Source organism: Crocuta crocuta, unplaced genomic scaffold (genome assembly GCF_008692635.1).
Source record: "Crocuta crocuta isolate KB4526 unplaced genomic scaffold, BGI_CrCroc_1.0 scaffold376, whole genome shotgun sequence".
Lineage (NCBI taxonomy): Eukaryota > Metazoa > Chordata > Mammalia > Carnivora > Hyaenidae > Crocuta > Crocuta crocuta.
Genome location: NW_027527388.1, coordinates 999,134 through 1,071,222, shown reverse-complemented (window position 1 = coordinate 1,071,222; position 72,089 = coordinate 999,134). Strand labels below are relative to the sequence as shown.

The window sequence follows — 72,089 nt, the reverse complement described above, 5'->3', positions numbered from 1 at the left end:
TAGAATTCCTTGATGATTTCAATATTTTCTAAACTTGAAAAGTATACCTATAAAGATAATATCTTATTATTAGTAAAACCTCTCAGTTGGAATACTTCTTAATTTAAAAATATTTTACAATATTTTTAAAACAGATTCACATAAGGGAAGGGAAACAGAAATAATATAAAAACTAGGAGTGGAACAAAAATATAAGAGATTCTTAAATACAGAGAACAGACAGGGTTGCTAGGAGAGAGGTAGATGAGGGAATGGGTTAAATGAGTAATGGGTGTTAAAGAGGGTGCTTGTTGGGATGAGCACTGGGTATTATATGTAAGTGATGAATCATTAAATTCTACTCCTGAAATCATTATTACACTGTATGTTAACTAACTGGGATGTCAGTTTAAAAACAAAAACTTAAAAGAATAAATTTGTATATAAACAGCAACAATAAAGAAATGATATTATACTATGCAAGTTGATAGGCTACCATTACATTTACTAGTATACCACTTATCAGAGAACCAGTTACTTGAGCAAACAGGGCAAATACGAACAAAAATGATAAACTTGAATTAGTGAGCAGAGATTTGTGATGAACATCAAGGCCAAAAATATATTTCTTCTTCAGAAAAAGAAGGGTATCAGAAGAAGTTAAGTTCTATCCCAAATGGTAGAATTTGAGAATGGCTTATTCTGTGGTCTTTTTCAGGCTCAAAAAAAAATCTGTGGATAAGGACTTCAGTGGACATTTCGATTGGTAGTATAGGATGAATGTGTGGCCCTCAAATTCACATGCTGAAATCCTAGCCCCCAGTATGTCAGAATGTGACAATATTTAGAGAGAGGTTCCATAAAGAGGTATTTAAGATGAAGTGTCATTGTGGTGGGTCCTAGTCTAATATGACCAATGTCTTTTTAAGAAGAGAATAGGACACATACACAGATGAAAGAGTATGTGAGGTCACAGGGAGATGGTCATCTGCAAGGCAAGGAGAGAGGCCTGAAAAGTAACTGACCTTGCCACACCTTGATCTCAGATTTCTAGCCTCCAGAACCAAGAGAAAATTTATTTGTTATTGAAGTCACCTGGTCAAGGTTACTTCATTATGGTAACCCTTGCAAACTAACACAGTTCATATCTACTACCTTTAGGTTTCATGGTGTGGCTGTTTAACCATCTCTACTAGTCAGTACAGACCACATGCAACTTCTTTCTGTGTCTTCATACCAAGGTCATGAATCTAGAGAAGCTAAAATCTCTATAGTTAATAATGACTAAAACAATAATTTTTATAAGAAGACTTACTCAGGTAACCAGAAATCCATGTTAACACTAAATTCTAGTTCTTCCTTCAATTCTCAAATAGGGGTGATTGGAATAAATGGAAAAAAAATCCTATACCAAATATTAACCCCATATCACTTAGCCATTGATAAAAAATTAGATTCACTCTAAAAAAAAGTCATTTATTGTTAGTTTGGAAAGGCAAAAGTGAAAAAACAGTGAATATAATATAAAAATGAAAATACAATTTTGTATGCGTATGTCAGATAATAGATAAGTTAATATAATTCAATATATTCATCTTTACATAGATGTAGGTTGCTCCTAATATGTAATGTAAAATTATTGTTTTTAAAGTGCAACTTTCAGAGAGACTTTTGAAACTGGTGGGCATGTTAACATGCCAAATTAAAGGAAGACTTACTTTATTGATTAAGTTTAGAAATGGATGAGGAAGAGGTGCCTAAGTGGCTCAGTCAGTTAAAGAATCGACTTTGGCTCAGGTCATGATCTCACAGTTCAAGTCCTATGCCAGGCTCTGTGCGGACAGCTCAGAGCCTGGAGCCTGCTTCTGGATTCTGTGTCTCCCTCTCTCTCTGTTCTCTTGCCCCCACTCGTGATCTCTCTCTCTCAAAAATAAATAAACATTAACTTTTTGAATAAAAAAAGAAATAAAATGGGTGAGGAAGGGACAAATGACTTGAATCACAATTTCGAAATCAATCTTTGTAATGTAAAGAGTTTTTAGATTATTATTTGAACAAACTCATGAGAAATTATAGAGGGAATGATTTTTTTAATCTTAGCAACATTACTGGTAATCTTAAAAATGATGAACTGATTGTGGATATCCAACCATTGTCTTGACGCTTATTACCATAGATTAATTCCATTTCTTTCACCTCAAATATCAGACAATCAAATTTAATTCCAAGGTCATATGAAGTCAAATTTAGTGTAAGAGGAGTAGCATAAAACAATGGCAACAATATGTTTTCTCAAAAATAATTAGTCATAGAAATCTTCATTTGGTTAATCATTGTGACAGTTTTAAAGGTTAAAAGTGAAGTAAGAAATACTGATAATAGCACATGAAAACTGGAATATAGAGTAAAATTTAACTGCTCACCATTAATTTCTTTTTCATCATTGTGTTTCTCTTTTTAAAGCTGGCTTAAAATTTGCAACTGCATTTTAGATACTTTATCTTCTTTCCCTTAAGTCAAGATGAAAGAGTGACACACAAGCCTCCCTACTATATTTACAGTGAGAAAGAATCCAACCAAAATAATGCACTGATAGAGACTCACTTAGAATGAGAGCCTTTGAAGCTTTATAGATCCATATACAGATTTAGGATTTAGAAATCCCAGATACTACAATCTAGTAATTACACTGCTGGGTACTTACCCAAATGTTACCCTATGTTTACTGCAACATTATTTACAATAGCCAAATTATAGATGTAACCCAGGTTCCTTCCCGACAGAGGAATTGATAAATATGAGGAGAGATATCTATCTATCTATCTATCTATCTATCTATCTATCTATCTATCTATCTATCTAAATGAATTATTATTTAGCCATTTAAAAAGCCATAAAAAGAGTGAAACTTGCCATTTTCAAAGACATGGATGAAGCTAGAGAGTATAAAACAAGTGGAATAAATCAGGAAGAGAAAGACAGATATTATATGATTTTCACTAATATGAGGAATTTAAGAAATAAAGCAAATAAGCAAAGGAAAGACAGAGAGAGAGAGGCCAAGAAACAGATTCTTAACTGTAGAAAATAGGGGAATCTGGGTGACTCAGTCAGTTAAGCATCCAACTTCGGGTCAGGTCTTGATCTCATGGTTCATGAGTTTAAGCTTCATGTTGGGTTCTGTGCTGACACCTCAGAGCCTGGAGCCTGCTTCAGATTCTGTGACTCCCTCTCTCTCTGCCCCTCCCCTGCTCACTCTCTATATCTCAAAAAATAAACTTAAAAAAATTTTTTTTAATTTAACTATAGAAAACAAATATGTTTACAAGAGGTGAGGTGGGGGTGGGGAGTGAAACAGGTGATGGAGATTAAAGAGTACACATCATAATAAGCACTGAGTAATGTACAAGATTGTTGAATCATTATATTTTATACCTGAAACTAATATAACACTGTGGTAACTATCCTGAACCAGAATAAATAAATAAATTGGAACTCTATATGTTTCCCTGTGGGAGGANAGATTACTCCTGTCAACGCTTCCTCATTTGCTGGCTTTGACTTTGACCCCAAATATGTAGACCATAGCTTTCATATCTGTAGTCTAGCAATACCTATCCTCCAATAGGGAGGTCGGTTTTCCACTCTATCCATATAAATTTAAAAATTCCACAAAGGCCAACAAACCCATAAAGAATTCATAAACAACTGTTCAAAGGTTTTAGACTTAAATTTGAGCAGTAAACAAGGATTGCCAGTGTACTGAACATTTTTCAATCATTTTTGTTCTCCAGGATTTAAATTCTTTCTATGGGAATCATCTTTCTCATACTCTCTGTGTCTCCCTCTTTCTTTCTCTCTGTCTCTGTCTCATCAGTGACTGTTTACAGTTTAGGTGGCCCCTGGGTTAATTTTCTGACAGAGGTGTCAGAAATTACAATATAATCAAAATCTTGGATTATTTCATTTTTGGAAGTACTATTTCTGATAGCTTATAACATAGGTCCTTGGCCCTGAAAAATATTTTGAGTTACTCAGTATTTAGTGAATCACTTATTTAATAATATATAATAAGCTTTGATCATTTACCATTAAAACCATTGACCAATATATAAATTGGTAACTGGATTAATTGTGGATAAGAAAACTTTACAAACATGCTAGGAAGGTGGCATTTGTTTTATGGTGGTGTGGCTGAAGGCAGAGAAGATTTAAGTTGGATTAAGACATGGGATTTTGGCAGCCCACGACATTTACTGGAAAAACAGCTAATTAAATTATTACCTGTGGTCACCTAGAATCAAGTGTCTATTAATGACAAGGCTTTGAGAGATTGAGTCACCTCTAAAAAGAACAGAGTGAAGAGTATGAGGAATTCAAAGCTCTAGTGTGGGCTGGTTGCTTTTAATTTTGCTGAATAGCTTAAAGAAAACTGTAACAAGCTCAAGGTTCTAAATTCTCAGCTCAAAACTTAGACAGACAACCAAGGATTTTCAGTATCTCTCATTTCTTCTTGTCCCTAGGCTGAGACAGATGAAAATCAAACTAAAACTTGATCCTAAGGGTTTTCAATTTATGTAGGTCGAATTAACAATCTGACAAAGCATCAAATGTGACAAAGCTTTGATAAGGAAAAGAATAAAACCCTGAATGTAGGCATAAGGACCTACTGAGAGATTTGGCTGTCTAAAATACACCAAATATCCAGACTCTAACCTTTATTTCCAACTGAGACATTAACTCTGTCTTATGTGCCTATTCCTGTCCTACTCAAAAGTCTTAAAATTATTTGACCAAAGCAGTTTCTTCCAAAGAAAATTCAATCCTTCCCATTTTCCATACTCAACAGCTCTCTTATTATCTTTAACTAAAATCAGATTCCAGCAGATGTATGAAATTACATATTCAAATGCCAGAGAAAAACTCTTATATCAAAAAAGAATACATATATATATATATACATATATATGCTTGCATTGAAACAATCATTTAATTTACTTGGATGGTTAGTGAAATCTTGATTGAAAGATCATTCACACTAACATAAGTGGACAATCTAAAAATTCCTTTGAATATGTAGATGAAGGAAGAAAAGGACTTAAGGATGCATTTCTCATGTATAATATATCTGAAGCTATTCCCCAGACTAAGGAGGCCCAGAAAACAATGCCCTCACCAAAGCATTGAGAACACCTTTAGAGAGAAGAGTACATGCATGTGTGAAAAAAGGTCAGAAATGGCACTTCTCCTGGGGATGGCTTGTTGATGGGGTGAAACACTTGAAATTTATTCCCAGATACAAAGTGGATAGTCCATAAAATGAGATCAGAGAAATCACCAGACTGATTTGATAAACAGGAATTAACAAACAGGAAGGTTGCTAATTTATCATGGAGTCTATATGACTGAGATTGATATTTCAAATAGATTCTGGCTCATTAATCAAAATTTATGCTAGGTTTGGCAAAGAGAGCACTGATATTAAGAATGATTTCTATGCCTAATTTCAGTTCCTATACCTGAGTTCTTCATAGACATAGAGTATCTAGAAATCTAAAATAATGGTTGATAAATTTGATAAATAACATCCAAATATGTACTATAAATGCTTCTGCTATCCCTACAGAAATTCACCTGGAAGCATTTACCAGGACCATTAATCACTGCTGAAAGGAAAATAACCAAAATTTGGGAAATTGATTAGATTGAATACCATCTCTAAATTGATGTTAATTTCTGTGGTCCAGGATAACACTGTTGTGCGCTGAGAAGGGAAAATTAAACTTTCACCTGACACATAGTTGTTATGGTGGGCTGTTATATCCCTAGTTTCTGAATTTATGGTTGAAGTAGTTACCTATACAAAACAGCACTTATGATAGGAAGAGTCAAATTAAACTCACTGGAATTGCTTTCTGTTTTCAAACAGTAAACCAAAAACAATAATATATTCTTGCAGTCATCATAAACATTGCTTTTGAGTTTTAGAAAACCAAGGAAAGATGGGATTCCTACCTCAACCTTATATGCATCTTATCTGTTTGCCTAAATAGAACACAGATGATATAGTTTTTTAATACATTAAACTTATAAACTTAATAAAATTTCATCTGCTAATTCAGATGTCCACTTTCATTAAGGAAATCAAGAGACCCCTTGACTGGTATGTAGCTATTCATCTAGAATGTTCTTTTGTACCGATCGTAACAGGCAGAGATTATTAGAAACTATATTTTCACCTGCCCGTAATATCAGCACACATTCATGTTATAATGTAAACTCCCTGACTTGGGCCACAGTTTAGTCTACAGGGACTTTGACCACCTTACCATGCCATAGGAGGTCACACTATCAATTACATTGTGACGGCATTCTACTAATATTTGCAAAGCTAGAATCACCAGACATTCTCAAAATACCAAATATCCCAAGTTATGAGTTAATAAAACAAAAACAAAAGATAAGTTACTCAATTCAGTGATGCTCTTGGAGGTCTAATAGTCTTGGCTTATATTGTAATAAATTCTCCAAGGTAAAGTACCAAGTGCTGCCCTCAGCATAGTTTATTATTGCAAGAGATATATCATAGCTATTGCATGTTCTAACAATTGGAGACAAATTTATATTGGGAAACCTGGAAGCCTTCTACTTTACGTGAGATCTAAAGGAAGTGAAGGCTCTCAATCTTCTCCAGACAATGGCATACTTATGTCTACTACTGGACCATTTGAGGCAACAGATCCAATGTTCAGGCCATGTTATGCCCGAATTGCGAGTCCCCAGAGACCTCCAAGGAGCCAGCACCCATGCAAGTACAAAAGGGTCTTTATTACAAGCTCGAGCAGGGGCTCACCCATTAACCGGCACAGTGGCAGCAAGGTGAAGCCCTGAACAATAGCAAGCAGGGTTTTTTATGGGGTAAGGGACGGGGGTGTTATGGTGTACACGTAGTACGTATAGCATCATCACATAAGCACCAATCATAATTGTATAATACCCATGGTAACAGTTTTAAACATTCAGTATCTGTGAGGCGTCCGTTACTTTTGGCGGGACCCAATCATGACCTTTGAGAATCCTTTGAAAATGACCAATTAAAAGGTGAGCTCAAAGGGCCTATGTGGGGTTTAGGCAAGCGGTGAGTGATTGGCTGGTTTGTGCAGAGTAACTACCTGCAGTTCCCAGCCCTGACTCAGACCACAGGAATGTTACACATTTCTTTTGACTGGCTGATCCGAGGGTGGTCCGAGGGTGGCTTCAGCTGAAGCTTTTCCTGGAACTGGGGTTACATTGCTCTTAATGGAGAACTGAATTTCAGGCTCCTCAGCCACATTAGTTCCATTCACTGTGCAATTCCAGGGACACCATTCAAAGCTGAGGAAAATGTGAAAGGTTCCTTAGAATTAGGGAGTGTCCAATCTTCATGATTATATATAGTGACCCCAACAAGTATATGGCAGAGTAGAATTCTCTTTAATCTATAAGAAATCCTTACTGGAAATCCAAAGTAGATTCCCCTAGAGTTCTTGAGCTAAGCTATGGTATCTGGGGGAAATAAGGAAAGAGACCTTTTTAAAAAGTTGATCCTAGCTTTTCTAAGCACTAACAGAAATTGAATGGTTTATTCTGAGATGCCAGGTGATCACTCCAGGTGATATCACTTGAGTGTCCATCATGAGTTGGTATTATATGCTTGGTGAACAACAGTTATTATTGAGCATTAGAAATGAGGCCAGGTTCAAATAAGTTTTGAAGGCACAAGTAGGTTGCCTGAGCACATAGCTCATTCAGCTAAAATATCCACCCTACCACTCTTTCCTTAATCTACAGTTATGGCTTCATAGACATTACAAATATACAGTTAATGCAGAAAGAAAATTAGTCTTATTTTAAAGACAGACCTATAAAATTTTTCTAGCAGCAGCAACACATGGTGTTGTTTCTGAAACAACATGTTTCAATATTTTGTTGAAACACCCCTAGGTTGAAAATATTAATGATATATCTCACTGCCACCTCTATTAGAAAGAAGAGATAGCTAGCGCTAAGGATCTCTAACATTTGGGGCTAACAGTTTAACTATATTAAAGTGAGTTTTTAAAAGTACTATTAGAATTCTAATGATCAGCTCTGGGAAAAAGTGATGTAAATGCTCAGCTTCAAATGTTCCAAGACTGTGGTATCTTTGTCCTGTATGAATGCTCAAAAAAGCCTTAAACTGTCAGAAAACCTATGAATGTCAAGTAACCTTTTACCCTGACACACTCAGTTTTTCCACAAAGGATTCAAGAACCAAGTGATAGTGGTGGCAGGGATAAATACTGAACATAGTCCAATATTGACTTCTCTTTATCAAGGCTGACCTGATTGACAACACTAATAGACATAGAATTTTCCAGTGACATGAACAAATTCCATGTGTCACCATCCCCTCAGACAATCAAATAGTAAGGTGGAATTTTTTTACACTGAATGTTTCCCATCCTGGAAAGAGACATTATTGGTTGGAAATCATCATTATACATACTATATTTTAGTGAGAATTACCTTAAGAAAATTTACTAAATGTGTTATTTAATATCATGGTAAAACTAACAATAATACTTAGGATCAAAATGATTTTTTTTAAATTACACTATAAGATTGTACATTATTATTTATGGGATTCACCAGTCTTGAGATGTGCTCCATCTTTCAGAAGTAGTTTCCCTAGAGTACATTGGAATTAATATAAAATACATACCTAATATTCCAAATGGTGACAACAACTTGAAAGCGTTTTTTTTTTTTATCCTAAAAAAATAGCAACTGACTAATATAGAGCATCATTTTTCTTCTCGGACAGAATACAGGGATCCAGAGGGAAAGAAAAAGTTGAATGAAGAGGTGAATCTTATGATCACATCCATGACCTACCTGAGAGTATATGGTCTACTCTTTGTGATCCAAGAGCATGCATGCTCACTGGTTTTATACAAACAAACAAACAAAACAAATTACATGCATGAGGTATTTTGAAATAGCCCACCAGATAAAGTATTCTGTGGTGCTGCCTGAGAGCAAAGGAAACATGGCATGGATAAAGGAGAAATGCAGTTGAAAATACTTCCCACGGCCTTGTGATGAGCTACAGGGATTAGTATATAATAACAACCTCTTCACCCTTATTTTATATTTAAAACTCCCTAGTTGTTAATAATGTTTGTTCTTCTAATTCATGAGCATGAAATGTTTTTCCATTTCTCTGTGTCCTCTTCAATTTCTTTCATAACCGTTCTATAGTTTTCAGAGTACAGATCTTTTACCTCTTTGGTTAGTTTTTTCCTAGGTATCTTATTGTTTCTGGTGTCATTATAAATGGGATTGATTCCCTGATTTTTTCTGCTGCTTCATTATGGTGTATAGAAATGCAACGAGATTTCTGTGTCTGGATTTTACATCCTGTAACTTTGCTGAATTCATGTACTAGTACTAGCAAAATTTTTGGTGCAGTCTTTTTGGTTTTCTACAAAGAGTATCATGCCATCTAATACCCAAAGCATCTATACATTCTATACATTTAATGTAATCATTATCAAAATACCACCAGAATTTTTCACAGAGCTATAAAAAATAATCCTAAAACTTGTATGGAACAACAAACTACCTTGAAAAAGAATTCCTGAAAAAGAAAAGCAAAGCTGAGGGCACCACAATTGCAGACTTCAAGCTATAGCACAAACCTGTAGTAATTAAGACAGTGTGGTACTGGCACAAACACAGACACATAGATCAGTGGAACAGAATAAAAAACTCAGAAAGAAGGAACAATGAAAATCCTTTAGGAGAACCCAGAGAACAACCTCTTTGACCTCATCCAGCAACTTCTTGTTAGACACATCTCAAGAGGTAGGAACAAAAAAGCAAAAATGAACAATCAGGACTTCATCAAGATAAAAATCTTCTACACACTGAAGGAAACAATCAATAAACCTAAAAGGTAGGCTACAGAATGGGAGAAGATACCTGCAAATGACATATCTGATAAAGGGTTAGTATCCAAAATCTATAAAGAACTTATCAAATTCAACACCCAAAAAACAAACAACCCAGTCAAGAAATGGGCAGAAGACATGAACAGACATTTTTACAAAGAACACGTACAAATACCTAACAGACACATGAAAAGATGCCCAATTTCACTCATTATCAGAGAAATACAAATCAAAACCACACGAAGATACCACCTCATAGTTGTCAGAATGGCTAAAATGAACAACAGAAGAAACAACATATATGTTGGTGAGGATGTAGAGAAAGGTGAATCTTCTTGCACTGTTGGTGGGAATGCAAACTGGTGCAGCCACTTTGGAAAACAGTATGGAGGTTCCTCTACTACCCTACCACCCAGCATTTTCACTACTAGGTATTTACCGAAAGGATACAAAAATACTGCTTTGAAGGGGTACATGTACCCCAATGTTTACAGCAGCATTAGCAATAATCACCAAACTGTGGAAAGAGCTCAAATGTCCATCTACTGATGAATGGTAAAGATGATGTGGTAGATATAGATAGATATAGATATATACAGTTAATGTATACATATATATGTACATACAATATAGGTTAATATGTATATTATATAGATATACGTACGCACACATGATAGAATATTACTCAGCCATCAAAGAGAATGAAATCTTGCCATTTGCAACAACATGGATGTAGCTAGAATGTATTATGCTAAGCAAAATAAGTCAGGCAGAGAAAGACAAATGATATCATTCATGTGCAGAATTTAAGAAGCAAAATAGATGAACATATGGAAGGGGGAAAATAGAGAGAGGAGAAAAACCATAAGAGACTCTGAATGGGGCACCTGAGTGGCTCAGTCAGTCAGGCATCTGACTCTTGGCTTCAGCTCAGGTCATGATCTCATGGCATTGTGGATTTGAGCCCCATCTCACGGTCTGCTATGGTAGGATGGAGCCTGGTTGGGATTCTCTATCTCTACCTCTCTCTCTGCCCCTCCCCACCCATGCTGTCTCTGTCTTCCTCAAAATAAATAAATAAACTTAAAAAAAGAGACTCTGAATGACAGAGAACTGATGGTTGATGGAGGGAAGTGGGTGGGAATGGCCTGGATGGGAGGTGGTTATTAAGGAGGGCATTTGTGATGAGCACTGGGGATTGTATATAAGTGATGAATCACTGAATTCTATTCCTGAAGCCAGTATTACACTGTGTTTTAACTAACTCGAATTTAAATAAAAATTTGCCCCCAAAAAAGTGATTATAAAGGAATAGGATTCCAGAGAAACAATGAAAATGACTTTTCAATAAATTATATCTACAACTCCAAAAAAATCCCCAAAAACAAACAAACAAAAAAAAACCCCTCTAGTTGATACATTTAAATACGTTTCAAATATTTTTGAATCCAAATGTATTTTCTAAATATAAAATATCACTATTTAGTTACAATATAACAATCTTATGTTTAGGTACACAAGCCCTCAGTAAATGAAAACTACATGCTTCCCGTTACTCAGGCCAAAAATCGTGGGAACATAATTCCTCTTTCATATCCTATGACCAAACTTTGAAAAAGTCCTGTGAGATCCAGCTTTGGAATATACACAGAATCACATTACTTTTTACTATCTCTTTTATCACCATTAACAAAGACTTTCCCTTGATCAAACTCTATTCAGGCTCTTCTGAGCTCTACTAGGCCCCATTCCTGAGAGGGTGATAGACTCTTGTTTTTCACGAGCCCACTTCTAATAATTCTGCTAAGTCAGTTTAACCAGAACCCCCCACTGATATCTGATCGCTCTTTATATATGATTGAGATCCCCCAGGTGATGTGTGATCACCCTAATTTACTTCTTCAAGAATCCTCTGTAGTTGATTTAGCCAGAATCACCCCCTGACCCTCAATGGTTCCTTTTTGTAATTTTATATCCACCTAAACTCAACCCTGCTTCTTAGCTATAAGTTTCCATTTGTCCTTTTCCTTGTTTTATTCAAAGTGAGCCTAATCCATCATCCCTTGTACAAGACCCCATTTTAGTAGCCCCTCTGAATAAAGTCTGCCTTAACATTTTTAAGCAAATATCATGAATACTGTGTTCCTTGACACCACCCAAGCCCATACTACCATGTACAATTGCTAAGATGATTACAAGCTTCCAGACTGGTCTCCCAGGTTGGCCATTGTCTCATCAGAGTGTTCTCAAAATAGCAGCCAGTATGTTCCTTTCATAAAGTAAGCCAGTATGTCATTACTCTGTTCAAAATCTTCCATGGCTTACTATTATATACAGAATTGAATACACATTAATCTAGCTGTTTAGACCAAAGCCTAGACCAAAATTTCTCCACTATCTTGTCTTTTACCAATCTCATCCTTTCTCAATCAGTTACAGAAATATTGGTCACTCTTTAGAATCAATCTGTTCCTAAATTCTTATTAGAAGGGCAAAAATTAGAGCACCTGGGTGGCTAGGTTGGTTAAGCATCTGACTCCAGCTCTGGTACTGATCTCGTGGTTCATGCGCTTCAGCCTTGCATCAGGCTCTGTGCTGAGTTCAGAGCCTAAACCTGCTTCAAGTTCTGTGTCTCCCCCTGTCTCTATCCCTCTCCCTCTTGCACTCTCTGTCTCTCAAAAAAAATTTTAAAAAATTAATTTTTTTTAAAAAGAAGGAAAAAGTTATTGTTCACCTTCCACTCCAAATTTTTTTTTTTATCTACTGAAGGCTAGAGAAAAACAATAACGTAACATGATTAAGTAGTTTTTCCATACCAATTCAATATGTTTTTGTCAAAAATATATCTCTGGCCACTGTAAACATAAACACACATATAGATTAAAAGTAAATAGATGGAATGTATAGAATTGCTAAAGCACTATATTGTACATTTGAAACCAATATAATACTATATGTTAACCGTACTAGAATTTAAAATGAAAAAAAACTGAAATTAAATTTTAAAAACTCATAAAAAGTAAATGGATGGGGCAATATATACCATGCTAACACTAATCAAAAGAAAATAGGACTAGCTATATTAATATCAGGCAGAGCAGACTTCAAAGCAAGGGAAATTATCAGGGATAAAGAAAGACATTGTATAATGATAAAAGGGGCAACTCGCCTATAACAAATAATAATTCTTAATGTGTATATGCCTAACAACAAAGTGTCAAACTACATGAGGCAAAACTTAATAGGGGCGCCTGGGTGGCTTAGTCGGTTAAGCGTCTGACTTTCGCTTAGGTCATGATCTCGCGGTTCGTGGGTTCGAGCCCCGCGTCGGGCTCTGTGCTGACTGCCAGCTCAGAGCCTGGAGCCTGTTTCAGTCTGTGACTCCCTCTCTCTCTGACCCTCCCCTGCTCACGCTGTCTCTCTCTCTCCTAGAAATAAATAAAACATTAAAAAAATAAAAAAAAACTTAATAGAAGTGCAGGGTGAAATGGATGAATCCACTGCAATAGCTGGAGTCTAACACAGCCCTCTATCAGAAATGGCCAGATGCAGCAGGCCAAAAATCGGTAAGGACAGAGCTGAACTCAACAACACCATCAGTTCTTCCCAACCTCACCTATAGGTTCAATTCAATATGTATCTCTGCTTTAAGTTTTACAAGAGTCTCCCAATAAGGGCAAAATAAGGGGTGCTTGGGTGGCTCAGTCAATTAAGCATCTGACTCGATTTCGGCTTAGATCATGATCTTGAGGTTCCTGAATTAGACCCTCACATCTGACTCTGTACTGACAGTGTGGAGCCTGCTTGGGATTCTCTCTCTCTGTCTCTCTCTGCCCCTCCCCTACTCTCCCTCTCTCTCTCTCAAAATAAATAAACTTAAAAGACATATTTTTTAAAAGGGCAAAATAAAATAATGTACCGAAGATCTTAGTAAAAATGTTATCATATTATAAAGAATATTATAATGGAAATAAGTTGGAATTTAAAGGATGTGTAGAAATTACATAAGAAATGAAAATTTGAAGAGTATTCTAGGAAACTTAAAATTTTTCAGAATGACCAGATCAAATTATTTTCTTAATCTTAAAAATGAATCACAGAATTCTTTTCTCCAACATGGCAGAAAAATAGTGTTTGAAGAATTGTGATATTATATTACTGGCCTCACTATTTTATTCATCCACACAGCTATACTCTTCACTATTGCCTTTGAAGTTTATCCCATTTAAAATGTTGAAGGTATTTTTCTAACTCTTGACTTTGACTTTTGCAAATAATTGGCTTTAGCTAATTGAATGTTAGCAAGTTTAAGTTGACCAATGGCTAGAAAAGTACATGTGCAGTTGGGATTTCTATCCTGTGATACAGCCAACTCTGTGAGAAAAATATCACTGGCTTAACTACCTAATTCCCAAAGAATTTAGAGCATGTGGAAAACAGCTGAGACTATCCAAATCCCCCGCAAGAAAATGCCCAGAATTGCTGTGGGCGGAACCAACTTGTATTAGGTAATGTTTTTCATAAAGACAAATGATACCTTTTTATATACAGATTATATGACTAAAGAGAAGGAGTTCAAAGTTTAAACACTTTTATTTCCTCTTTGCTATTTATTATAATAGAAAATGAAACAAAAAAGCCATGCTCTAGTTTTGAAAAAGAAATTTTAATTAAAAACTTCAGTGACAACTGTTTTGAATAAAGGTGCTAAAATGAACAAGAGCCTAGTAATAACCCAGGATGATTGCAGAGGAAACTGTGGTCATCGTTGGGAATGTGAGTGAAAAGGAAAAGGAAGGGAGTGATGATAGAGAGACGTTCTCAGAAAGATGAAAGAGATCTATTCTCAATATCAACCCATTTTTCCTCCTTTCTCCATCTTCCCAACCCATTTTTCCTCCTTTCTCCATCTTCCCAGATATCCTTCTACTCCTATATTCAAGATCCTGGTACCTATGATTCATTTTCCCCCATAACCTCTAGGCCTGTCCTTGCTAGTCAAACCGCAGGGGTCAGCAAAAGGAGTTTTAGGGTTTATCAGGTGGAAACCTCTTGGGGGCTCAGTGATTAATGAGCTACAGAGTGGCTACTCTTGCTACATTTAAGAATGTATTTTATTATACAAATAAATTCATCCAGGTTGTTTACATTTGAAGGCACACAACACATTTCTATGGCTCCAGTTTATTATTGAGGTGAAATAACTTTGGTAGGTGAAACAAGAAAATTTCAGCCTTGTATATAATAACATAGCTAATTTGAGATAATGTGCCCAGGTGTTGTTGAAACGGTCACACAATTGAGTTTCTTTAGAACCCTACCAATTCTCAACTGAGGATGGCATGCATATATTAAAAGAATAATTTCTAAAGAATCCCATCTTGTATAACAGGATAAATGCACAAAATCCATAACTATCAAGTTCTGTAGAAGACATACTTCTATTATTTAATTTTTTCAGATTTAAAACTATTATAAATTTGAATCAAAATATATACATAGATAAGTAAACTAAAAGAAATACATGGATTATATCCTATGTTTTATTTGCCACCATAAATTGGAAATGGAAAAATTATGTAATAGCAATTTATTATAGTAACTAAACATTGAAATTCAGAGGCAAATAAAATTATGCATTTTTAGTGCCAATGTAGAAACTAGATGAGCAACTGTTTACATTTAAATATCTTTATTCATTTGAAGTAATCATAATTTGATTCAAATATTATTTGCATTTTCATTTCTCACAAAATATTCATATTTTTAAAACCATCTTTTGGCCAGACATACTATAAAGTTTTGCCATACATAATATAATTTAAGTCATAGATTTGAACGAGAGAGGATCTGCTTGGATTATTTTACCATTTTCTAAGATGACAAAGTTAAACATATTATGAGGGACTACTATGAAGTGTCTAGACAAACACTAATATTTCTTAAAGGGAACCTGAAGTAAAGAAAATTCTTTGTGAAGATTTTTGGACTTGAAGATACAACTGTCAAAATTAGAATTTCAGAATGATGCTACCATGTCAAAGTCCATGTACACCAATTGCCTAATATTTTCCAGAAGACATTGTTGACAGTTGTTGGTATCATTTAACTAACACACATGGTGATTACTGAGAACAATCCTCAGGGCCTAATAGAGAGCCATGCTTGGTGCAGGAGTAGAGGAGCCCATTCCTTGAAAAGAGTATTTTCTCTTTTCTCAGTGTCTTTTCTTCTTTTTCCTCTTTACTTATTTCAGCCAAGTCCTCTCTTTGGTTGCTAGTATGGGTGGCTACCTTATCCATGTGCTTGTCACATGCCCTTAGTCCAAGCCAGGCTTCCTCAATGTTAAATCTCAACTGCAACAAATTGTGAACTTGTGACAGATCAATACAGAACTGTGTTGACATGCCCCGTTGGGATACTCACAAGGCTCTTCACCATTTCCACCATGATAATTTCAGATGCCTTGAAGGAAGTAAGTCTTAAAAACAGTACCTTCTCTTTCCCACAATTTCCTTTATGTGGATCAGTCTCTGATAGTTTTCATCATAAGTTTTAAAGGATTTCTAGGCTAACTTTATTTTTTCCCCTGTGTTTTCAAAGCATTCCGGTTGTTCCAAGTAGAAGTAGCTCCATACTGTATCCAGCCGGAGCACTGCATACTTATCCACTGTATCCAGTTCTCTGCAACACTCAGAAAATGTTCGGTGTCCAACAGACAGAGCAAGACTATTTGATATTCTTTCCCATTCAGGAAAGCTCTGCCGTACTCATGATATCCCAGAGCTAAAATAAGGGCTTTTCTTTCTTATGGAGGAATTCTGGCTGCTTAACCTGTCTAGTTAGCTGCATGTTTCTGGATTTACTACCTATTCAACCCTCTCTGACAATCTTTATAGTCTATAAATCCTCTGATTCATTTCTTCTCTTATTTTGGCTTTATTTTGCTCATCTTCAACCTGAAGGTTACCTCACATCCTCTTCAGATTACTTTAGTTAGAGCACTATANTTGATTCATTCGTCCATTGATAGACACTTAGGCTCTTTCCATGTTTTGGCTATTGTTGAGAGGAGCACTATACTTTTTACATTGTGTTACTACTTGTTCTTTAAGTGTTTCTCCTAGTGGAGGTTCTTCCTCATTTATGACAATTTTGATGTAGTTTTATTGAAAGCCAAAGGTTTCAGCTCTTTTACCTCAGTTCTCTGCTTTTAATATACAAACAGGCCTCCAACAAGTTTTCTACCTGTTCTTAGTCTTGGAGGTGAAAATATCTCAGTTGTAGCAATTCCTATTGTCTTATAATTTCCATTTCCTGTTTCATGCTCAATTGCTCTGTAACATATTTCTTCTATTATCTTTTCCACTTGACTTTTGCAGCCTTAGCTTGGCAGAGTTCTTAGCAAGGTCCTTCAATGCCAAACCAATTTCTTTATTTTCAACTGTATGCAAAGATCCTCAAAGTTGCATTCTGTCTTCCCTTAATCACTATGTCAATTTTGCTTGAATGCACTACTTCTGTGCCACCCTGCACCATCAGGGCTCCTGTAGCAACCCACTCAGTACCTGGATGCAAAGGCAGCCCTGGTTTGTTTTCAGTCCACATGAGGACATTCCATATGAGGACATTCCATATGAAGACATTCCACATGAAGACATTCGTGTTCAATGTACTTTGATTATATGCCAGTGTCTATAACAAATATTTCATTCATTTTGCATTTGTGTCTCATTACCCTAAAAAATAACATATAGTGGTTTTACTTATTTAGACAATGAGATTTCTGAAACCTATGAAGTTAACTATGAAAGTTGTAAATCCAGGATTAAAGATGTTCACATATGATTTTTCTTATTTACACCATTAAGATCCTTGACTATATTTACATTGTGGTGATTGTTTTCATATTTCAGCACATATATTTGCTTTTCTATGGGTAATACAAAAACAGGAGAAGGAAAAAACATCGTCATTTAACTTCTATCAAAGTGAGATTCAACCATTCCTCACTAAGTACGGAGTCCTATCTGTTAAACTTCTTCTCAAAGCATTGGGGCATAAATAAATTGCCATGGTAGCAGGGAGCAAGTACATATGAATAATATGAAATATGTCCAGCAGGGCAATATGGGTACAAAGTAAAGTGACCCAACTGCAAATGTTCTCTCTCAATGTAGAGCCTTGTAGGTGAGGTTTGGAAGAGGAAGCTGTTAAGTTTAGTATCTATTGTCTTTACCACTTGATTTTAGTAGCTCCTTACTAGTAGGTGCTTCATCTTATTTGCTTCTGTATTACCAGATCTCCCAGTGTTGAGGTGATCACTAAATGTTATTTCTCAAATGAGGGAACACTCAATAAGATGGATTGATAATTGACTTGTCAATATCAACAAGATCTAATGTAGGAGCCTAAACAAGCTCTGATCAATGAAAGAGAGAGAGTATGCTCATCATACTGGTAAAAGTTTCAGGTCAGACCTCTATATATAAGAGGTAATAAAAGGAACTTGGCAAGGAATAAGGACAAAGCACAAGTTTAATCCTATAAACTCTGTGCCAAAATGTGAATAAGACAGATTGATAAGGTAAACTTTAAATTTGTAATAACAGTGAATAAAACGTTTTTCTGGAGAATCACTAAAAAATGAGTCACATTATTTAAGGTGTCTCCATGGTACAGAAGCTTAGAAACTCTGAATGGGTCAAAATAACCCTGTTTGATGAAAGTCTGGGCAACCTGAGACATATGCAAACATTTTCTGCCTCTTTCTGTAGCGGTTCAGAAACTGGTGCAAGAATGATGTGCATGCAGGAAGTCTAACTTTCATGTATTGACAATGAACTACTTCATAGTTCCATTTATGCAAGGTGACTATAAATCTAAATCTGGATGTTAAACACGTTGACTTGACATAATTATCAATTGGATAACTTTGCTTTCCAAAGTGTCTCAGTTTGAATGATAAATTACATTTGGACTTTACTGAAACTTTATTTTACCCATGTTTATTTTACTTTTATAGACTTTGTCTGTCATATCTCCTATGTAAGAATTCAAAATTCTGGCCAATGGCCATGCATCTCCCATGAAAACACAGTATGTTATAGTTGATTGCACTGAACTCTCTCTTAAATCCTGACTCTACTCCTAATGTGAGTTTGGGAAAATTATTTTTAATTCTAAACATTAGCTCTATTGTCTATAAACTAGAAATAATTATAGTACCTATTATAAAGTTTAAGAATCAAATAAATACATACATGCAGAAGGCTGAGCATTGTGCTTGGAATATATACCTACTTAGTAACTTCAACATGTTAGTTATTATAACACAATCAATATAATATACTATAACAGATGTTATGAATCCACAAGAAAAAGTCATAACTTCCAGGGAAAGGGGAAAGGACTGAGTTAAAAGGGGAAAGGAATGAATTAAAGAAAAATTTATGGATAAATGAAACATTTATGTAAATGCAGTGGTGGACAAACTCATGAAAGTGAAGGAAAATTGCATAAAATCACAAAAGAAAATGTATGTTTGATACAGACCGATGGTTGAATCATTTGATAAAATTTCAGAATAAGTGAAAATGAATAAAGAGCAATAAATTTTAATAAATGAAATTAAGAGTACTTACTTGATTTTCTAGCTGTAAAAAGTCCTGCTTGAATTTGAATCTTGTTTTTTTTCACTAACTAGATGTATATCTTGAGTAGATAAACTCGACTTTGTATGTATTAGTTTTTTTCATCTAGAATATGTTGACTAACAGTTTCTATTTCATAAGTTTTTTTTGAGAGTTAAATAATTCTTATATATAGCACATACATAGTACATATATACATATATGTATAATATTGTTCCAAATAGCTATTGACATGTAGTAAGGATTCATTAAATGCTAGATATTTCAATAACAAAACTGTTAATAATATAATCAAAAGACATTGTCAAGAAATGGATGGGATGGGCTCATTGGACCTGATGTCTTTAAGCTTTAAAGGAAAGCATGTCATTACCTTAAGAGACATGAGAAGATATGGATTCAGGATAAAGAGATGAAATTCACAGAATAGGTGGCATTAAATTTAAAATGCTTCTGGGACATTCTGTTACTGTTGTTTAGGTGACAACTATGAGTTTTATGGCTAAAAGCCTTCAGAAATGATCAGAGATGTAACTACAGATATGCTCTAATGAAGGCTGGGATGCACAGCGACTCACAATAGAAAGGACAGTGATGGATCAAACAACTTAACCAAAGCCATTGTGTCAATTGGTGGTAAATTTGGAATTCAGGGGTTAGTTTCAGAAGCGCAGAAATTTCTTTGTAACTCAATTACTTATAGAATGATGGGATAGAGTTAGAGAATTCGTTTCTCCTCCCATCAAGAGGAGTCCCTTAATTTTTACAGAAGCTCTTTCTCCTTTTTTGGAATTTTAAAATGTTTGTTTATTTTTGAGAGAGACAGGGAGACAAAACACGAGCTGGGGAGGGGGCAAGAGAGAGAGGGAGACATAAAATCCAAAGCAGGATCCAGGCTCAGACTTGTCAGGACAGAGATCGACACTGGGCTCCAACTCACGAACTGAGAGATCACGGCTAGAGCCAAAGTCTTAATCTGGTTTCAAACATGGACATTGGATTTGACTACAATTTATCTGTTAACACAACCAGAAAGAAAGAGTCAGAGATTTGATTCTGTGGGCCTTAAATAATACTACCTTAAAATTATTTTCAAAGACACTAGATTTTTCTCTAATTAACTGTATTATCAATTTTCCTGAAAAGATTCCTTTTCTTTTTTCCAAAAGCGTTTTCTATTGTCCCCCTTTTTCACTCCTTACCAAGGACAAGAAACATGTATTTTAATTGAAGTTACTGAGAGGAAATTATGCAGAATTTAGCAGCTTTCTCTTAGTTTTATAGGGTTCTTCCATTCCTATCAAATTAAAAGTCACAGTTACCTAGTTCTGTTTGTGACTGAATGGTTTCATCACTGAGCTGAATAGTGTGCCTCCAAAATTCATGTCCACCAGAACGTGTGAATGTGACCTTATTTGTAAATGAGATCTGAGCAGATGTAAACAAGTTAAATGAAGTCATACTAGATTCGGATGGGCTATAAATCCAATGATTTTGTCCTTATAGGGAAAGGGAGATTTGGAGAGACACAGAGATATGGAGGTAAGAGGGTTATGTGAAGATGAAGACAACAATTGGAGTGATGCAGCTATAGTTGAAAACACCAAGGAGTGCTGGCCATCACCATATGCTAGGTAGACACAAGAAAGAAATCTTCCCTACAGCCTTCACAGAAAACATGGTCCTGCAGATACCTTGATGTCAGATTACTAGCACCTAGCACTCTGAAAGAATAGATTTCTGCCGTTTTCAGTTACCCAGCTTGTGGTGATTTGTTATGGAAACCCTAAGAAACTAATCCTGGAGTGAAATATTGGAGAATTGATGTAGTCCTATGCCATGTTCTCCATATAGCTATATCAGGGATGCATACATATGCCCTTGTCTTCTTTTCAAGTATAAACTTGGGTAGGAGGGCGAGGGAAAGGGGGAGCAGGTGTGTGATTTGTTCTTTCATTAAAATATCAACATAATGTTTCCTCACTAGGAAGACCAAATATAGGAACATAAACTATACCAGCAATTATAAATAAATTCTGGAAAACTTGCTGAAAAGACCTTTCGAAGATTAAACAAAGAAAATTGTCAAATACTTTGAAACTGTATCCTCCTAGAATTGCTTTGGTTTCTGGTTTCAAGGCTACTGCTTCAGAGTATTAATGCCATTTGTAAATATATAATGTCACTTCCCTTTAGCCTATGAGTCCCATATTTGGAGGTGCCATATCTATTATGCTTGCTATTTTATCCCTTATCTCTTGAACAGTGTCAGACACATGAATAGCATTCAGTAAATACCTATTTCATTATAAATTATTAAATGAATGTGTAATTTATGTTAATGTTTTTGGGGCACTAGAACAATGTTTTCTTCAATATGCCATTGGAAAATTCAAACATATGTAGCCATGACAATGGCAACATATCATACAGGAGAAAGAAATAGAAAGTTGGGGGGGGGAATAATACAAATGGCCAGTAATCTACATATATAAAAGATTTTGCTTCAAAGTATTCAAACGAGTAAGCTAATAAGTTTCTATTTTCTCTACTTGATTGGTAAAAATAATGAGAAAAATGAGAATAATGAGAAAAATAATGATACCTAACAATAGACAGAGCCTGGAGAAAAAGTACTGGCCCAAGTGGTAAAAAGAAGGTCACTACATACACTACATACTCAAATAGAATTTAAAATTTAAAGAAAAAGCACAAAACAAAACACAGCTCTACCACGGCTGTTTCCAGATGGTCGCATTTCATTTTATTTGTTTGTAATGCTAATCTGTTCATCCTAAATATGATTTCATAAATATGTATATGAAGTTTTATCTTAAAACTATAAAAACAAATATGTAGTTTTATCTTAAAGCAACTCACAGTATGTAATATCTAATGACAATTAATTTAAACATAGTAATGTGGAGTCCTAAGCAGTGCCTTACATATAGCCATTGTGTTCTAATAGTAACAGTCATCACTGTCATTGTTGTTATTGGAAAAATCATCATGTGACAGTGTGTGCTGTGAGGCAACACAGGGCTAACGATGGGATGTGAGGAATTACAATATTTACTATCTCAGACAAAAATTACATGCATGAGAATTTACATATACCCATTAATGAGACTAAGAAAGTATTTCATTTTCTTACATATTTTATAATTAAACATATAATGACTAAGTGTTTGATATTCTGTGAGTAAAGTGTGATCTATAAGGAACAAGTAAATCAACAATCTTCAGAAGGGAAGGATCTGATAAAATGATCTTAATGATTTAATAGATGAAGTCAAGTTTAGATTATTCTAGCTAATGGAATATAGCTTTAATTAAATGCCTTGAACGTCAAGTAGCCTCTTTTAAACTAGAATGTTATTGATTTAAGTACTACTTAAATCCAATAAAGATACAGGATGTTGGATGCTCAGGTATCTTGGTTTCACATTGGAAAATTCGAATGTAAGGGAAAAAATATATCTGGCTTAAGATCAAGCTGTTAAATCCTTTAAAACCTAGAGTTAATTTCAAATTGAATAAAAATATTTGTTTTTTTAATAATCAGATATGTAATTTATGGGGGCTAGAAAGTCAGTATCAATATGCAGAATAAAATAAAAAATATTTGGTAAATGAGTAATGTTTGGTAAAATAGAGTTTGATAATCACACTTCAATTTCACTAACAACCTTTTTAATATAAACTCAATTCAATAGGCATTCACTGAGAAACTTCTACTTATATGTTCCAGTGGCTTAGTAGGCTCTGAAAATACAGTGTTTAGGTTAATGAAACAATATTTTAGTTCTTATGACATAAGACTGGATTAAAGTAATATCTCACTCAACCCCGCTTTTAATAATTTTTATTAAAAGTTTCAACTAATTTAATAATACACCAGTAATAGAATTTTGAGATTCCTGTTATTATTTAAAATAAATTTATTAAGAATTTTTTGGATTTCCAATATTATTTAGAGGATAACATGAATATTAAATTATTCCTCTACCACTACTTCCTGCCATGTTCTAATTTTTATAAATCTGTTTATCTTTGTATCATGGGCATATTTACAACAGTTTTCCTGTGCCTATGTAACGACAGCATAACGGGAGAATTTGGGGTAGAAATTTCTTTTCACGTCCCTACTTATATACAGATCAATAAACTTGGATTTAGAGGACCATCACCATGGTAATATTAAGAAGATGAACAGTAAGAGTACATATGTAAGTACTTGCAATTAAACTATCTATTCTAACATTGTGGAAATTGAGGTGATCAGTGTAAGTACCAATATTCTCTACACAATTATACTGAAAAGCGAACAAAGGGGAAATTATTTTCCTCTTGTTTTCAAAAGAGAAAATGTGTACCTCATGAAACAAATTATTATCTATTCAAAAGAAGAGCCCTCTAAAACTACTTCAAAATGTGTGCTTTTCTTGGGACAAGTCTAAAGTAGACATTGGGGACACAAATGCAATTTGAAACATTTCATTTCTATATTACTTCTATAGTCTCTGTTATTACAGCTTCTCTCAGAGTTAAAGAAGAAATGGAGCACTGAACTTCATGTCAACAGAAGGGAATAGGAAAACAACCCCCAAACTCAATACTGTTTAGTCCAATTTATGAAGTGATTTGAGGCAGGTAATTCAGATACTGGGAAAACTGTCTTTCACTTAAGTACCAAAAAATCTAATTTAATGCAGTTGATATCTTCATTCTAGCCAGGAAAGCTGTTTCATCTTCATTTTAGTCTAGATTGCTACTATGTGAAGTGACAGTAGCTTTACATGCTCTGGTTGTATATTTATTTTTTGAAAAGAGCTGAGGCGCCATCATTTTTCAATTTCATTTGCCATTTCATTGCTTATTCTAGGAAGGCTCAAAGTGTGAAATGGACATGGTGATCTAATTATTTTAAATTAACTCAACCTCACAAAGAGGAAATGATGATTAGTTAAATAATTAGCTCATGTCTAAACATTGAGGCTGTTAACATGTCTCCCATTTTGATATTTTAAATAAAGTGAAAATATTTATTAAAACCCATTCTATGAATGCCTTCAAGTAATTGCTACTAAGGTCTGAATGCCAAGTCTTTTTATTAGATTTTTTCTCTCTTCTCCTCTATAACTGGGTTATTCCTGTTCCTCAACCTATCTACCTGTCATCATTATCTACGTCTCTCATTTGAAAGATCATTTATTACTAAAATACTGAAACACATGACTAATGAATAGTAGGATAAAAATTTTAATATAATATAGGTAGCATTTTGTCAACACATTTTAGAATCAAAAATGGAACTTCATCCAAGCAAAGAAGTCAGATAATTCAAGTCAAAGGACATAGGAGAATGAGAAACAGACTTTGCAAAAACAAGATGTGGCTGTAAAACAATGATGTGATTATTCTTATTACCTGCCTTCTGTCAATTTTAATACATGCACAGCTTGTTCATAAATAATTTACTTGTATCTTTTCTGGCATGAAATGCTAACTTTGTAATATATCTTGCATCTATTCCTTTTTTCCAGATGTGGTCCAGGCCTTCAGTGTCTTGTAGTTATATTAGATTCATCTCAGATTGTCTTCTTGTCAAACATTTCATCTATCCAGAATTAGCTGATTACTTTTCTCTGGAATAGTTACATTTTTCCACAAAATCATTATATCAATATCCCACCAACATCTCAAAGTTACTGAAGTGTAAACTAAATTGCTTACAATTAAAGTAATTTTTGTCATCAAATCAGTCTAGTACTGCTCTAATTTACCAAGAGTCTTCTGTCTTTATTTTCAGATATAACTTTTGAGGGAGCATCTTTCAAATATAGAAATGTAGATGTGGGTTACCTGGGTGGCTCAGTCAGTTAAGCGTCCGGCTTCAGCTCAGGTCATGATCTCACGGTTTGTGGGTTCAAGCCCCACTTTGGGCTCTGTGCTGACAACTCAGAGCCTGGAACCTGCTTCAGATTCTGTGTCTCCCTCTCTCTCTGACACTCCCCTGCTCATGTTGTCTCTCTCTCTCTCTCAAAAATAAATAAAATATTAAAAAATAAGAGAAATGTAGATGTACATGAAGTACATAAAGTCAAAACCCTATACCGTCTAAAGAAATTGAAGATAATACATACATGTAACTAGGTACCAACTATCAAAACAAACACATGACAACAAAACTTTACAATCCACTTATCCTGCTAGAACTCCCTGATGTTTGTTGCCTGTTATAGGATCTTAACTCTTCTCTATAACCATTACTATGTTTGTTTCACCTATTGGGATAATGTGCTGCTTTATTTCCTGTTTTTGATATCATTTTTTTTATTACTTTACTCCTGAACATATGATTCTTATTGAATTAGACAGTCTTTGTCAGCACCATTACCTGGGAGTGTCAGAAAAACTCCAGATTTACTTTCCTTCATGCCTGTCCTATTCAGTTTTAACAAAAGGTGTCCACAACTCCCAAATGATGAGATCAATCAAGTGTGGTGACATGACTGTTAAAAAAATATGCCATACAGGGGCGCCTGCGTGGCTCATTGGGTTAATAAGCACCCTACTTCAGCTCAGGTCATAACCTCGTGGTTCACGGGTTCCAGCCCTGCATCCAGCTGTGTGCTGACAGCTCAGAGCCTAGAGCCTGCTTCAGATTCTGTGTCTCCCTCTCTCTCTGCTCCTCCCCCATTCACTCACATGCTCTCTTTCTCTCTCTCTCAAAATTAAATGTTACAAAATACGCTATACATATCAAATATCAAAAGAAAATAGATAACATTCCAACAAGTCTGAAGAGTGAGTAAAATACATATTTAAAGAGATTTGTGGGGAGGAAAAGTACAGCATAGGGAATATAGTCAATAGCCTTGTAATATACTTATCATAATCAATATTTCCTAGTTTAGATAATTACTGAATCACTATGCTCTATATCTAGAAATAATATATGTCAACTATGTTTCAATTATTTTTTTAACTTTTAAAATAATATGTTAGGACACAGAGAATAAGACCAAGTGAAGACAGGGGTAGAAGGCAGCCATCCACAAGCCAAGGAGAGGGGCCTCAGAAGCAACCAACCCTATTGTCATCTCAATCTCAGACTTCTAGCCTCCAGAACTTTGAGAAAATAAATTTTCTTTCTTTCCTTTATTCTTTCCTTCTTTCCTTTCCTTCTTTTTCCTTCTCTTTCCTTCTTTCTTTCTTTCCTTCTTCCTTCCTTCCTTCCTTCCTTCCTTCCTTCTTTCTCTCTCTTTTTTAAAGGGAGAGATTGGTTTCACACTGAAAGAAAAATGGAAATGAAGAATATCAAAGCATTTGACGTCAGCCTGTTAACAGGGCCCAATACATTATATGGTGAGTATGGCACTATCAGGCAGGCCCTACTTGTGCTTAGACAGTACTACCAAAATATTTTTACAGATAGAGACTTTATATAATTCAGTTTTAACAACTGTGGTATGAAGTGAACATAATTTCAAACTCAAATATAATCAAAGTAAAAATAAGTATTATTTATTGGTAAGAGTGAGCCAGATTCACTCAAACCAATTATGTCAATATCTGGATCGGTCCTGGGCTCAAGATTCACAGTAAAACATCAAAGTTTCAGTGAAAAAAAAAATTAAATATATTAAATATATATTAAGAAACTTGTAAGTTAAAAATTTTTGTTCCTTCAGTCCACTCTAGTTAATACACAGGCTTTAATTTTCTGAGGTTCTCACATCCATACATACTCAGGGTTTTTTCTAGTCTCTCCATAGTTACACCCATAATGTTTACATGGACCTCTTTGCTACCTACTTTGAACAAGGTGATAAATTTTTAAAAATGTGATGCTGATTATGAATTTAACTAATATGGATTTTTCTTTCTTTATAATGCAAAAATACTAGACCTGATCTTTGTCATACTCTGAGAGGGAGTTGTTATACACCATGTTTGATACTGTAATGGAACATAAGACTTGTGGAATTGAACCATTGTATTTAAATACTAACTCCACTTATTCTAAACTTCTGACCTTGAATAAAATCCTTAAATTCCTTAAATATAAAGATCATCCCTAAAGTGGAAATCATAGTATCCACCAAATATATTTGCTGTGAGGATTAAATGTAAATTGTTTGTAACTAACAAACAATTACTATGAACAAACAAACAATGAACTAACTGTTCATAAGAATTCTGTTATTTTCTTGCTCCTATTCTCATACTTTGGTTATATGACTTCTCCCATGGATAATAGTTATTAACAACTTCTCTAATTGATTAAATTCTGGAAACTATAAAGATGTTAAGCTCCCACCTTCAAAGGGGAATCTCCGCCTTGCCTACTTTTCTTCATTTGTTTGTTTGTGGGTTTTTTTTCTTTTTTTTTTTTTACATGAAGTGATTATTTTTCAAGCCTACATTGTTCTGCGATGAAAACTAATAAAATGAAGCACCAGAGAATTGGTTTTATCTGCTTGAAAGTCAATTTCTTAATATGTAAATATGGTTGAGCAGGAGTAAGAGGAGAACTTCAGGTTTATTGAAAAAACTACATGCAAAATACAGAGAACAATGCTTTACCTGGTATATGTTAAGGAAATCATAGAATCATTATTAAAATCGTTAATGACTATAGCTTTTAAGAAGCCTAAATATATATTCTGAGAATATTAAAAGCCCACCAAAAACATATTTGGTTTTCCAAAGACATTTTGCATAAGAAATTCTTACTATATTAAAATATTTGTTCATCAAATATAAAAAGAAATTATGAGTTTACAGTTAATACTTGTGTGGATAATGGAGACAGAGTTGTAATTTACAATACAGGGCTGATTTACAACCTCAGATGTTCTGTAAAAATGGTTGCTTCTGTATATTTTAAGATATTAAAACATTGAGATTTGACACATAAATACCTCAACCTTCTCAAAGGTCTCAAAGACCTTACACTAATATAAAAGCATATAAATCATAACTGTAATGATTTTGAATATTTATTACTTAAAAACCTCAAGAATACTAACCATTTAAGAAAATCAAGTAAGAAAGCTAGGTAGGTTGACCTACCTAGTAGTTAAGATAAAGTTTGAAATAAAAATTAAACCTGAGGAAATGTTCTTAAATGACTATGCTTCTCCAAAATGAATATAAGAAATTTGAATAAAGAGTAATGAGCTTTTTGTGTGTTCCTGATTTGATAGCAAATGATCTCTGGTTAGTATCCATCCATTTTAACTTTAAGTTAGATGATTGGTAGCCCCATAATCTGGTCAATACTTAGTTCCCCCGAGGTCTTTTGTAAGCCCTTGTTACTATTAGTATTTACATTTTTAGAAGTAAAGAAATTAGATTCCAATAAAGTAAGTAATTTTTCCTTGATCAGCCTAGGGGTAAACAGCAAAACTTGAGTTCAAATTAGCACGTTTGAATTCACAGTTGGTGCTTTTCCTATAATGTATTGCAGAGTTATCAATGCCATCTTGGCATATTTGGCATAGAATACTGGAAAAATAAGTACTTTGAGCTGCACTTAATATAAAATATGCATTAATTCTTAAAATAAAAGGAAATGTTTGCCTAAAAATATTATGCTTACAATGATTTTGCTTCTTTTATCAAGTGAAGCAAGGAAACAGTGACTTAATTTCAGTATTTAAAATGAGATTCCTCTCCTAGTATATACAGTTGGTTTTCAAATTTTTATTTAAATTCTAGTTAGGTAATATATAGTGTAATATTGGTTTCAAGAAAAGAATTTAGTGATTCATCACTTACATATAACACCCAGTGCTTATCATAACATCTTAGTACACAGTGTGGTTTCCTAGTTAATATGTACATAAAGATTAGATGTTACAATGTGCTTTTGATGAGAAATATACTACCAGCTTAAAGAAAACTCAAGAGCTAGTATAAAAAATATTTTTTCACTTATTCAACTTTTTTCTGCTCATGTATTCAAATGAGAAGTCTTTATATTTAGGCATTTAAGAAGAATGTACTCTTTCAAGATTGCTATAAAACTGCTGAGTCAGGGTGCCTGGGTTGCTCAGTTGGCTAAGCAATTAAGTTTTTTTTTTAAAGAGTACTTATTTGGGGGAAGGCCTGAGGGGCAGAGGAAGAGAGAAAACCAAGCAGGCTTCTCGCAGAGCACGACCTAGCATGAGGCTTGATCTCAAGATCCAATCATGACCTGAGCCAAAATAAAGAGACAGATGCTTAGGGGTGCCTGGGTGGCTTAGTCAGTTAAGCATCTGACTTTGGCTTAGGTCATGATCTAACAGTTCGTGGGTTGGAGCCCCGCATCGGGCCCTGTGCTGACAGCCAGCTTAGAACCTGGAGTCTGCTTCAGATTCTGTATCTCCCTCTCTCTCTGACCCTCCCTACTCACACTGTCTCTTCTCTCTCTCTCTCTCTCTCCCTCTCTCAGCAATAAATTTTTAAAAAAGCATTTAAAAATTTTTTAAAAAAAGAAGAGAGACAGATGCTTAACTGACTGAGCCATCCAGGAGCCTCAAGCTTCCAACTCTTGATTTTGGCTCAAGTCATTATCTCGTGGTTCTTGATATCGAGCCCTGCATCAGGTTCTGCATTGACAGCAGGGAGAAGCTTGGGATTCTCTCTGTCCCTCTCCCTCTGCCCCTTCTCCACTGGTGCTCACTCTCTCTTTCTCCCAGAATAGATAAGTAGACTTAAATAACAAATCAAATTAAAAAATAAAACTGTTGACTCATTTGTGCTATACAAAATGTCATAATCAGAAATATTATGGGATCAAAGATCAAATTTTGAGAACTCATTAAACCAGGGAGCCTGATGTATTACTGGAATAAACAAAGCACATTTCATTTATTTATGTATCTGAATTTGTATGAAAAGCATATGAGTCTCTACAACATACCTTAGTAAAACTTCAATTTCAGAGATGCTCAAAATTTTCCTGAGGTGTTGATGATTGCTTCAAGCTCAAAGTGCTTTTTGCCGTTGGCTGATTGATTGCTTCTCAAACTTTGAAATTAACACTTTGTCACTATCCTGATAGTGTTCAAGATCAAAAAGGAAGGACAGTAGAAAATGATAGAAAGTCACGTTCAGAATACTTTCACCTTGACTTACAATTTTATTATTGTAAATTTAAGTCATTACTTAACTAGTTATGTATAAAAAAGGTAAATGCACAATCCGCTCCAATTTGTAGGATTGATTTCAATAGTAACTTTTCGGGTTTACATCCCAAATAATTTTAAGAAGGTTGTTGTATCTAGCAATGCACATAGATAAAAGGTCACTTCTTGTGGTGAAGTACAACATTAAAATAGTCTTCTTTCACTGCTATTGCTTTTTGCTGGAAAGCATCTTCAATGATACAATGATACTAAAAATCTAATCTCTTATACACAATGCACATAGACAGATACAAACCATTCTAATACAATTTCTCTCTTTTTAAAAATTTTTTAATGTTTTATTTATTTCTGAGAGAGAGGTGTGATCAGGGGAAGGCCAGAGAGAGAGGGAGACACAGAATCTGAAGCAGGCTCCAGGCTCTGAGCTGTCAGCATAGAGCCTGATGTGGGGCTCGAACCCACGAACTGTGAGATCATGACCTGAGTTGAAGTTGGGCGCTTAACCGACTGAGCCACCCAGGTGCCCCAACAATTTCTCTCTTTTAGGAAAATCAAATTTAAACGTGTAAAGTCGACAGCTCTAAATCCATCTTGGAAAAAAATCCATCTTAATAGACATGTATGAAGGATCACTCTAAAAGACTGTGCGGCTAATATTTTCTCAATTTGAATTATAATAATGCTTATTTTTCCTCAAAGTTTTCTGCTGTGCTACTTGTGCTTACTTGTCTAGTATCAAGCATACACACCAAAAAAAAAAAATCTTTTTTGCTTACTAGATACAAACTCTATAATTAGTTTTGGCAATAGACAAATATGTACACGTAACATCATTAATTGTTGTGTTTCTTGACATGGGGCGATTTTTAAAAAACGTTAATTCAGGGGTTGCCTGGGTGGCTCATTCGGTTGAGCATCCGACTTCAACTCAGTTCATGATCTAGTGGTTACTGGGTGTGAGCCTGATGTCAGGCTCTGTGTTGACAGCTAGCTCACAGCCTGGAGCCTGCTTCAGATTCTGTGTCTCCCTCTCTCTCTGCCCCTCCCCCATTCACACTCTGTCTCTCAAAAACTGAATAAACATTTTTAAAAAATTTTTAAAAAGGTTAATTCTATAAAAGTAATCAGCTTCTGTTAATCAAAATTATGCTTCCCAGATCTCTGTTTCCCTAACACAAGAAGCACAGTACTGATAAAATACATCAGACTTTGTGGTATCTAAAGTGATTGTGTGTGTGTGTATGTGTGTTTTCTTGACTTTATTTTTTTCTTAAATAGTTTATTGTCAAGTTGGTTTACATATAACACCCAGTGCTCATCCCAACAAATGCCCTTCCCCATGCCCATCACCCCCCTTCCCCTCTCGCCTACCCCCATCAGCCCTCAGTTTGTTCTCAACATTCAAGAGACTCTCATGGTTTACCTCCCTTCCTCTCCCCAACTATTTTTCCCCTTCTTCTCCCTCATGGTCCTCCATTAGCTTCCTCCTAATCCACCTATATTTGCAAACATATGGTATCTGTCCTTCTCTGTCTGACTTATTTCGCTCAGCCTAACACCGTCTAGTTCCATCCATGTTGCTATACATGGCCAGACTTCATTCTTTCTCACTGCCATGTAGTATTCCATGGTATAGATACACCACATCTTCTTGATCCATTTGTCAGTTGATGGACACTTAGGTTCTTTCCGTGTTTTGGCTATTGGTGAGAGTGCTGCTATGAACATTGGGGTACATGTGCCCCTATGCATCAGCACTCCTGTATCCCTTGGGTAAATTCTTAGCAGTGGTACTGGTGGGTCATAGGGGAGTTCTACTGTTAATTTTTTGAGGCACCTCCATACTGTTTTCCAGAGGGGTTGCACCAGCTTACATTTCCACCAACAGTGTAGGAGGGTTCCCATTTCTCCACATCCTCACAGGCATCTAGAGTCTCCTGATTTGCTCATTCTACACACTCTGACCAGCATGAGGTGGTATCTCAGTGTGGTTTTAATTTGTATTTCCCTAATGATGAGGTATGCTGAACATCATTTCATGTGTCTGTTGGCCATCTGGATGTCCTCTTTGGAGAAGTGTTTGTTCATGTCTTCTGCCCATTTCTTCACTGGATTATGTGTTTTTCAGGTATGGAGTTTGATGAGTTCCTTATAGATTTTGAATACTAGCCCTTTGTCTGCTGTCATTTGCAACTATCTTTTCCTGTCCGACAGTTGCCTATTAGCTTTATTGTTTGCTTCCTTTGTTGTGCAGAAGCTTTATATCTTGATGGGGTCCTGTATTTCATTTTTGCTTTTGATTCCCTTGCCTTTGGGGATGTGTCCAGTAAGAAATTGCTGTCATTGAGGTCAAGGAGGTTTTTTCCTGCTTTCTCTTCTAGGGTTTTGATGATTTCCTGTCTCACATTCAGGTCCTTTATTCATTTTGAGTTTATTTTTGTGCATGGTGTGAGAAAATGATCTAGTTTCATTCTTCTGCATGTTGTTGTCCAGTTCTCCCAGCATTATCTGTTAAAGAGGCTGTCTTTTGTCTATTGGATACTCTTTCTCACATTGTCAAAGATTAGTTGGCCATACCTTTGTGGGTCCAATTCTAAGTTCTCTATCCTATTCCATTGGTCTATGTGTCTGTTTTTTGCCAATACCATACTGTCTTGATGATTACAGCTTTGTAGTAGAGGCTAAAGTCTGGAATGGTGATGCCTCCTGTTTTGGTTTTCTTCAGTATTACTTTGGCTATTCGGGGTCTTTTGTGCTTCCATACAAACTTAGGATAGTTTGTTCTAGTTTTGAGAAGAATGCTGATTAAAATGTCATTACTACCCAAAGCAATCTATACATTCAATGCAATCCCAATCAAAATAAAGTGATTGTATTTTTCTCACTGTTTTTCTCAATCAAAAACTCAAAGTCTCCCATAGTGTAACTAATTGCTCAGAGTACTGGGTAGACATTTGAACAAATAACTCTACTGGGATATACTAATGTGAGGATATGTGAATTGCTATGGGGATGGTATACATGTGTTTGAACCTGGTGCTTAGGGAAGTTACTATTAAGGAGACGGCCTTCAGAATAATTCTTCAAAATAAAGACATTAATGCTAAAGAAAGACATCACACAGTCTAAACATGAACTTATGTTAAAACAAATTTGCACATTTGGAGTATAGGATGCATATAGGGTAGGTGCAAAGTAGGGCAAGATAATATATTTGAAGAACAATTATTTCTTTTTTTATTTTTTTATGTCTTTATTTTATTTTGAGAGATAGAGACAGAGAGCGAGCAGGGGAGGGGCAGAGAGAGAGAGAGACAGAATCGGAAGCAGGCTCCAGGCTCTGAGCTGTCAGCACAGAACCTGATGTGGGGCTTGAACCCACGGACTGTGAGAACCCACCTGAGCAGAAGTCAGACGCTTAATTGACTGAGCCACCCAGGCACCCCGAAGAACAATTATTTCACTGTAATGTGCTAAGTACTGGAAAAATCAGCTGCTTATTGAAGCATGCATAGACATTACTTTATCCCATAATACAAAAGAAGAAAAGCTGAATACACTTAAAATATAGGCTTTAATTCTAAAACTTGATAAAGAATGAAGAAAAGAAATAAATGAGAAGGCAACTATACACCACCTCACTTATGGAAAAGTCGTAATTAAATTTGAGGAAATTGAATATTACAATGTAGCAAACAGAGAAAAACTTACAAATTCATCAATATGATTCAATGTATACACCAATCAAAGGAATTCAGCATTATGATCCTATCCATGGAGGTTAGCAAAATCCAACTGCAATCTCTGAATATCAAAATAAAATAAAAATATAGGGAAATAAACAGAACATGGTTATTTTGAAATTGTTTTCTCTCAGGACCCTGACAATGTTATTCCACTTACTTTTAACTGCTGTTGTTAATGTCTGAGAAGCTACCTATGGGTCTGCCATCCCTCTAAGTGATCAGTCTTTTCTTTCTGGTTCTCTTTATCTTTGTTTCTCTGAAGTTTCACTATTATGTGTGTCCAGGTTTGATTTTCTTTTACTTTATTCTGTTTGAGGTTCATGAACCTTATTTGATTGAATTACAGTGCCTTAGATTTTAGAGAACTTCCAGTCATTGCTGAAATACATATTTGTTTCTTTCTTTTAAAAAAATTTTCAATGTTTATTTGTTTTTGAAAGACAGAGAGACAGAGCATGAGCAAGGGAGGGACAGAGAGAGAGGGAGACACAGAATCTGAAGCAGGCTCCAGGCTCCGAGCTGTCAGCACAGAGCCTGACGCAGGGCTTGAACTCAAACCGCACATCCAACCTGAGCCGAAGTCAGCGCTTAACCAATTGAGCCACCCAGGTGCCCCTATTTCTTTCTTTCTCATCCTTTGTATTACCTCCTAGGTAACATCAACCTAATATGCATTGGACTTTCTATTCCTTCTATCAGCAGTGATTCAATGTCTTACTGTTTCCTATCTCTGTTGCATCATTACGTGTTCTAAATTTCTGGGCATCTACTTTTCATGTTTTAGTTCTATCTTATGCTGACTTTTATCTTCTCTCTAACTCTTCCATTGAGTTTTAAATTTCAATTATCATAACAATTTTTTCCTAAAAGTTTTAGATGGATTTTTTGTACTCATTATTATTTCTTGTTTCTTGTTCAATTTGAACATGCTTATTTTATAATCTTTACTGGACACTCTGTATAACTAAAATCTTATGGAACTCATTCTTCTGTCTGATATCTATGCTAACTTTCTTTTTTTTTTTTTTACAAATAGTTTATTGTCAAATTGGTTTCCATATAACACCCAATGCTCATCCCCACAAGTGCCCTCCTCCATACCCCCCTCCCCCACCACATCCATCAGTCCTCAGTTTGTTTCTCATATGCTAACTTTCTTGTAGCATGCCTTGTTTCCTTCCATGTTGATTTTGTGATTTTCACAGTGAACTGAAGTCATTTTCCTCCCCTCCCCCCCAAAAAATGTGCATTCAGTTCTACCTGTCATTTAAAGCACATCTAACCCGGAATCTGTTCATTTAAATTCACTCATGAGGCAGTTTTGACCAAAAGGTAGCATAGATTTAGAATACAAAATTATCTGATGATTGACTCATGGTTATAAATATCCTGGAGGATTCTGTCTCTAGCACCAATCCGTATGGCACTATCAGTATGGAAATGTATAGCTTTTATCATTGTATTGTGCAATTATTTTTTATTCTAATTTACACAGGGTATATCTCATTGAATCTTTGAATCCTAATTTTTTATTAGTTTCCAATTATACTCTCAAACTTGAGTGAGCCCTAGACATTTTCTCCAGCCATTTACATGGTTATTTGTCATTTTAATATTTCATTGTCATTAATATGTCATTTAATATTTAATATTTGACCTCCTTTATGTCAGTGTTTCTTTAGCACTTTGCTTCTCACAAATATTACTTAGTTGTGTTTTATTTTATTATGAATATCAGAAGCAACTCAAATATTAGAAGTTTCTAAGTAGAATATAATCTTTCTATCCAAGAAGTGTGGAAAACCAGGGCTTCAGATGGATCAGAGTGTCACACTTATACATTCATGTTGCCTAACCATATTTGGCTTCCGTCCCTAAGACCATGTCAGGTTCTAAAATTGTTTCTGAAGCTCAAGGAATTATATTTATATTCAACCAATATAAAAATTTTTTAAATGATATTTTAATGTCCCTTTCATTTAAGGTCAGTTGCCCCCAGTTTCCCAAACTATATCTTCTCACATTCCTTTGGCAGAATTTAGAAACATAGCCACACCTAGCTGGATGTAAGCCAGAAATATTTAATCCTACTAACTCCTAAGTCTTCTGAGTTACAACCAAAATATATATAAGGATATGGCTTACAGTAAAAAAGCCATTTCTTCAATCTGCCAAGGTTCCAAACTACGTTTAGCCGCTGAGTATGCTTCCCTTAACAAGGTTTCATTCCATTCTATCTTTACTTAAAGACTGATCATCTACTTCTGATAGAGTACTACTCTCTTGAAGGATTAGAAGCAGAAAAAAAATGGACAACCAAGACCAACATTATTGATTTTCAACTGCTCCTCCTAATGCTGCTTTTGACTCTGTGTAAAAATGAAATGGGGGCACCTGGGTGGCTCAGTCATTAAGCATATTTGGCTCAGGACATGATCTCATGGTTCATGGAATCAATCCCTGCATTTGGGCTCTGTGCTGAAAGCTGGGAGCCTGCTTAGGATTCTCTCTCTCCCTCTCTCTCTCTGCCATTCTCTTGTTCTCTCTGTCTCTCTCTCAAAATAAATAAATATTTTTGATGGAATAATACAACATCCATTATATAACAAGCATCATCAGATTGCCAACCAGTCTTCTCCTCTTATTCCAAAGCCACGTAGAAGTCCTGTCATGTACAGTACTCTGTTGGGTTCCAATTTTTTTTTTCAGTTTTGTTATTTGAGTCATATGAGAGTTTGAAAACATATAAAATAACAGAAACTTAAACAAAATAGACAGTTAATTTTCTCTGATATTGAGAAAGGCTGGAAGTCCGCATACTGTCCCTGCAATTCTACAGGGATACAGACCTTTTTAATCTCGTTTCTCTACCTGGCAAAAAGTTTCCATTGTAAAGGTCTGGCAGATTTCCATCCACTACATCCAAACTCTACTTGTAACGAGGAAAGAAGAAAACTCTCTAATGCAAAGGATACTGCCTAGGGTTTAGAGACTGCTTCTGCTTGTATATTTGGGAAGGAAATAGTTAAGAATCCAATCTACCTTAAAAGAAAGAAAGAAGGCAGTGACCTGTTTTAACGTCCTTTTAGGCATGTTAATCACAGACTTCCTGGCAAGCAAACTGATGATATTTGCTCACAGCAGAGTCTGTTTCTATGGGACAAATTTAGCAGGAGATACTTAGCAGGTTGACTAGGATTGTTTATAAGAAACAAACATAAAACCTATGGATCTATGGGGAATGGTTTCCTGGAAAATGTCACTGAAGATGTCACACACTGAATATAAAATGGAAATGTTTTATAACTGAGATGACACTCTTCTGTGTAAGATTTACAGTGGCACACATCACCTGATACTTCACACTGAAGTCAGGATAGAACAAGTCGGATGCAATGAGAAATAGCCTTGGAAGCTCATTGTAAGTCCTGGATTTTTATAATGCCTTGTGATTACCTGAGCACTTTAAATTCCTAGTAAAGTTTAATCCTAGGTAAGATCTCTGATTTGTCTAAGGCTAATTTGACAAACCAATATATTATGGTATCTCTTCTTTATTGGCCAGTAGTTAGGCATATATGAATACAAGTTGGGCAAAAGTATACTTTCTATTTTGAGAAACCATATGCCTAGTTCAACATGAGGAATTCCAATTTTACCTTAAAAAAGAGATGATTAATACTGGAAGACAACTGGAAATCTCTGTACTTTACTTTGAAATATATATCCCATAGAAACTCTCATAAATATGCATTAAAAGGCAAGTATGAAAGTGCTCACACATGGGAACTGACATTTTTAGAATCCTAAACAATAGTGAAAACGATTGGCTCTGTTCCTTTCTCTCATTGCCTGCACAGCTGCATCAGCAGCAGTTGCAGAGGTAAAGAGAGCAAACCCTGGTCTTCAGACTTAAAATCACTGGGAGTAGGTCAGCAGATCCTTCAAAGATATTCACTCGGGCCACAGGGAGTATTTTTCTTACATCTCTAAGGGCCAAAGTATCTCTAAAAATGCTGTCTTATTCTTGCTTCTGGGCTCTCCACAGCTGGTCACTACGTTTTGTCCTCTGGTGTCAGCTGTTCCTTCCCAGTCTAGATCAGTGCCCATGACTTTGCTCACATCATGATGATACATCTGAAGGGATGCAGGGACAGAGAAGATAGCAGCCATGTATTCAACATGCAGAGGCTTTCTTGCACAAATCAACCTCTCTGTTCATCATTTTTAAAAGTAAATATAGTATATATAATTTGATTCTGTTTTCATGAAGTATTTCTGTTAGTCTATATGGATCAGTATATCAAAATATACCTGGTTGACTTAATGTCCAATCTGTTGTTACTTCTGAGCATTAGAATCGGGATTTCCAAATAATCATACTGTTAGTTTCCTACGTTGCCTTAATGCTTTAAATAATTATATAATTTTAAAATAAGATATTTTTCTGGAACTCTTAAAAAATAAAACTGCTTTTGGGGCACCTGAGTGGTTCGGTGGTTCAGTGTCTGAGTTTGGCTCAGGTCATGATCTCACAGTTCGTGGTTCGAGCCCTGCGTCAGGATTCTGTGTGTCCCTCTCTCTCTGCCCCTCCACTGCTAATGATCTGTCTCTCTCTGTCTCTCAAAAGTAAATAAACGTTAAAAAATTTTTAAATAAAAGTGTGCATCCTATGAAAACACAGATTTAGGACAACTTCCCTGTAGATAATGCCCTACCCCACACCTACAAGACATTCTGGAGATACAATGGTTTGCCACATAATTTGTCAGAAATTTGACAGAATTAAAGATTATTTTTAAAGGGTTATGTTTAAAAATATTTATCTTAATAACTATGTTTTTATGCAAATAGTTCATCAAAAAGAACTGCACTTCAAATTAAGCATAGCATGTCACATTGAACCTTTTTTGCAAAATATAAACACATCTATATCAATATCTATAGATATATTCATAAGACAATATAATATTACAATCTGCAGATACATTCACAAAACAATATAATGTTAAAATCCAATCCTGCTAGCAAAAGTTTCTGTTTAAATCATAATGAGTGTAAAGTCAATGCAATTCAGATTATCTATTAAATCTGTTTTGCATTTGGCGAGCACCTTTACAATCACTTTGCAAAATGTACTTTGGGAAGAAGGTAAATTTTCCATCAATTAACTACAGATTCTATATGCCTTAAAGATCAAAGGCTTATCTGCACTTGCACCTAGACAGAACATAACAACTGAAACTTTATATTCCCTCCCCATGCTTAACCAGTGCCCATGCGTGGCAATGTGAAGTGTCTAATTCTCTGCACACAATTTCTGCAGCTAAGGTGAATTGGTTCTTCTGTTTTCTGTGGCTCAAATTAATAACTAAGAGAGTTCTTCAAAATACAATATGATTAGTCATCTTTAATCAACTGAATAAATTGACTAATAAGAATCTGCCCAGTGATCACTCTCTGGAGAAGCACATTAATCTATGTATACACTTGAGGCTTCCACCCAGAGAGAGGTCACTTAAACTGTCTGCACTACTGCCATGTTAAGTGCCTCCCAAGAAGGGTAAACATCCATCTTGCTTCAAGAAATGATAGTTCAGGTCCCTGGATAATGTAGGAGATTGCAAGCCGCGTATGAGTATGTAAAAGACTTGCAAAATAAAAGCAAAATAAGCAGGCTATCAAATGCTTAACATTGCTTCATAGTCTGGATGCTAGCTTATACTGAAATGAACTGTTCCTTTTTACCTTTTTAAAAGCAACAGACTAATTACCTAACATATAAAATGTATTTCTATTATATTCCCTTTAAGTATTTTATACTATAAAACAGTATTTATAAAGCACAAAGATATTTAGGCAGGCAATCATGTAATGTGTCAGAGTTAAGCTACCAATTTTTTTAAAGAGCAAAAAAGATGTTTTACTCTCTTAAATCATTTGTCACAATATAACAATTTTATAAATATGGTGCCCTCAAGTTTAAAAGCTGTAAGATTTAAATCAGCTCATATTAAACAACGAGAAAGAAACATAAATCTTGAACTTGGAACTCAGAAATGTATTTAAACCTCAATGTCCTTGGGACAACTCATACTGCACGAAGTGTTGTACATCTTAGTGCCTTGTCTACAGTCACAGCCACAGTTTGCATAAAAGATAAGTTTTGCACCCATTCTGCACACTACCTAAAGTCTGGCCCTAGTCCTTGCATTTTTAAAGTAATAAATTCTGCAGGACTTAGAGAAAGTGAAAGCCACATAGCCCCAATTTCTCACTGGACTATCAGGGAGTCTTCAGGTATGATTTTGCATTTTTGAAATGGTGAAGAAAGAGAGAAATAAGGCATTTTTATAATTCTTGTACCTGACTTTGAGCAATTTGCTGCTCCTATTCTGAGATGTTACCAATAACACAATTATATATAAGCTGTCACAATGTAATAGGTGTCATTTCCCCCATTTTCAAATGAGAAACATAGGATTGAGGTGGAAAACCCAACTTTCATGAGATGGTTCAGTTGGTAAACAACACAAGTACATTTGATTTTAAAACTCTTGCACTTATAACTATTACAAGTAGAAGTGATCAAAAAGTGAGCCTGCTCAGCATGGCATGACTACATCTGAATGCAGTAGGACAGACTATTTCCATCAACTGTGTACCTGATGAAGTGTTTTATTTCACAAGAACAACACATCTGAGTCTTTATGTTTCAGAATCCATATTGGAAGACAATTATATATTTTCTACATTGATGTAGTATTTACATTTTAAGAACAGATGAGAGAGTCAGGAGACAGCTTGCAAGTACATAAACAAAAGGAACACAAGAGATGACCTTAGAAAATATCTAATCTTGAACATAAAGGAATCAGAGCTATAAATATCTAAGTTAGAACAAAAACCAAGGGACAAAACTAGTTCCCACAGAATGAAATTAAGGGAAATCAAAGTGTTGAAGATGCATTAAAGATAGAAAAGGGAGATGATGCCAAGCCAAATATAGATTACTCAAGTTGAAACTACAGAGCAAGTATGGAGTCAAGAAGGGATTCTTTTGAATAACAGAGAGACAAGGGGAAATGCAATAGAATTTGCTATTTGTAGAAAATATCTCAGGTAGCAAATTAAATGAAAATACTGGTAAGGAGAAACTTGGGATAGATCAATCTGAAAACAAACAAAAAAGATTCAATCATTAAGATGACAGTCAATGAAGGTCTGATAAAAAACAAGGTAAAGAAGGGAAGCTGGGTTTTATTAAGCATTTTATTTTATTTTTTTACATTTTTTAAAACTTCAATTATGAAATATTTTAAATTATTCAATGAAACTTTTAGTTTGGGCTTTTACTAAATAATAACTCATAATTTCAAATTAAGAGACATGGTTCCTACATCCTACCTTATCCTCCAACATTGATGCAAACACTGATATGATAATGGCTATGCATGATAGTAGCATGGTGATTGAGGAGACCTAGAAATTAACATATGTGGACATGACAATAAAGGTTCTAAAATACAAAATATGTGGGGACACCTGAGTGGCTCAGTCAGTTAAAGTGTCCGACTTCGATTCAGGTCATGATCTTGTGGTCCATGAGTTCAAACCCTTTCTTGGACTCTGTGCTGACAGTTTAGAGTCTGGGGCTTACTTCAGATTCTGTATTTCCCCTCTCTCTCTCTGTCTCTCTCCTCTGCTCATGCTCTGTCTCTCTCAGTCTCTCAAAAATTAATAAAAATGTTAAAAAAAAATATAAAGTACAACAAATGTAGACTGAAATATAGAAGAAAGTGATTCAGAAGAGATTAAATTTCTGCATGGCTTATTCTCACATTCCAAACCTAATTACACACACACACACACACACACACACACACACACACACACTTTCTCATATGTGATCTTAGTATCATTTCTAATGACTTTAAACCAATAGCACTATTTCTAATAAAAAAATAGGTAGCATTACAGTAAAATCCTCATAACAGAACAAGACAAGATTCCACACTCCTGTGTCTCTTCTTCCAGCTTTGGTCATTGTCACAATTGAAGCAATAATACTGTAAATCTAGTCAAAAATATATGAACCCAGCAATTTTAGTTCTATTTATATACCTAATATATGTATATTTATATTAGCTGTATCAGTTATAACTGTGTACATCTGTGCAGCTAAGGATACACACACATACACACACACACATGAATAATCAAAGAAGGACTATTTGTAATAGTCCCAAACTGAAATGTCCATCAATAGTAGAATGAATAAATGTATGTGTTATATTCATCTAATAGATGATAAAAGACAATGAGAATGAGTAAAATACAGAAATGAACAACAAATCAAATGAATTTTAGAAGCACAGTGTTGAGTTAAGTAAGTTAGAGATAACAGAGTACTTATTGTATACTGATATATATTGTATACAACTCAGGCTTTATTTGTGTGTTGGGGGTGAGGTTCAAGAACAAGGTAAACAAATGGTTACCTTTGGTGATGAAGTGAATCGGAAGATACTTGATGGAGTATCTGAGGTGCTGATAAATTTATGTAATTTAATATGTGGAGTGGTTTCATGGGTTATATTCTATATGAAAAGTCATCAAGCAATACTTAATCCCATATATATGTTATACACCAATTGAATTAGTCTACAATGGCTGCCCTAACAAACCATCACAGACTAGGTATTTAAAGCATGGCATATGCTTAAGATCTTTATTTTCTCACTATTATGGAAGCTAGTAGTCCAAGATCAAGGTCTCAGCAGGCTTGGTTTCTCCCAAAGCCTCTCTCCTTGGCTTGCAGAAGGTCGCATTCTCACTGTATTCTGCATGTGATCTTTTCTTTATGTGTACATCTCTGGTGTCTCTTTATCCTCTTATCAGGATACCAGTCCTATTGGATTATAGGACTATATTTAACCTTAATCACACCCTAAAAGACCCTAACTACAAACACTGTCACATTGGGGATAAAGGGCTTCAACATTTTAATTTGAGAGGGGGGCACAATTCAATCCATAAAACTACTACAACAACAATGACAATAATAATAATGTTACAAAAATAATAAAAAATAAAGAATATAACATCCACAATCTGAAAAGTACCATATGCATCAATCATTATTTCTTACTCTTTTCCTGTGCTATTCTTGTATTCCTTTATACAAGAAGGCATAACAAACCTTAATATTCTTGTGACTTTCTCACCTCTATGTCTATATTGACTGTATTATATACTTACCTTTAACTAAGAGACCTATCATTATTGTTCATGCTTTTGATTAAAAGAGTTGATAATATTTCTCTCCCAAACTTTAAGCAAAACATTGAAAATGATTGTGGACTGTTATTGAGGGTAAGAGATTTCCCTTTGTCTGGCCTTTATAAAAGAAATCTACATTAATAATTCTACCAAATCTCCTCTTTTCAAATCATATTGAAATGTAGATCAAATTTGGAATATGAATTAGGGATACAGCATCATGTTAATGAATGAACACTTGCTATGAAATTAATTAGTAAGAAATTTAGGTGGCATTAACTGTGTTAAGTCTAAAAATTGTAAAGTTCAAATAAGGAAAAAATTAAGAAAGAGAAGGTTGCTTTTAATGATTAAATATATCCTAATGATAAATCTGTATTGTACATAAAAATGCTTACTCTGACACTTAATTTATCAATATTCTACTCTACCCAATTTGTTGTTGGATAATACACAGGAGACACTGTCTGATCTGGGATTATACAGCTTGTTGTTAGAACTTGGCAAGCAATTTTAGAAATTTTAGATACCAAGATAACAACTCTGAAGTTGGATGAACTGTAATCCTTGAATAAAATCAATGTAACACCCAAGATTTTCAATACAAATCATATACAATACATTTCAAAAGTATACCTAAAGTAAAGGACTGAAATACACAGTAACTAATTCATAGCCCCAGGGGTATATGAACAGCTAGTTTATTTTTCACTACTCATAAGCCTTTGAATTTGGCTGCTCTGTTTTCTGCATTTAAGCATATGGAACTTATAACGTCCTTAATAATCAAAAACTAGATAGCCACCATAAACACATGCCCCTAGTTACGGCATATTAAACACATAAATAATCAATTAAGTACACTTAGCTGTTCCAACGTAAAGAATGTTTCTACAAATAGTATCATATGTTGGAAAATGATATTTAAAATGTCTATCAATTTTCATGACCAAAATTATTCTGCTTCTATTTTTATACTTAATAATAAAAAATATAACAAAGGTATATCCTGAACATGGCATATGAATATGTGTTATATTTACTCTAAATCATACATAAAATGGAAGATAAAATCATTTGATGTTTTGCTATATCAGTTCATTTTTTTGAATTATAGCAAACATGTCAACTTATAATTTTTCTTATAAGCATATTGTATAGGCTTATGTCTATTGAAATTAATTTAAAAGGCTATAAGCTAAGTTTCATCAATTATTTTTATATAGAGAAATGTGAATGATACATATTATATTACTTAATATAATTCTTTAGAAGGCTAAAGTAAATATTTGGTATATTCACTTACTTTCTCATTGATTTAATTTCTAAAATTTCAGGATGCTTTTTAGAAATCCTTATTCCTCCCAGATTGTAAAACTATATGAACTTACCAAACGAATGTAAGCATTAATTCAATAACATTTTGAGGGTACTTTCTATATAACTGGAATTGCCATAACCTTTATAATGTACAGCAGTCAACCAGCTATGGCCTATGGGCCAAATCTGGCCAGCCATCTAATTTTGTAAATAAAGTTAGCTTGGAACTCAGACCCATCCATTCACTAACACTTATTTACTACAAGTGCTTTCTCTGCACACTGCCAGAGTTGTGTAGTTGCAACAGAGACTACATGGCAAGCAAAGTAAAATTCTATATTGATATATACTATCTGACTCTAAACCAGAAAAGTTTGCCAAACCTTTACACAGAGGATTAGGATTACATGTACATAGAGAAAAGATAGTAGCTTCCTGGGTAATGAGGAGTGAATAGTAATAGAAATCTGCAGGGCTGTTGTGATCATAAGAAGAAGCATTATGTGAAAACACCTTAGTGTCAATATTGGCGCATGTTTTAAAATATTCGACAGATATTTATCAAGAAACTGAGCTAAAGTTTATCTGTGAATACACACTGAGCACGTGTTAAATACAAATCAGCCAGGTGCTTATACAAATACAAAAAGAATACTTTCTGAATTTCATCAATCATCTTAATTAAAGTATAAGAATAAAAAATAAATTTTATGTTGAGTCTGCCCTTTATATTTTGTTCTTTATTTTTATTGCTGCCCTTTATAATCTTAGAAATTAAACTTTACTTTTATATACTACCCTGGTCAGGCGTCTTGTTGTTATGGCCACAGCCTCACTACTTCTTAATAGACTGTAAGATTTTGTTCAGCTTAATATCTTTAGGATGCTAACAGGGTTGCAGTGATGAATATACATGATGAGTGAAGTGATGGGAAGAGGTTGGATCCTGACTAGTTCTTCAAGGTAAAGTCAACACTATTTCATGACTAATAGCATGTGAAGTATGAGAGGAGTCAAGAATGAGTTGAACGTGTATATATTTGAAAATATTATTTTCTGAAAAACTGGGAGGACAAATATGGAAAAGACTACACAGCATAGATTTTAGAGAAAAGAATCAAGAGTTTATTTTCAAATATGTTAACTATTACTGTCTAAGCTATAGGTGGATGATTTTATGTCCTAGATACTAAATATGTGAAAGCATGTATGTAAATGATCCAGGATTTGTCAACAGATGTAGGCATGAGTTTTTCTGAATAGGACAGAATATGCAGGATGACAGCAAACTATGTTCTCTTTTCCTATACACTAGAAGAAAAAAAAGAGAAGCAAAACTGCACTCAAGTTAATTTCATGATGCCTCAGTTTCCCATATTAGAACATCAACTAAATTTGAACTATTTCCTGAGGATATTACAATGACAGCAAAATGATTTATATTGGAATAAATTGCTTTTATTAAATGTGTAGAGATGAGATGGATATTTCTGAAAATGCATACATAAATTTAAATATATTTTCAAAACAGCAACTCTGTAGCATTTCCCACTATTTCACTATGGTGTTATGAAGTCAATTTGATTTCCCAAATGAATGAACATCCTCACACCTTTTTACTCACAAAATGAAGCAGTGAATGGATTGTAATTTATGGTTCCACTGTGTAGATGACACCAGGGGAAGGAACAGAGGTATACATAAAAATACACATTTTTTATTTTCCTAAAACTCCATCCCAGTCACCTTCAATGAGTATTTGATTCATTCAACATTACTGTTACTTGGTCTAAATGAATAGACTGTAGAACTTTTCTTTATTAGTTACTGCATAAGTGACAAAAGTTCCTCTAAAATAAAATTAGAAGAAAAAATTTTAGGTTCAATTATGAATTGCAATTTAGTTTACAAAAAAAAAAAAATCAAAGTGTCCTGATACATGTTATTTGAAATTAAGGTTTATGAGCAGAAATTTATTTGTACCTTAAATATAGTCAGGAGTAATGAAATTAATAAAGAGAGGGTACATTTATGCCCATGGTGCCAGATATGGGAAAGACTATCTCCTCTGAAAGAAATTCTTGAAAGTACATCAAAAACTCTAATTTCCTCACCATCTAGTAGATGGTTACTTAATATATTTGAATTTAGGTTGTCACCTCAAAAATGAAGTAGAAAAAATTTATAGAGAATCACAAAACGTCCCAAATAGTTAATGAAATCATGAGGAAGGGCTAAGAAGAAGGCACCACACCCCTTGATTTCAAGCTATAACAAACAACCATAGCAATAGAAGCATTACTCACATATAAAAAAAATAGATCAATGTTACATAAGCAGGAGCCCAGAAATAAGCACAAGTATATACAGCCAACTAATATTTGACAAGGGGCCAAGAATACTCAATGCAGACAAGAGTCTTCAATGAACACTGCTAAGACAGTTGGATATTCACATGTAAAAGAATGAATCAGGAACACTATCTTACTCAACTAACAAAAATTAACTTGAGATGGATTAAATACTGAAAACAAAACCTAAAACCCTTAAACTCCTACAAGAAAATGAAAGAATAAAGCTCAACATGGATCTTGGTAATGACTTTTACAATAAGGCACATTTAAGTACAGGCAACAAAATCATAAACAAGTGGGACTACATCAGGGTAAAAAGATTCTGTACAGTGAAAGAAATGATGAACACAGTGAAAATAAAACCAATGGAATGGGAAAATATTTGCAAACCATGTATCTGATAAGAGGTTAACAGCTCAAATATTTAAAGGATTCATACGACTCATACGACTCAATAGCCAAAAAAAAAAAGCCAAGTTAAAACATGGGCTAAGACCTGGACAGTCAAGGAGTCTTCTTGGGTACAGCAGGACTCACAGATGCAGAGAGCATAACATGTCTTAAAACTAACAAGAGACAGAAAGCTAACCAAAATGATGAAATGAAAGAGCTCTCCTCCAAAAAATTCCAAGAAGAATTGACAGCTAATGAACCGCTCAAAACAGATATAAGCAGCATAACTGAACAAGATTTTAGAACAATAATCGTAAAAGTAATAGCTGGGCTTGCAAAAAGCATAGAGGATATCAAAGAAACTATGGCTACAAACAACATGGAGAACAAAAATAGGCATGATGAATTAAAAAATGCGATAAATGAAACACATAATAAACTGGAGGTGTCCAATGCACGGATTGAAGAGGCAGAAAAGAGAATAAGTGATTTAGAAGACACCATTATAGAAAAACAAGACACTGACAAAAAAAGAGACAAACTAATCCAGGAACATGAAAGAAGAGTTCGAGAGCTCAAAGATACAGTCAAACGCAACAATATCCATATCATAGGAATGCCAGAAGAGGAAGAGAGAGGGAAAGGTGCTGAAGGAGTCCTGGAACAAATTATAGCAGAGAACTTCCCCAACCTGGGCAAGGAAGTAAACGTTGAAATACAAGAGGCACAGAGAACTCCCCTCAGACATAATTTGAATCGATATTTGGCATGACATATCATAGTGAAAATGGCAAAATATAAGGACAAACAGAGAGTTTTGAAAGCAGCTAGGGAGAAAAGGGCCCTACCATACAAAGGGAAACCTATCAGGGTGGTGACAGACCTATCTACTGAAACTTGGAAGGCCAGAAAGGAAAGGCAGATTTTCAATGTGATGAATGAAAAAACTATGCAGCCAAGAATCCTCTATCCAGCAAGCCTGTCATTCAAAATAGAAGGAGAGATAAAAGTCTTTCCAAATAAACAAAAATTGAAAGAATTTGTCACCACTAAGCAAGCCCTACAAGAAACCCTGAGGGGGACTCTCTGAGGGAAGTTTACAATGAAAGAAGACACCAGAGACACCACCACAAGCATGAACCCCGANAGATGGGCATGGAGGAGGGCACTTGTGGGGATGAGCACTGGGTGTTATATGGTAAACAACTTGACAATAAACTATTTGTAAAAAAAAATAGGCAAACATTAAAAAATTTTTAAAAAAGAGTGGGTAGTGACAATAAAAAAGAACAGTGAATTAAAAGATAAATATATAAATAGGTAAATAAACAAAAATACTAGAGAGGAGCCTTGCATTTACCAGTGAAAATAAGTCATATAAACTGAGAAATATGATTAATACAAACCTCAAAAAATAAAGATCTTTAAATGGATATTGTAACAGTACAGAGAAGAGAAGAAAATCTATGCATGCTACAGGAGATAATTCTTGATGAAATTCTGTCTCAAATAGATATTTAGTTTTATGAGCAGTGAGTATTTAGGAGGGATAATTGTAATTCTATAGTTTTCCATAATACAGAGGACTGTTAGCCCTTGGTTGCAATTGTTTTTGAGTTATATGAGGTTTTTATATTTTGGATATTGACCGCTTATTCAATATGTGGTTTGCAAATATTTTCTCCTATTCCATAGGCTTCCTTCTCATTTTATTTATTGTCTTTTTTTCCTGTGCAGAAGACTTTAAGTTTGATGTTGTCTCACTTGTTGATTTAAAAAAAAAATGGGCTAAGAACCTGAGTAGATCTTTTTCCAAAAGAGGATACAAGAGGCCAAAATGTACATGAAAAGATGCTCAATATCACGAGTTATTAGGGAAACACAAATTAAAATCACAGTAAGATGTCACTCCAATCCTGCTGGAATAGCCATCATCAAAAAGACAAATGTTGGCATGAATGTGAAGAAAAGGGAACCCTTGTGCAGTGTTGCTGGGATTATAAATTGGTACAGGTATTATTGAAAACAATATGGAGGATCCTAACAAATTAAAAATAGAACTACCATACGATCCAGAAATTCCACTTCTGGGTATATATCCAAATGGAAACATTAACTCAAAAAGATAGCTGCACCCCCATGTTCACAGTACTATTTTTTTTATAATACCCAATACATGGAAACAACCTAAGTGTCCATTGATGGATGAATGGATTTAAAAAGTTGTGTTATATACATACAATGAAATATTATTCAGCCATAAAAAATGAGGAAAGCCTACTATTTGCAACAACAGGGATGGACTTTGAATACATTATGCTAAGTGGAATAAATCGGACATAAAAAGACAAGCACTGTATGATCTCACTTATATGTGGCGATCTTTTAAAATTTTAAATAAAGAAAAACACAAAAGGAGATCAGACTTGTGTTTATAAGAGGCAAAGGGTGAGGGAAGGGAGGAGAGAAGGAAGATGCTCAAAAGGTGCAAGCTTTCAGTTATAAGATAAATAAGTATTAAATATGTAATGTACAACATGATGACTATAGTTAACACCATTGTATGATATATTGAAAAGTTAAGAGAGTAAATCCTAACTGTTCTCATCTCAAGGAGAATTTTTTTCATTTATTTATTTTATTATATTTATAGGAAATGATGGATGTTAGCTAAATCTATTTTGGTAATTATTTCACAATATGTGCAAATCAAACCATCAAGCACTACTTCTTAAACTTACACAGTATTATATGTCAATTATTTCTCAATAAAACTGAAATCTGCTTTTGTAGTTTATATAACCCACCTACATTAAATAGAATAATGTTTTCATAAATATAATAATGTTTTCATTATTGCAATCAATCTATTCTTTTTATCATTCCATGATTAACAGTGGTATATTTCACACATGTTATATATAATTATGAGTGACCCTCACATTCCATGTTTCACTTTTCTTCATAAACATAAAATGCCACATCAAGTCTTTTCATCTTTATTTCAATGGAAACACAAATGTTTGTTTTCAAAAATGTAGAACTAAAATATCACAATGCAAATAGATCATTTATATTTAAACATACATATGACTGAACTGAAGTTAACAAATCGGTTTACATTATTAATGACAAAATATAAAATTATCCTTACATAAATTAATCTGATTAGCATTATATTTGTTTTAAGGCAGTAAATGTGATGAATCCCTTGGCATTTTCTTCTGATACAAGCTATAAGAGTGGCCATTATTTATCCTAAATGTACTAAGAAAAAAATATATATATATATATATTCCATTCAGCAAATAGGAGATGATAAAGAATGAATTTTTAAAAAGTCTAGGGGCGACTGGGGAGATCAGTTTGTTAAGCATCCAACTCTTGATTTCAACTCAGGTCAGAATCTCACAGTTGTGAGATCAAACCATACATCATGCTCCACATCCAGTGCTTAAGATTCTCTTCCTCTCTCTCCTTCTGTCCCCTCCTGTACATCTCACTCTTTCTCCCTCTCTCAAAAAATCTGAAATGGCCTAGAAAGCATTCTAAATTATGAAATTTAAGGTTTTAGAGGGCACTCTATATTTTCTTTCATGTTTAGTAAGTATGTGAAAAACCTCAGATTTCATTATTTTCATGCCAGAATTATATCCTAACTCTAGTACTTTTTTCCCTAAACTGTTTCAATGATATTTTGCTTTGGGGACATTCATAGGAGTTTTTCCTATCATTACCACTTACAGCTGTAGCAGGCATCAAGTGAAATTTAGCAGTATGATTGTGGTTTCTATTCATTCAACTAACATTCCTTAAATGACTACCATGTCTGAGATGCTACAGCTAGGATACTAGTGATGAAAAATGTAGTCTTTTTTCTTACAGAGCTTGAGTTCTTATGGAAATTGTTCAGAAGAATCAATCAATAATCTCAGATACTGGTAAAAGTTCATCATGATAAGAAAATATGGAAGAGTAGGAGTCACAGTTACTGCAGAAGAGTTACGGAAATCTTGAATGATAAGGAGATATGTGATTTGTAAAACTGAGTACAAGTATAAATAGCTATTCAGGATCAAGAGGGATCAAGAGGGATTTATTCTGAATAGACGAAATATCATGTGCTTTGAGACCTATAGAACTGCATGCTCATTTGGTTATTTCTATTGACATTGTGTTAGTTTCTTCTTCAACCTTGTTTTAATGCATATCTGCAGATTCACAATAAATATACTTTCGGTTATGATAAACTATTATGTAAGAAACATGCATTATTCATATTTATATTATGACACTAAATATGTGAATATATTTTTGATTATTAGAAAAATACAAGGTTCTTGAAAGGAAGACTTCTAACTTAATTTATCACAATCCTGGAGTGGTTTTAGAAGCTTGCTTTTTCAAGGCCAATAGCAGAGCCTCTCTTTATAGTCTACTATTATGGAGTCTTACACAATGCGATGTACTCATAGGAGTGACGTTCTTATCACCCTTGATTGTAAGCAAGTCGATTTTCATCTTCACTCAAGGTGAGAGGATGGCATAACCCAGTGAATCTTCAGGGTTATATCTTTAGGAGTGTTTCCTTTCCTGTCTTCCTAGTGAACTCTCATTTTTTCTTTGACTTTGGCAAAAAAGTTAACTTTTGTTAAAATATGAGCACTAAATCTATGTTTGTCTCATATTACTTTTCATAGCTTTAAAATGTTTAAATTTTTCATAGGCAAATATTTTTAAAGATATAAGCAGTATCTGTATTCAGGAACAGCCTTCTTTTTAGAGTTTCTTAGTTCATCGGGTGGGCTTAATCATGAATTTTTTTTCTTCTTTCCATTACTGACTGGCATATATTAAGAAGCTAACATATTTAAAAGACAAAAGAAAAAAAGACTATTTTTCTTTTGTTTTTATATTCTACATTGTTACAGAAAAGACTGAAATTAATTTATACAGAAATTCATATGTAAAAAATATACTTTTATTTCCAGTTGAATATCCTGACATAATTGTATATTTTCAGCGCTTGTTACATAGAAAGTATTTAAGCCATATTTGTTCACTGAACTGAAAATTTCAACTGAAATTTTTCCCTCAAGAGAATGAAAGGATAAAATTCTTTTATTTTTATATATTATATCCTTCACCAATTAGAATTCTGTTTAAACGATTTTAAGTAAAAGAAAAACTAAGATTCATTCTTAATTCATATGTTTTATCCTTTTGTGTGTGTTTGCTTTTTAATACACCATAAAGCCAGCGTGTCTCAAAATGCAGTGTGTTCCTTAGACTTCATTAGACACATAGGATCAGAAATCTCATGATATTGGGTCTAGAAACTGGCACTACAACAATGTCCCAAATGAGCAATATAATCAATAATTTGAAGACCACTTTCTGGGACTTCATACATACGCACTGCATATATATCATATAAACAATAGATTTCTGTTATTACTCCAACTCTATTGACAGGAAAGAAAAATTACATTGAAGACCTGTCTGAAATAAGTGGAAAAGACATAACTATTGATATCTTAGTCAATATTTCCAATAAAGTGTGACTCTATAGTATATAGCTGTCTTAAACTAGGCCTTACTTTGTTTGAATGACAATAAAAGAAAATTACTATTTACATTGTTTGTATTTACATATAATAATGACTATGTTTATTGAAAGCACTGTCACAATATTTTTACTCTTCATAAATAAAATTTAATTACAAAAAGAATAGTTTTAGTTATTGCCTATAATATATATATATATACATATATAGTATATATATAGTATACATATATATACATATATAGTATATATATAGTATACATATATACATATATAGTATATATATACATATATGTATATATGTATACATATATAGTATATATACTATATAAACACAATGTACATGATTGATTCATGAATGATCATTCACATCTCTAAATTTTAGGAAAGGATTTCACAAACTTTTACACCATAGTAAGTTTTCTACTGCATCTATTATAATCTCTTACATATTGCTAAAATAAATTATACTGGGAAGTTACAAACTCTCTCTTTTGAAGATAAAAAGAACAGAAAATTAACCTATCATGGAAGGAAAGATTAATTTCTTAAAGGAAGACAGAACGTATTGAAAATTTCTACTTATTATTTAAAAAGATAGATTTTGGTAATAAAATATGCTATTCTAGAAGATACATTCTTCTCAACACTAGCTAATAATGTTAACTTAGGAAACATTAAAAATCAACACTATTGATATATCTCTGGTATTCATTTGTGGTCATAAATAAGAAATCTGTGAATAAAATAATGCATTTGTTTCTAAAATGTATATTTCATAATGAATATACTATGGTTATTTATTTGTTTATTATTCTCATGAAATGTTGATATTGTAGTTATATATTCATAAAATATCTATCATGGAGGTCAACTTTTAAGTAACTTGTAAACATGCTAAGTTTATCTGAAATTGAGTATTTCTCAATTTAGGTAAAAGAAGCAAGCCAAATGTCAACATAGTAAAAAAGGAATATAGTTTTATTTGTTATTCAAATATGGGCGTTATTGACCAAAATAGCAATTCTTTGTATTCTTTATTTGCTTGTGTGTGTCTATGCGTGGGATGAAAGATTACTGTTAGAATTAGAATTACATCTTTGAGTTTGTTGTATAAATAATTTTTAAAAAAGTTTTGCAGTGAAAATTTTAGCAGACATTACAAAAAATTTTCATAAATATATTCTATTTCTTGATAAATTTCATCCATATTTACTACCTTTTAAATAAAGGTATTAGAAAGTTAGCTTCAATGACACTCTTGCTATTATGATAGGAAACTCTTCCTCAAAGTGGTGATATTTAGGCAATGGCGAGGAAACCTGTGTTTTTATTGTTAAAACTTGAAATACTCTTTACTTATTGACTAACAGACACTGTCTTAAATATATGAATGCCTCTTCTGTCATTCACTATATGAATACCTCTTCTGTCATTCACTCTCCTATCCTCCCCTTGCAATCTCCCATTTTTCCCCATGTCCATCATGAAAGTGATTATCATTTGTACCACTGAAGAACCACAAGACTCTAACCCGGTACTTCAGACTTCATTCATTCTAAATGCTCAGTGTCAATGTATGATTCCTTCAAAATTCCCAACTTTTAGCCTATCTAGGGGGACATAAGAGAATCAACTTCATTTCCAAATAGCTCTCCTAGGGCCTGGGCAGTTGACAGCCCGGATAGAGAAGACCCTCCACAGACACTCCCTCCTTTCTTCAATTTCTTCAGAGCAAGTCCAGATACCAGAAGGAAAAATGGAATCCCTTTAGGCAAACACCTAACATGAATGCTTACTATATACTTTCATTAAAACTCCTGACTTTTCGCGCTTGGGCAAATAAATCTTTATCATTAGATTAGTTAATATCTTCTGATACAATATAATCTGTACTTCCTCTTCATTCCTATCATCTGTTTTTATATTCCTTCACCTTTGAACTCACTTCTGTCTGCATTGTATAATTAGAATATACATATATGTATATGTATATGTATAGTTGTATACATATATGCCTCTGCTTTTAGATTATAAACTTCTCTAGAATAAGTGATCTTCAAATATGGTTTACTAAAGTACATAGCTCCTAAATGTTCAGTAAATGTTTCAAGAATAAATGAATCGATAAACTAATTGAATAACTGTGTCATTAACTAAGGAATATAATGTCTCACTTTTAAATCTCCAAATTAAAAAAGAAACCAAAACTAAATGATCAAACTATTATTTTATGTGACATTATATTGACCAAGACAAAAACATATGGATATAATTTTGAAATGCAGTATTCATTAACAGGAAACATTTAGAGTAATTCAACAATGTGACAGGTGTTTCCCACTCTCTTCAGATTCCAGTTGATTTTTATCAGCTAATGTGACATTCATAAAACAGAACACAATATCAAGGGACAGGCCAAGGAGAAAGTAGCAAATATACCAGAAAAGAAGAATCTTGTTATATGAACTCCATTTCCATCCTTTTATTGCATAATTTAATTATAGAGTTTGATTACTTGTTTGGAAACTTTAGTTGCTACACAAGCAACTACTACACAATGACTACTATTTATAATCATGTAGACTTTTGTTATTTTCAGTAATGATGTAGTTTTTTCATGTTTTATCTTACTTTAACTGGATTCTTTGTGATTGTATCTATAGTGGTCCTAAATATGTGAGATTAATCATATTAAAATTAGATTGTCTTTAGATGTTTGTATATGTAAAGTGCCCATTAACATTTACACACTATTTTTCTTCCTGATTAATTTCAAGATNCCACAGAACTATTATAAAATGTTATATATATTTCAAATCTCTAAAACTACAGGGGAAAATATTTTTATTTCATAGGTATTTATATAATTTTAATTAGGTAAAAAAATCAAATATAAATATCTGGGCAAATATTTCTGGTACCAAAATATGGATGTATATATAATATATATTCAATGTATATGCTAAATTAAGTTATTTTCTTAGTCTACTCCATAATAAAAATACCATAAACTGGGTAACTTAATAAATAACAAACTTACTTATCCAAGGTTATGGCACCAAAAGATTTGACATCTGGTGAGGGCCACCATTCTCATCTCCATGTGGAGAAACAGCCTCCATTCTCTGATAGCTGTACAAGTTAACATGGTGAAGAGCAAGGGAATTTTCTCAGGCCTCTATTATGAGGACATTAATCCCATTTATGACGGTTCAAACATCACAATCCCAACCCTCCCAAAGGCCTCATTTCTTCAAGGGTTAGAATTTCAACATATGAATTGGGGGGATACAAATATTCAGTCTATAGCACTTGTTATAGAGGAAATTTATTAAATCAACAGATATTTACTAGGGTGTCTCTTATGTTCTTGGTGCTATGTTAGGCACAAATGATGTGGCCAAGAACAAGACAAATGTGGTACCTCCCCCAATGTCCTTTATAATCTAGAGAGTTGTCTCTAATCTCAGGACCTCCAATAAATTCAATTATTCAACAATTATGTAGTAAGAATTAGACCAAATAGCAAGGATTCAGCAGGAAACAGACAGATTAAAATGGTTAACATCATAGATCTTACAGTGTTAGAGAAGACAAAAAGTAATTAGGTAGGCTAGGTAGTACAATTAAAATATTATATGTGGTATGGAAAAACACAAAACAGAACAAGAGTAATAGGTTATACCAAGAGTCTTGTGATTTTAAAAGTAGTCAGATTAGGGGCACATAGGTGGCTCAGTTGATTATGCCTCTGATTCTTGATTTCAGCTTAGGTCATGATATCGCAGTTTCGTGAGTTCAAGCCCCACTTTGGGTTCTGTGCTGGCAGCAAAGAGCCTGCTTGGGATTCTCTCTCTCTCTCTCTCTCTCTCTCACTGCCTTTTCCCCACTCATGCTGTTTCTGTCTCTCTCAAAATAAATAAATAAACTTAAAAAAAAGTAGTGAGAAGAGGCCTCAATGGCAGTGAAATATTGGCAAAAATTAAAGAAATGAAGCAACAAGTCATGATACTTGAATAAAAGCCAGTAGCCAGTACAAAGCTCCAGAGTCAAGGGGAACCTTTGAAAGGAGGACACGGGAAAACTAGAAAGGCCAGGGTGAATAGAAATAAATCATCAAGGGAGGCAGTAGGAAAAAAAAAACCTGTCACAGACATAAAGAATCCCTATATACATAGGCTTTATAGATTATTATATAGACTTGGATTTTACTCTAAATAAAATGGAAAGCGTGAGTGACAGACTGATGTATATTTACAAAAGAAAAGTTCTCAACTGTGCCAAGAATTGACTGCAGGCAACAGGTTTTCAGCAGGAAGACCAAATAGCAGGTTATCACAACTATCTTGGTAAAAGTAACAGCAGCCTTGCCAAGATGGAACCAGTGTTAGAAGTGGAAGGTAGATTCATTCGGTTATATTTTGAATGAAGAAGAAGCCAGATATTTTGAATATAGGATGCAATGTGATCAAAAGAGATGGCTACAGGCAGTTTAAGATATTTAACCACATCTAAGACAAAGAAGATGGAAGGTGTAACAGGTTGATGGGGCTGTTTGCAAATTTAGATTGTGTAATCCTAATTTTGAAGTGAACAAACTGAAGACACATTCGAGTAAACACGTCTGAATTTCAAAGGAAAATTATGGGGCTAACATATTAATTTGAGAGTCAAATAAATTTGCCGTGCAAGTGAGTATGGATGAAAAATCCAAGGACCCCGCCTTGGAAACAAGGAAACAAGAAGGTAAGGAGGGACTGGGAAAAGGGCAGCTAGTTAAAAAAGAAAGACAAACAGGAGAATTTGATTCCTTGAAGCGTGGCAAGGCAAGTGTTTCAAAGAGACAGTGATAAAGTATTGAATACTGTTGAGAAGGCAAGTGAGTTGAGAACCAAGAACAGAACATTGAATTCAGCGTGCAGAAGTCAGTTCAGACCGTGACGAGAGTAGTGAGCATGGAGTAAGATGGGCACAAGCCAATTCACTCGTACAGCAGAGAATGAGAGGAGGGAAATTAAGAATGAGAAAGTTGACAATTCTTTTAAGGATTTAAAAAATGGCAGATCCTTCTTCCCAATTGCTTAAGAATGGTTTAAGAATAAAAGAAATAATATTTTTAAAAAATTCTCGGAATACCCTTAATAATAGGTAAAGTACAGAATTATCACAAATTCAAAATCAAGAAACACATATAAAATTAGCTGTGTAAAAAATTTAGAAGCCACTGAGAATTTTGTAAGCGAATAGTCTACTAAAGCACTTCACCTCAAGTTCTAGCACTTACACAGTGAAATATTTTGTTTCTTCACCTAATTTTACAGGCACAAAATTTTCCTCAGCCTACACTGCATATGGTTCCTTCTGTTCACATACACACATGCTTATTTCTCAGAATAAATCCTTTCACTGGGTTCCAGAAGACTCATGAGAATAATTCATAGATTTCCTTTGTTGTTCTCATCCTCTCCTGAACTGCAATTACACATCAGATCCATTCCTTTGAGGACTAGAAAGCAATTCAGCAGGAAAAGCTGCCTTTTTATTCATGTTAAGTCCATGAAAGACGCATCAATGAACATCAAAATTGTGTGAGTTTGGGTTGTGTGCTTTCCTGAATTTTCTGAATTTTCTCCTCATTTACAGGTTTTAAGGCAAAAAGAGGGGCACGTATACAGACAGAAAGAGTAAAGCATTTAGAAAAGTCTTGAGTAAAAACATAATCATCTAAGAGGCAAATGGAAGAAGAGAAGCAAAGAAAAAAGCACACAGATGATCATTGTTTAAGAATAAAAGAAATAATATTTTTAAAAAATTTTCAGAAATCACAAGAGCATTTCTACAATGTCAAATTCATAACCATCAAATACTATGAGGACATAAATATATTTCATATATTTACTAAGTAAGGTGTCATTAGGAAATACAGTAAGATCAATTTTACTTGAATGGTATGGAGGGGGAAAAATGATTCAAAAGGTACTTAAAGAATAAACAGGTTTTAGTGAAGAGCGTCAAAAGTAAAAAAAGTGGTGTTGATATGACCTGCAAGAGAGTGGGAACTGTTATCTATTTTATACAATATGCATGCCCACAACCTACCACAAAGACTGGTAAGTAGGGACACACATTAAATGTTTGTTAATTAAAGGATCCAGAGAAAGAAAGCATTCTCAGTAGTCCTTTTGTGTTTATTAACATTCTTATTTAACAACCTGAGAAATCATGGGGTACTAACACCCTATTGTCCTTCAGAAATGTATAACTTCTTAAAAACAAACCAAAATGGAAAACAAAAGAAATGTTTAACTCTTCCCTTTAGTCAGTCACTGACTGTACATTTCAGAAGATGAACTCTCACTCGGTGTTTAACATTAGAAAAGCCTCTTTGATAATATAGCTATTTAGCAAATATAATATGCCAGACTATAAATAGGGGGGAAATAATTAAATGAAATACTTACTGTTAATATTAATAAAATGTGGCTTTAAGTATTGTAATTCATAAATTTTATTTTCAGCTTTTAGGATTAAATACATTAAAAAGTAGAACACAATACTTTCTTCCTATTCATTTTGAAAGTCTAGTTATATTTTGAACAATATACATTTAATATTACCTACAAAGTAATAATTAATTTAGATAAGTTATTAATTGAAAACAACCTGTGTCATTAATATATATTTTCTTTGTTATTAATTAAACCCCTGGAGTATGCAATTACTTTATAGAGTCCTCAATGTATTTACACTAGTGTTCTAGTAGAGCAAATGTATGAGTGGTAAAATTTGTTAAAATAATAGCATAACTATAAAATATATTTAGTGAGCCAAAAGACCTTTGCATAAACTCTCCTGAGCCATCTAGGTAACAAAGCTCAATCTCTTCTAGAATTATCAAGACTGCTTCTGAATTTTGTAGCTACTAAAAAACAACACTTCACTTGATTATTCTGAAATAAAATGAAAATACTCTTATTTATGTCATTCATTTGCCTTTTTGATAAAGATTATATTCACTGATATTCGGTGTGCAGGCTAGTGAGCCTTTTAACTTTAGATTTTGCATCAGTAGGTAACACACGTTCTAACCAAGATCTGTATTTTAATACTAAATTTATGAAAACATATTTATTCTTTACAAATTATAAAGTTAATTATTTCTGTTTAGGCCCTATTAATCAGAAATAGACACATTTACTTGATTTACTACGTGGATAATTTTTTAGATGATATTCTGATCATTTTATTCTATTCAACAGAAGCACATGGGCACAAAAATTATCCACAGGTGGGACTTTCCTCCCACCTCTCAATACAATAACAATAGAAAAATGGAAATTCTCTGACCATCCACAAGTAATGCTGCTATTCTCTCAACACTTTTAGACCTGTTTACACTACATGCAATATCCAGGTCCTTGAGGTATTATTAGACATTGATTCTAAGATAATACTAATTCCTAGAGATTTAAGAATAATTCTGTGATCCATAGGTCAGAGCAGGTGTAATGGAATCAGAAGATAAATGTCATTTTGTTCTAAATCCACCTTATGGTAGTTTAACTCATATCTATCATCCATACTATATTTATTCCCATACCCAGTGAGGATTATTAGAATAAATATTTTTATTCACTAGAAGAACACCGGCAATGTTTGCTTGATACAGAGATAATAGTTATGATGGTAGAAGAGTCAAGTGGAAAGATTTGGAACCTCCACTAAAGAAACAGTGAATAGCAACTCAATTCCAATATTATAACTTCAAGGGGAATAGAAGAATTAGTGTCATATTGAAGGATTGTAGGGTTCAAGGATATTGATTTTTATCACATCCACATTTCTACTTTCCAGTATGAGGATGGATTATATTTGAGAATAGCAGTGGATTGTTTTACAATTAATCACCTGAAAATGCAATTACAGCTATTGTTCATGGTATGAACTTATCACTTGAGCAAATAAAAGAGTTCCTGGCAATCAGTATATGCTTATTAGGATAAAAGCACTTTTATCTCTAGTCCAAGAAATGGACAATAACATAACTAGCTGCCTTTTATCTGAAATACACAGCAATATACATTTCCCACCTCGTCCTAAAATTTACCTGGCTTTAAACCATTATAAATAAAAGGTATCTTTGTCATACCAAAATTATATAAAACATTACTATAAATGATTATTTAAGTTAAATAATACTATATGAATCTGCAGAGCTGTTCCTAAATTCTTTGAGAAGATAGATGCATGCTAGAGGTCCAAGACAGCACTCAAATTTTCTGGTTATTTTCCAGAGAAATATTAGACATTCCCTGTAAAGTGTAGAACTATTCAGCATATTACAACTTCTATGACTAATAAAGATGTAAAATAGGAGACTTTGCTTCATTTTTGAATGCTAAGTATTCTGATGTTCTCATTTATCCCCTAATTGGAAGCTTTGAGGGGCGCCTGGGTGGCTTTCAGTACAAGGTTTCCCACCTGGTTTGGGCAAAACTGTAAGCAGCATTGCTACTTAGTACTTAACAAATATCAAAATGTTCTGATTATCAAAATGTCTAAGATGGAGAGGGATGCTGTAAAGGGCTGCAGAAATCCCTGCTAAGAGATTTACAATGGGGGCCACTGGTTTTGGAGGCAAGGTATTTCCTCTTTAGAAAATAATGTTCTTCTTTTGAAAAACAGATCTTGGTCTAGTGATAGAACTTAAGTTGCATCCTTAGTTTCCCACATATGATTTCAAGGGTCATTTCATATGACTAGTTGACTGGGAAAAAAAAAACCTAGAATCTGGCTCACTGATACCTTTTTGTGACATACTGAAACCATTTGGAAGGAGATTGTTGCTATGGTTCAATTCAATTCAAGATCTATAAACGAAGAAAACAAATCTGAGCAGAGAATTGCTAAGGTTTCTGGAAATAAAGAGAAGGATCTATATTAGCAGGATCTTGAGATAAGGATCTATATTCACACATAGGAAGTAGTTAATGATTTTTGACAGGGACTTAGAAGATATAAGTTTAGAAGACTGGTGAGAAGGAGACTTGAACAATGTTTTGAGGGATAACTGTAAAAAATAGGTTCAGGGCACCTAGGTGGCTCAGTCGTTTAAGCGTTTGACTTTGGTTTGGCCTTGGGTCATGATCTCATGGTTTGTGAGTCCGAGCCCCCCAAACAAGCTGGGAGTTAAGAGTGACTGACATCACCTTTACACTCAGTCTGTGAGCATGTCCTCCCAGCTTGTTTGGTACACCCACAAACAAAGTAAAATAGGAACAACGGAGACAATGCACGGGGTCAAAAACATGGATTCTCTATGTCACGCCAACCTGGCCACTGCTGCTTCTCAGTGCTCAGTGGCAAGGGGCAACCCAAGGATGATATGGTACTATTAACCTGAGTGGACAAGCCATTTGGTGTCAGCTTGATTATACCAAACCGTTTCCTTCAGTGAAGGGCTAGAAATATGTTCTCCTGAGAAGAGATGCTATATTTGGATTGAATTTCCTTATCTACCACTTATCTAGTCATCTGTTGCTACATAACAAAATTCCTCATACCTGGGCTGTTCATTTCTAAGTTATATAGCACCAGCTGAGGTGAGCTTATGTTGGAGAATCCACTTCCAAGGTGGCTTCTTCATTCATATGTCTGGCTCCTGAGTGTTCCTTAGTGTGTCCCTGCCCCTCACCCCTTTCTCTCCATATGGTATTTCTCTTTGAGATTCTATATATATTGGGCTTATCATAGTATAATGGTTTCTGGGTAGTCTTCTTAAAAGGTAGCCGATACCCCAAGTCAATTACTTCAGTGTTCTAAAAGCACTCCAAGGAATCTGATCAAAAGTTGCAAGGCTTAATACGACCAACCTTTAGCAGTTTGAACTATCACTTCAGTTGATTATACTGCCCAATCAAGTCACTAAGGACATCCTGATTTAAGTAGAAGAAAGAAATAAATATCACTTCTCACTGGCAAAATGACACATACATGACAGGAAGGAAAAAAGAATTTGGAACCATCTTAAAGAGGAGCAATTACATCCGTATTTTTTCTGCCAGCAGCAATATATATTATTCACCATCATGTCCCCCCAAAACCTATTTCTGATAAAGATATTCTATTAATTATGTATAAAATATGCAGACGTTAGCTTTATTGATATATGTAATAGCTTACTAAAGATGCTGCTACGGTTTCAGAAGTATGAAATTCCTTCCAGTTTGAGATTCTGTCCCTCCAGAAGGGTTTAGCACCCAAACCAGACATCAGAAAGTGGTAAGCTCTCTTATATAACCAGAATGTATGCATTCTAAAGTCAAAGGATGGAAATTAGAAAGACACCTCTCACAATGGCACTACTGATCTTTTCACAAAGACTTTGCTTCCTTTCCCTGCAACTACGGGTTCTTCAGTTTTGGAAGATGCAATACTCAAAGAAAAAATACTTCCATCAGGAGATATACAACAATATCCTTTGAAATGGAAATTGAGATTACCTCCTAATCTTTTGGTTTTCTCTTAACCTCTGAGTCAGTAGAAGTCAATGGGGTTACAGTATTGATTGGGATGACTGATCTTGACCATCCAGGGGAAACATGGTTGTTTCTAAAGAGCAGAGCAAGGGAGGGAAATGAGTGGAATTCAGGTAATTCCCTTGGATTCTCTATGTGCTGTCACATCCAGAGGAATATATCAATGAAAATTCACTCTACTTCTGTACAAATCCAACCACTAAGAGCTTATAATTGCTGAAAAATCAAAGTTCAGGTAGTTTGTTTATTTTTATTGTTTATTTTTTGAGATAGAGATAAAAAGAAAGAGTGAGGGAGGGGCAAGGAGATTGGGAGACACAGAATCTGAAGCAGGCTCCAGGCTCTGAGCTGTCAGCAGAGAGCCCAATGTGATTTCAAACCCACAAACCATGAGATCATTACCTGATCTGAAGTTGAATGCTTAACTGACTAAGCCACCCAGGTGCCCCAAAGTACAAGCATTTTAAATAATTTCTCTTTCCTTTTCTCAACATTTTTGCCGATAGGCTGTAGAATACCATGATAGTAGAAGGACTAAAACCAGAGGGGATATCTACATCACCTAAAGATCTTGAACTTGGACTTGAATGCAGCAAGAGATATATTTACATATTGTGTATTTGGTTGATCATATCCTTTTTTTCTTCCTTCATCTTCTTTGGATAGGTAATTAATTTTTAATTAGTTAATTGAGGCTTGAGAAGATATCATTCCATTTTTTTAGGAATACATTTTGCTGCTTAATTGGAATTGCCCTCTAGAAGAAAAATGGTGTATACTGGTTGTGGCATACTGTAGCATGAAATGTAGTGGATGTTTCCACTTGTTTTATTGTCAAGAAATTTAATACCATTCTTATATATGGGAAATCCCCCACTGTATAAAATTTTGCCCATTGGACATGTTTATGTGGATCTTTTAATCTGGCTTAGTGATTAAAATAAGTAGAGACAAAAGATTCAATTCAACAGTAGTCATATCAGTTTTCAGGATCATCTGTAGCAAAAGTGCCAGCAAAGTCAATTTATGGTTGGTAACATTGGTGGTGGTAGTTGTGGTGCTACAAGCTGAAACAATCTGTGTCCACTTGTAGAAAAATGGTCCTCACAGATTGTTTCTGTGGTGTGATTTAGATAGCAGTCCTAATTGTCTAGATTCCCTTTTTCCTTCCTCGTTTTCTAAGCCTGGTCCTTTTATTTCGCTGGTAAATTTATGAGCTACCTAATAATCAATCAGTAAATTCTCCTAATGCTTAAATTACTCAGAATCAATTTCTGTTGCATGCAACTACAAATCCTGTCTTACAAACATATATCTACAAAGACAAATGCCTTTTAAGTACATTCTGCATGATATATGAAGAAAGTAAATGTGTATTAAAATTTTTTAATGTCTTTGAAAAAAATTTTATATCAATGTGATTGATATTTACCTCACACAAAATATGCAATCCATCATATGCATACTCCATCAAAAAGTAAGAATTACAAATCTGTCTGAGGATAGTGAAATCATATCAATTTTCTATAAAATATAACTGAACACTTACTTCTCCACTGTGGAAAAACAATCATTCATCAGCATATCCTGTGAAAGAAATGCAGGTGTTTTACAGAATACCCAACAAGTACTGATCTGTAGAAGTAGTACAAAGAATGTAAGCATTGGCATTAAACCAGTGTTGCTTTCCCTACTGGTATGGGCATTATATTTAGCCATAAAACGTCAGATAGACCTGAGGTGTCATTTTCTTGTTGTTTAAGGATAACTATATCTGCTGAACACTCATACACACAAATTGATAAAGGTGTGCCTTAATACAGTATTCAAAAGGCTTCACAATTACTTGGCTTAAGTATGATCCTTATATTGGTAATTTCACTCCCACATCTCACAGGAAGGTCACTATGTTTTTGGGGTATGTTGACTGGAAATTTCTTTTTAAAATGCTATCTAACTGGAAAGAGTCAGTATTTATTATAACATAAAAACTAAATAAATATGTTAAGAAGTAGAAATTTGCAGTTATAAAATAAAGAAGTCACAGGGATGAAAAGCACAGCACTGGGAATATAGTGAGTAATATTGTAATAACTGTGTATGGTGAAAGATGATAAGTCACATGGTGAGCACTGCATAAGAACTGTCGAATCACTATGCTGTACAACTGAAATTAATGTAACATTATATGCCAACTACACTCAAATTTTAAATGAACTAAATAAATATAAAATTAGGGTTTGTAAATGAAAAGGGCGCAATCATTAAATGTATTACTATATTTTTTAGTTTCAAACCTGTGTGTAGGTAAAATTTTTATGTACTTTTGTATATGTAGCCCAAAATATTTAAGACAATACTTTGAATATTCTCACAATCAAGGCATGGATAGAGTTGATAACTGAGTTTCATTAACTTGACATAAAATAATTTAAGAGAATAATCTAATGAGACTATACTATTTTTTCAACAAGATTTGGAAAGAACCTTTGTAAAGAAAAGCTGATGTATATACTTATAGATACTGTACTTTTTTTACATTAATTACTCATTAGAAAAAGGCTTATAGCCTAGGTTTTTAAATACCATGTTTATTATAATAGTTTTTCATATTAGTTTGTCTTCATGTAAATATAAATAAATATATTTACATACAAATATATATTTAATACCATAGTAGTGCTTTATAGCCTAGGTTTTTAAATACTGTGTTTATTATAATATTGTTAATTTTTCATATTAGTTTGTCCTCATCTATTTAAATATATATATAAATGTATATATATACGTATAAATATAAATATATATTTCACACCATAGTAGTACTTTATGGCAGTGTGCTAGTTAGATAATTGTATTTCTTCTTCAGGGGAGAGAGTGCAAGTGGGGGAGGGGCAGAGAGAAAGGGGGACAGAGGATGCTATGCAGGCTCTGCATTGACAGCAGAGAGGCCAATGAGGAGCTGGAACTCACAAACTGAACCATGAGACCATGACCTGAGCCAAAGTCAAATGCTCAACAGACCAAGTCAAAGGTGAATGTTCAACAGACTGAGCCATGCAGGTGCCCCATAACTCCTCTCCTTGACTTATGTTGTCAAATTGTTTTAATTTCTCAGCCTGGAAAAATTGTCCATCTATCTGGTCAATTTCACTTTTGGTGAATAAGTAGATTGTTAAATTCTCTTGACATATATGCTAGTATAATGCTGTGAGTTGGCAACTGGTCTACTGTATTGGCAATGATCTCCTGGATCGCATGGTATGTATTTATATCCATTTGGATATACAGTAGCTATACTTGTATCTGGTATGGTATAGTTGCTCACTATGTATATATGAATGTATCAGTCTATGAATGAATGCTACCTTTGTAATGCTACAGCTTTTATTTTTCACCTTTGATGATCCAGTAAAGTTAGGCAGCGTGATGTCTGATTCAGTAGTTTCTCTAAATCTTTGATGAATGAACAAATAACTGCTCATCATTGAAATATAAACAAGGATATCTTAGATTTATTTTTTTGTGTTCAATAAGCTCATGCACAACACACAAAAAAGTGTAAAATAAATGCAATCTTGTGAAAGAGGCATATGATTATAGTTTGTTATATAGAAACATTGTACATTTACTTTATCTTAACTGTTCTCCAAATTCCCTATGTTCTTTGCTCTAGCAAAGCATTTAAATAAGACTTTGAAATATTCTGTAGTATTTTTTCTTTAGTTTGTTATGATTCATTGTGACATTGATTACAAACTGTGGTAGTCATTTTACAGACAGAAGGTGATTTACAGAACATGCTTTATTCCTTTGGAAGTTTACAAGCTTCAAAGGGACAGCAATGCCCTATGATAACTCATATTTATTTGAATAATAACAATGTTCTGAGAATTCTACCTGTAATAACCCATTTAATCAATGAAGTAAGACTGTTGTACAGGGATTATTATTTTCTTTGTTTACATATTAGGAAACTGGAGCACAGAAAGTAAATAACTTACCTAAGATCACAGAGTTAAAAGTACTAAATCTAGAATTTACAAGGTAGTGTAACTCTGGAATTAATATTTGTAATTGCTACCCTCAAATGATGAAGGAATATAGCTTTATTTGGTACATGAGGAGAGTTGGACTTTCATGATTTTGTCTTAGCCATTCCTGAAATAACAATGTTTTCAAAACTAAAATAATCATGCTTTTCAGTAATCCCCACTTTTCCTTTGTCTTTGTTCCATTTCTTTCTGCTCTCCATCAGGTAGGTATGTGTTACCACAGAATGAAGGTCTTACCTAGCTAGATCCTATCGCCTAATGGATAAGAAGTCTGTGCTTACTTAGTAGGTAAGGCTGTATTTCCCAGCTAGAAGTGTTTACTCATCTTGGAAGAATGACACTTAAGAACTTGTATTCCTGCCAAAAACATGTTCTCCTCTGATACTGGGCATTGAAGGATTCACACACCTGGGCAAAAAGTATATCAGGACCCAAAATACTCACACTCAGCCTGAAGACAGAACAGGTGTAATAATGATACGGTTATCTGTCTCTAACAGACTGAACTTTGCTTCTGCTTCTACAGTATATTATGAAATGTTTAGCTGTATTTCCATAAATCTTTTCAAAAACATTCCCCTTAGTTACCTTGAAGGGCAAATAAAAGTCATACGTTTAATCACATGAAATAGTTCTTGAATTTACCTCAACAATTAACTGAGCAATGAACTGGAGGAAAATCTTTATTGTACTAAGAAACACACATCTAAAAAATTTAAACCAAAACTAAAAGGTATATAGTTACTGGACCCACTGAACCTTAATAAATAAAAAGCAAATATCCAACATATGCAAAAATGAACTAATACTTCATTTTTCCATAATTTAAATATAAAACATAGTATTCTTTTACATATTACATTATAAAATACTTCCAAAGGAAAAAAACATACTTCATATCTTTAAAATGTTATTTATCTCTGTTTTTTGCCAATCTAATTACTATGTATCTTGGTGTGGACCCACTTGGCTTGAATTTGGGGGGAGATTTCTGTACCTCCCGGATCTCTGTGTCAGTGCATGCCTCTCTTTCCTTCCCCACATTATGGAAGTTTCAGATATTTCTTCAAATAAATTTTCTGCCTCTTTCTTCTCATTCTGTAATTCCTATAATGCAAATGTTATTATACTTGATACTTGATGGAGTCTCTGAGTTCCCTAAGACTAGTCTAATTGCATGATTCTCTTTCCTTTCCTTTGCTCAGCTTTGTTACTTTCCATTAATTTTGGCTTCCAGGTCACTCTTTCATTCCTCTGCTTCATCTAGCCTGCTATTTATTCCATCGTCTATATTGTTAATTTCATTTATTGTATTCTTGATGTCTGATTGGTTGTTTACTTATCTCTGTGTTAACGCTCTTACTGGTGTCCTCCACTCTTTTCTCTAGTCAAATGAGTTTCTTTAAAATCATTTCTTTAAACTTTATTTTAAAAAATTTTTTTTAATGTTTTGTTTATTTCCTGAGAGAGAGAGAAACAGCGTGCGCAGGGGAGGGTCAGAGAGAGAGGGAGATACAGAATCTGGAGCAGGCTCCAGGCTCTGAGCTAGCCATCCGCACAGAGCCCGACACAGGGCTCGAACCCACGAACTGTGTGATCATGACCTGAGCCGAAGTTGGACGCTTAACCGACTGAGCCACCCAGGTGCCCCATTACTTTAAATTTTCTATTAGGCATATTATTTCTATCATTTCGCTATAGTCCCATGCTGTGTTCTGGTCCTATTCTTCCATGTGGGAGATGTTTGTCTCCTCATTTTGTGTGACTTTCTGTTTCCATTTCTATGTGTTAGGAAGGTCAGCTATTTCTCCTTCTTGTAATAATAATAGTGTTATGAAGCAAAGGTCCTGTGGTGCCCTGCAGTGCAGTGTCACTTTCACTTGTCCCCCCAGGCTTATGTATGTTGCGTATGTTCTGCTCTTGAGTCTTGGCCGCTTCCTTTCAGGCCAGTTGTCTGCAGAGACTGTCTTTGCCTATTGTGGACAGTGTTCAGTCTCCAGCATGGGTGAGGTATATTTTATCATGGTGTGCACTGGTCTGCTTGCAAAATACCGCCTGCCTCCACCACTGTTGAAACTAAGTTCCTGCACATCTTGAAGTAGTTACATGTTTTTTATTCCTCTTAGCCAAGTCAGATTCATATCTAAAATTCTGGGACTACTATTTATTTTCCTCAGAAACCTATGGTCATTAGGATGGCTATAAAATATAGATTGTAATACTATGTACTATAATATTAACTGCATAGTTGAATCGTTATATGGTAGGTGTTAGGTATATAAAATATAAAGTTCAGAGAATGAATATCTCCATTAGCAAGGCATTAAAATATTTTGTGGCATAGTTTGCTCAGGAAAAGTACTTCTAATCAAGTTTTTTAAAAGTTATTATTTAGGCTTCTTGTTAGATTTTTTTTTAATTTACTGCTTTGCAAAAGATTCCAACTTATTTTATAATTCTTCTGACAGCCTCATCATAACAATTGCATTAATTAAAACATGTTCATATACCTTATTTGCATGTCAGAAACATATCGAACTACTGAGACAAAACTCTCTTCACACCATCCATCAGAAGCATTAGAAGTATAAGCAAGAAATGATTTGCAGTTCATTTAACAATAGGTCTTCAATATAAGATATCTAGAGCCTATAGGACAATATCTTATGCCTTCATCTATCATGACTCATTTTGAAATGGGCTTTGTGTCTGATGAAAGAACTAATGAGTAAATCTGACTCTACATTTAGAGATGAATGTAATGGACAATAAATATTACTACTCCAATATTATGGTTTAGCAATAGTGAATTGACAGCTGGTAAAAGTGTTATTCATATGCATAATTCTGAATTTATATTCAGATTATATACATGTATGTGTATACACACACACAAATACACACACACACACATAAAAATACAACCTATAAAGTGGTGTAGAGGTGTGGATAACAGTAAAATAATGTATAAAGCAATTCCCTTCTTATAATTCACTTATTTCATTGAAATTGGATTACTCATTTATCATTACCGGGGATTTTCAACCAGAATGCTTTTTGTGCAACCCTCTACATTGTCTTCTCAAGCTGAATAAACTGAAATATGGGAAAAGAAATAAAGATAGACAGGTTTAGAAGTTAAACATTAAGTAAAATAAAAAATAAAACATTTTAAATTCACCTTATAATTAGAGAAGAGTCTGCATAGTGAATATAAATTAACCACAATATAGATTGTGGTAAAGAATATATAAAATACACTTAAATATTAAGTTAGAAACATATTTCAGTGGCTGTTGTACAAAAAACTTCAAATGACACAGAAAAATGGAAAGAATAAAAAAAACGACTGTATGACAAGTTAACAAATATAAGTTATACTAAATAAGTAGACCTTTTTACAAAGAAGAACTATTGCCATGCCAACAAATCCAGGTAATGTAGAATTATTTGGTGCTAACTTTTAAATATGAAACTATTCTTCGTACCATGACATATATGGCTGACAATGGCAAGAATCTTGGATTATCACTTTATAGCTTTGTTTAAGGGCAAGAGTTTCTTTTCATCATGTGGCATATTTATCTGTGCTGGGATGGAGCTGGTAAACCACTTGTACGGGTCTGTCTTCCCAAACTGAGTACAGAATGATATTCAATTTAAAAGTAAGCAGCTGTCTTGCTACACTGAACAACTGTTTTGATTCTGTCTGAAAAAAAAATACTATTCATCTATTTTAGAAGCTAGTTGTAGCTGAATAGACAACTAAATTACACCTTAGACTCTTTGTTGACTTCTGAGCTTTCCTTTTTATATCATTCCTTCCGTTGTGTATTTAGGAAAGGCTCTGGTGAGTTCACTTATACAAATGAAAACAAATTTTGATCAATCTTAAAATGTGACTTATGTCTAAAGTCTTTCCATTTCAGTGGAGTTGAATTACCAAGCTTAAGACTCAGAAGTCAAGAAGAGGATAATATCCTCAATATCATAATCAACTTCTTGGAATCTCAGAAAGTATCTCAAGGCAATTGGATATACCAAAACGTGAAGGGGCAGTCCCCAAAGATGGACTACAAAAGGCT

General features: G+C 34.2%; 1 long non-coding RNA gene and 1 pseudogene across 2 annotated transcripts; both read right to left on the bottom strand.

Moving 5' to 3' along the window:
* Positions 1-16,101: 16,101 nt before the first annotated feature.
* On the bottom strand, positions 16,102-20,228 carry LOC144221881 (NEDD8 ultimate buster 1 pseudogene; annotated as a pseudogene).
* A 6,398-nt stretch (positions 20,229-26,626) lies between these two features.
* Positions 26,627-56,535, bottom strand: LOC144221999 (uncharacterized). Of its 2 annotated transcripts, none has more exons than XR_013332252.1 (4): positions 56,452-56,535; positions 34,459-34,551; positions 30,522-30,655; positions 26,627-26,902 (listed from the first exon to the last, which is right to left on the bottom strand). It is a non-coding gene; the product is annotated as an uncharacterized LOC144221999 (long non-coding RNA). The 2 variants fall into 2 exon arrangements; XR_013332254.1 differs by lacking the exon at positions 56,452-56,535 and adding an exon at positions 38,479-38,624.
* Between the last annotated feature and the right edge of the window lie 15,554 nt (positions 56,536-72,089).